This window comes from Chiloscyllium punctatum, chromosome 18, assembly GCF_047496795.1.
Source record: "Chiloscyllium punctatum isolate Juve2018m chromosome 18, sChiPun1.3, whole genome shotgun sequence".
NCBI classification, from domain to species: Eukaryota; Metazoa; Chordata; class Chondrichthyes; order Orectolobiformes; family Hemiscylliidae; genus Chiloscyllium; species Chiloscyllium punctatum.
Window position 1 is genome coordinate 96,996,682 of NC_092756.1, and position 72,089 is coordinate 97,068,770.

General features: G+C 47.2%; 1 protein-coding gene across 1 annotated transcript; it reads left to right on the forward strand.

Annotated features, from left to right (window-relative positions):
- The first annotated feature begins 1,111 nt into the window (after window positions 1-1,111).
- Window positions 1,112-42,291, forward strand: LOC140489382 (ras-related protein R-Ras2-like). Its single transcript, XM_072588882.1, has 6 exons — window positions 1,112-1,319; window positions 32,953-33,040; window positions 34,609-34,711; window positions 36,794-36,902; window positions 37,053-37,171; window positions 38,300-42,291. The coding sequence occupies exons 1-6, from the start codon at window positions 1,221-1,223 to the stop codon at window positions 38,382-38,384; spliced, it is 603 nt and encodes a 200-aa protein (XP_072444983.1). The 5' UTR covers window positions 1,112-1,220; the 3' UTR covers window positions 38,385-42,291.
- Window positions 42,292-72,089: the final 29,798 nt, after the last annotated feature.

A 72,089-nucleotide genomic window follows, 5' to 3' on the forward strand; every position in this document is an offset into this window, starting at 1 on the left:
AGCAGAGTGGGAGGGGGAGTTGAAATGTTGGGACACGGGGAGGTGTGGTTGATTGGTGCGGGTGTCCCAGAGATGTTCCATAAAGCACTCTGCTAGGAGGCATCCAGTCTCCCCAATGTAGAGGAGACTGCATTGGGAGCAACGGATACAATAAATGATATTGGTGGATGTGCAGGTAAAACTTTGATGGATGTGGAAGGCTCCTTTAGGGCCTTGGATGGAGTTGAGGGAGGAGGTGTGGACACAGGTTTTGCAACTCCTGCGGGTCGGTGTGGACTTATTGGGCCGAAGGGCCTGTTTCCACACTGTAGGGAATCTTATCTTACACTACAAAGGATGTGTGCTAGGCAAGATCAACATTAATAAGTGCATCACTCTAATGTAGAGAGTCCATTCATCAGTTTAATAACAGCCGGGAAGAAGCTGTTCCTGAACCTGTTGGTGTGTGTATTCAGGCTTCTGTATCTTCTGCCTGATGGAAGAGGTTGTAGGAGATCATTACTGGGGTGGGAGGGGTCTTTGATGACGTTGGTTGCCTTTCCACAGTAGCGAGAAGTGTAAATGGAGTCCATGGATGGGAGGTTGGCTTCTGTGATGGTCCTGGGCTGGGCACACCACCTTCTGTAGTTTCTGGGCAGAGCAGTTGCTGTATTAAGCCGTGATACACCCAGGCAGTATGCTCTCAACGGTGCATCTGTGGAAGTTGGTGAGGGTCCTAATGGACATGTTGAATTTTCTGAGCCTCTTGAGGAAGAAGAGGCGTTGTTGTGCCTTCCTGACAGTCACCTCTATGTGGGAAGTCCAGGACAGGTTGTAGGCTATCATCACTCCTTGAGGAATTTGAGGACCTCAACCACAGCTCCTTTGATGTAGAGGGGGGGCGTGTTCCCCTCCTTTGTTCCTGAATTCGAGACAGAGAGAGCAAGCTAAAGTTTGAAGTCTGGGTGAGTCTCCCACTGTTTTGGTTTCTGGTTTAGCTACAGTTGGGTTCTTTAGGACCCAGAAAGAACCTTTTGGCCTTGTCACTGAGAAGCTCACCAAATAAGGGAAGTGACTGGAGCTAAAACCCAATTAATATTCATAGGCTAGGATGTGCCTAGATTAACAGCGATTAGTCAGGGGAGGACGCCGGAATTCGAGGCTGAGTCCAGCCCCAGTGTTAGCAGCCGGCTCGCTTGCTCGGTTCCTCATTTGCAGTTCTCGCTGTAGCAGCCGGCAGGATGAGCGGTAAAGACAGCAGTCCTCAGGAAAAATACAAGCTGGTCGTAGTGGGAGGCGGTGGGGTCGGCAAGAGTGCTCTCACTATTCAGTTCATCCAGGTAACTGGGCGCCGCGCCGAGCGCAGACAGAAAGTTTGGACAAACTTTTTAGAAAACTTTCACATAAGTTCACTAGCGCCGGAGGAAAGAGACCCGCCCGTGTTCTGAGTACTCCTGATCTACAGTGTCATGCCTCATCTAGTCCAGACTCACTTTCTTAAAAACAAACAAATCGATATAATTCAGCTTATTACTGATAAAGTCAATGATCTTGACTATCTGGGATGGGGATTTAAATTTTCTCTCTGAAGGGTTCCAGCTCCTCTTGTGGGCTCTGAGGGTTTTTAAAACCAGCAAAATAAACCCAATTATTTTTTGGCCCTCTGCAAGTGGGAGGTGAGTTTTGATCTTTAATTTAGGATTCGTTCTCTGATTCAGGGTGACAAAGTGACTTTTTAAAAAAATTATTTTAACTGTGGTCAGATTGGTTTGTGAAGGAGCAGGAGGATGATTTAGTGAGGTTGGTGGTTTGAATTGTTCTGTGTGCGTTTGACAATGTTGTTCTCTACTTTCTGGATGCCCTGTGCAAACTTGTTTTTTTTATTAAAGAAAGAGGTATATTTGGTAATTTAACTCAAACTGTTGCAGTGAGGGTTGCCTGATGTTGTGTGGGGATTTGACTGGGTGGTGGACCGTCATATTCCAGCTGGCATTCAGTGGCTCAGAGTTGGAGATGTAAAACTGTCTCTGTAACCTTTTTCAACTTTATCGCTCTCCTGTGTCCCTCCAGTTCTGGTCTCTTGTGGATTCCTGTTTTATTTTCTTCATCGGTTTGTAATATTGTGTGCAACTTTGTTGTCCTTAACTCAGGAAGAATGTTCTTGCTATAGAGGGAGTACAACAAAGGTTTATCAAGTTGATTCTTGAGGGTAGCAGGACTGACTGTTCAGGAGAGAGAGAGAGAGAGAGAGTCAGTTAGGATTCTATTCACTGGCGTTGAGAAGGATTGAGGTGGGGATGGTGGTGGAGGGTCTCATCAAAACCTAGAAAATTCTACCAGGAGTAGACCGGGTAAACACAGGAAGGGTGTTCCTGATGACTAGGGAGTTCAGAACCTGAGGATAAGAAGCAAACCATTTGGGACTGTGATGAGGAGGAATGTCTTCACCCAGAGAGTGGGGAGCCTGGGGAATTCTCTCCCACAGAAAGCAGTTGAGGCCAAACTGTAATGTGATTTCAGCAGGAAGATAGATATAGCACTTGTGACTAAAGGGATTAAGGGAGAGGACAGGATTAGGGTATTGAGCTCGATGGTCAGCAGTGACCATGCTGAGTGGGTTAGCAGGCTTGAGGGGGCTGAATGGCCTATTCCTGTCTTCTATGTTTCTGAAATTGTGATTTTATTTTAAGCCAGGGTTTCTCAAAGTAATGGGGGTCGAGACTGCCAAGTGTGTGGGGCTGTTGCTGCTCGCTGATCTCAATGTAAGCCATGGAGATCGATCTGAGTTACAATAGATTTGATCCCACTCTAACAGCAGCTCTTCCCCCCCCCCCCCCCTGTCTTTCAGGGTAGCAGCTATGCTTAGAAATAGCTTGAGGATGGGTAGAGGTGTGGGAAGCACCACCTTCAGCTCTCTTGCACAACCTCTCTCTCTGTCTCTGTCTGTCTGTCTGTCTCTCTCTCTCTCCTCTCTGTCTCTTCCCTTCAAAACCTCCCTATGACCTGACTGAGCTTTTGGTCACCAAACCAAGCACAGGAAATCTGAAACAAAACCAGAGAGTGCTGGAGAAACTCAGCAGGCCTGGCATGTCTGTGGAGAGAGAAAGCAGAGTTAACGTTTTGAGTCCGGTGTTCCTCCTTCAGAGCTTTTGGTCATCTGTCCTGACCTCGAGTCTGGTAAGATGTCAAATTTTGTTTGATTGAAACACTTCCCTCCCCAACGTTTTATTTTTCTCAACTGGAGGTGCTAAATAAATGCAAGTTGTTGTTGCCTGAGGGGCTGCTAAATCAATTCTAGTTTGATGAGGTGTTGGACTGGGGTGGGCAAAATTTAAAATCTCACAACACCAGGTTGTAGTGCAAAAAGGTTGATTTGGATGCACTAGCTTTTGGATCGCTGCTCCTTCATCAGGTAGTTGTGGAACAGGATCATGAGACAGAATTTACTGCAAATGATCATAGTGCAACTGAAATGATCATCTTTTGCTATAAATTCTGTGTCTCATGATCCTGTTCCACATCTACCTGATGAAGGAGCAGTGCTTTTCCAGCAACACATTTTCAGCTCTGATCTCCAGCATCTGCAGTCCTCACTTTCTCCCCTTCCGAGTAAACCCTTTGCACTATAACCTGGTGGTGGGTGTTTTTTTTACTTCTAGTTTGATTTCACTGTCTCCCAACTAATACACGAGCTCTGTTATCCATGGAACTGAGGGCAGGAATGTAGGTGAGACCAGGGCAGACGAAGTGATCTGTTATGACGTCTGGCAACACAGGATGTTGTGGAGCAATTAAAGCGAGAACCGGCAGGTTTCACATTCTTTGGGTGGGGAGCCAGGGATGTGAAGTTTTTTTTTTGTTTTTCTCTCTCTCTTTCCCCCTTGTTTTCGTGTTTCTGAAGCGGTGATTATCTCCAGTTCAAGTTGCAGAAAACCTCTTGAAAACTGAGAATCTCTCTGAGGGGACTGTCTCCGCCCGGCCAGCCCTTGCCTCACTTTCAGAACCGCTGCACATTTCCTGTTTTTGCTGCGTGGCTTTTTTTTTTGTTGTTTGTTTTTGAATGATAATGTGTGTGTACACACACACACACACACACAGAGTGGGGTCAGCCTTGCTGCGACCCTTGACCCATTCAGGATCTCGGCCTAAATCCCGTCACAGTTGGTAAAATTCCAGGGACTGGGTTCGGAGGTCAGGCTTGGGTGGGGATTCGCTGGTAATTGCCAAACAAACCGAGAGCTTGGAACAGGGAGCAGATGGTCACCGGGAGCTGTTCCGTGGTAGAACAGGTTGCTCAGGGAAATGGTGGTACTGCTCTCGAACTCAGTGCAGGCTCGTCTGGTACAATACAACAGGCACTTTTAATCTCTACAGCTCTGGGCATGACGGTCTGAGATGTTACAGACCAGTCATTTGAAGTGATTATCTGAAAAATGGTAGCTATGGTGTGGAGGAGCCAGTGTCAGACTGGGGTGTGCAAAGTTTAAAAATTATAGGTTGTAGTCCAACAGGTTTATTTGGAAGCACTAGCTTTCGGAGCACTGCTCCTTCATCAGGTAGCTGTGGAGCAGGATCATAAAATGCAGAATTTACAGCAAAAGATCCGTGTCATGCAACTGGAATGATAAACTTTTGCTATAAATTGTGTCTTGTGATCCTGCTCCACATCTATGTGATAAAAGAGCAGCACTCTGAAAGCTAGTGCTTCCAAATAAACCAGTTGGACTATAATCTGATGTTGTGTGATTTTTTTTTTATTAACTGAAAAATAGTGATAGCAGGATTTGGCACTGCTGCTTCCCCCTCCCCTCCCCCCCCCATTCCCAGCACCACCCTCCCTTTCTCTCTTTCTTCCCCTCCTTTTCCCACCCCCACCACATACCCCTCTCCCCAAGGCGCTCTCCCTACTAATGTTGTACAACAACAATTGGGGCTGGAGATGCCTTCCCCAAAGATGATGGAGTTAATGGCCTAATGGTTTTATCTTGATACTGCTCGGCCTTCTGGATTAATAATGCACCAGTAACCCATGTTCAAATCCCACCTGAAGAGACAGGAGAAGATCAGCTAGGGACCAGGCAAAGAACAGCTGAAGCATTGTGGTGAAAGCAAATACTGCAGATGCTGGAAATCTGCAATAAACAGAGAGTGTGTTGGAGAAACTTGGCAAATCTGGCAGCACGTGTGGAGACAGAAAGAAAACAGGGTCCGTGTTGAGTTTGGTATGACTTGTCTGCCGACTCAGTTCTGTAGGAATGAAGGAAAGTCATACCAAACTGGAAAATTAACTGTTTCTCTCTCTGCAGACTGACTTTCTCCAGCAATTTCTCTCTTTTATTTTTGTAAACACTTCTATATTTGGGGTTGTCTGAAGCTCAGGTTGGTTGTCCTGTCCTGTGAACTCTTGACACAAACACCTCGGAGGTCTAATCCCACAGATTACTTTCGCTCCCCTCCCACCAGCCTGCACATCCCTGGACACTATGGGGAATTTAATGTGGCCAATCCACCCCAACCAGCACATCTTTGGACTGTGGGAGGAAACAGGAGCAGCCGGAGGAAACCCACACAGACACGGGGCGATTATGCAAAATCCACACAGAGAGTCGCCCAGAGGGTGGAATCGAACCTGGGTCGCTAAGCAACTGCAGCACCCAAAGTATCAACAGGATTGCCTGACTAGGAGGGATCACAATGATAGAGAGGCTTAAGCACATGGATGGATTTTGCAACAAGTTGAAAGTTTAAGAATGCATTCAGTCCAGGAGTAACGTCAGTCTGCGAACCAGCGGCTGAGAAATGAAGCAGACTTGATCCATGTTAACCCTTCTCTTTATGCATTCACAAGATGAGGGCATCGCTGCCTATCCCTAATTGCCCAGAGGGCAGTTAAGAGTCAACCCCATTGCTGTAGGTCTGGAGTTCATATGTAGGCCAGACCAAGTAAGGACGACAGTTTCCTTCCCTGTAGAACAGTAGTGAAGCCAATGGGGTTTCCAACGATTGAGAACAGTAGTAGAATCATCGATAGACTCTTAACTCCAGATTTATTTTAATTGAATTCAAATTCCACTATCTGTTGTGATGGGATTTGAACCTGGGTCACTGGTGTATTATTAATCCAGAGGGCCGAGTAGTCTCAAGGAAATATATCCTTGGTGGTGGGGTCCGTTTGGAGGTGGCGGAAATGACGGATCATATATTTCCCTCCCCTCCCCTATCAGTGTTCCGGAAAGACCACTTCCTCCGTGACTCCCTTTTCAGATCCACACCCCCCACCAACCCAACCTCCACTCCCGGCACCTTCCCCTGCAACTGCAAAAAATGCAAAACTTGTGCCCACACCTCCCCCCTCACTTCCTCCAAGGCCCCAAGGGATCCTTCAATATCCATCAGAAATTCACCTGCACCTCCACACACATCATTTACTGCATCCGCTGCACCCGATGTGTCCTCCTATACATTGGGGAGAAAGGCCGCCGACTTGCTGAACGTTTCAGAGAACACCTCTGGGACACCCGCACCAACCAACCCAACCGCCCCGTGGCTGAACACTTTAACTCCCCCTCCCACTCCGCCAAGGACACGCAGGTCCTTGGCCCCCTCTATCGCCAGACCATGGCAACACGATGCCTGGAGGAAGAGCGCCTCATCTTCCACCTAGGAACCCTCCAACCACAAGGGATAAATGCAGATTTCTCCAGTTTCCTCATTCCTCTCCCCCACCTTTTCTCAGTCCCAACCCTCAGACTCAGCACCGTCTTCTTGACCTGCAATCTTTCTCCCGACCTCTCCGCCCCCACCCCCTCTCCGGCCTATCACCCTCACATTAACCTCCTTCCACCTATCGCATTCCCAACGCCCCTCCTCCCTACCTTTTTATCTTAGCCTGCTTGGCACACGCTCCTCATTCCTGAAGAAGGACTTATGCCCAAAACATTGATTCTCCTGCTCCTTTGATGCTGCCTGACCTGCTGCGCTTTTCCAGCGACACATTTTTAAGAATTGGAACGAATGTTTGGTGGAAGATCAATGTTTCGCAGGGCAGTTAGGGATGTGTGATTAATGCCAGTCTTGTCAATGTTGCCCACATCCTGACAGTTAATCGCAGGGGCTGCAATGGGGGAATGTCCCTCTGGTAAGAGATGTCATCTTGGGTTGAGCCGACTCTTTGTGCTCTGATTTTGTTTTTGTTTTAAATGCAGTTTTAATCTGGGATCTTGGTGACCTTTGTTCTCGCTGTCTGAAGGTGCAGCTGTAGCGGATAGTGACTGTAGTTCAGAACGGTTTGGTACCACTCCTCACGGGTCTCTACTTGACCAGAGTTCAACACTCACTTCCTCTGATACCCAGTTGGGCCTGTAACCCAATGAAGCTGTTACCTTCCTATATTTGCAGCTGTCCATACTTCAGACCCACTAAGTGTATCAGCCTGTAACGCTGTGCCCAGTGATGGGAGAATTCAACTATTTCCTGTATTTTGAAAATGATTCCCCTTTTGTTTCCTTGTTTGGGAAGTGGGCGGGTGTGCGTAAAGTCAGCAGAATTCTCCCAGTCGGGAGGTTGCGATAAATTGTGGGGCCTTTTGACTGAGCTGTTTATCTCTCTCACTGTGAGCCTGAGATGAGCTTTATTTTTAGATGTATGATGTAAATAAATAGTTAGTCAGAATGGAGACTTCAAACACTGGTGGCCAAAGTTTCTCAGTCACTCACTCACTCGTGCTCTCTCATTCACTTTTTTTCTCACTCACCTCTTCTCTCTCACCCTCTCTCTCATCTCTTCTTATGTGTCAACTTGAAGTATTTGATGAGAATGACGCAGACAGTCTGCTTGTGTATCTCTTTGTTTGGAAGCCCATTCCTGCCCTTGGGAATATTAATCGTTGGGAGATTCCTGAATGTTGAGCATCTGTTTACTGAATGTGGGAATTGGCTCTCGCTGTCTCGGTTGTGACTGTCCATGCAAGGGTGGGGGGGGGGTGTTATTGCTGTCCAGGTGATGGAGGTTTAATGGTGTGGAAAGCGGTCACTCAGCTCATTACGCCTGTGCTGGCTTGTTAAATGGGCATCATTGCCTCATGCTAATCTCCACTCGAGGTTTAGGAACTGACTGCGCTCCAGAGCGCTTAGATTGGAAAGTGACAGGTTATACTGCAGTGAGACATGGTCAATTGTTTAGGGTCAATCTTTAGGGAAGCTCCCATATTGAAGTTGTTTGCAGGGCAACTGTTTGATTTCTCAGTGTCTGTGTCTCTCAGGATGCCTGCTTGTGAACGGGTTTCATTAGTTCCCAGTGTTATGAATCCCGTGTATGAAAGAAGAAATAGTTTCCACAAATATGGGCCTTTTTATTTAATATATATTTCTGAAAACCTGGAAGTTTGTGAATGTTACACTTTTACGATGTGTTTATGAACTGGAGTGTGAAAAACCATTGATTGGAAGGTAGGGTTGTGGACTTTGGGATTGATTCATACATCCAGAATCTCTGTGTCAACTCTTTCCTGATGAAGGGCTTTTGCCTGAAACGTCGATTTCGAAGCTACTTGGATGCTGCCTGAACTGCTGTGCTCTTCCAGCACCACTAATCCAGAATCTTGAATGAGAGACTTGAGGAACATTCTGACCTAAATTTATGAGCATTTGAGTGAGAAGTGTACTTTTATAGAGTGTAAGGTTTGAGTGGGGTTTGACAGACGAAGTGATGTATCAAAGTCTGTGAGAAGATTTGTAGCTTGGGTGCTCGTTGTTGTGGTTCTGTTCGCTGAGCTGGGAATTTGTGTTGCAGACGTTTCGTCCCCTGTCTAGGTGACATCCTCAGTGCTTGGGAGCCTCCTGTGAAGCGCTTCTGTGATCTTTCCTCCTGCATTTGTAGTGGTTTGCATCTGCAGCTTTCGGTTGTCAGTTCCAGCTGTCCGCTGCAGTGGTCGGTATATTGGGTCCAGGTCGATGTGATTACAGATTCAATCAATAAGCATGACCCTCTTTTTGGAGGGTCATGAATATCCAGAATATTCTACCATTGACAGCAGTGGAGATGGAATCATTTGAGCTGAACAGATTTTTGAGTTACGAAGGACTTGAGGGATGCGGGGGGGGTTGGTGTAGGTTGGAAAATGAAGTTAAGGCTGTAATGGGATCAGCGATAATTTTATTGAATAGTAGAACAGACTTGAGGGGCTGAATGGCCTCCTCCTACTCCTTGCATTTATGTTGGGTCTGTGGTTAATTGGAGGTATGTGGAGTTCTCCTGGTGAGAGTGAGCTTTGACTCATTGAAGCAATCCCGCCTAAGTTGGAAGGAGATGGTTTTGAGTCTCAGTCCAGCCTTTTAGTGTCGTCCCTCCATAGAGACAGTGAGATGCATGGATGCTACAAGCATGACATGGGCTTCTAGGCTAAGGGACAAGACACCAGGGAAGGGCAGTGCCCCTTTATTAGAATCTGCAGTGCTTTTGAAAACCCTTCTCTGCAACATTTTTCCTTTTTAAAAATATTTATCCTATTTGAATTTTAAGGTTGAATTTGTACCTCCGGGCAGGTCCTAACCATCTATTTATATAAAATTGTATTTCCTCAATTGCACACCTCCTGGTTATTTTTTTTTTAAAGTCCGTACTCTCTGGCCATTGAGCCTTTGGTCATGGGGAACTCCATTTACACTCAAATGAGGGTCAGGTATTTACATTGAAAACCAAAAAAAAAGGCTGGAAATCACAGTGGGTCAGGCAACAGCCATGTAGCCTGATGCTATGTGATTTTAATGACGTCCATAGAGACAGAGTAAGCTAACGCATAGAGTTCAGGTGGCTCCAATCTCCTCTGCTGGAGAGTCATCTACACTCAAAATGTTAGCTTGCTCTGTCTCTACAGATGTCACCTGACCTGCTGTGATTTTCAGCAATTTTCTTTTTTGTTTTTGTACAGATTCTAGCTTCTGTGGGAATTTGCTGTTAGACCAGGTATTTACAGTTGGCTAAATGGCTAGCATTTCATTCAGAATAATGTTGACAAGTTCAATTCCATTTCCAGCTGTGATGTCCCCAAGTCCCTGAGAGTTGAAGATAGTGACAGAGCCATCTGTGAGGGAAAGAACTGTCCCAAACATCAGCCGGGGACGAAATAACAGCAGCCAAAAGTCACTAACCTACCTCCGAGCAGAGCACGCAATGATCTGCCTAGTCCTTTGGTGAATTTGAACACAGAAATTTTGGCATTTGTTGATAAAGGAAAAGAGCACAAATAGAGGAACTGTACAAGGCATTGGTGAGACCACAGTCGAGAGTGTGGTGCTGGAAAAGCACAGCAGGTCAGGCTGTATCCGAGGCGCAGGAGATTGGATGTTTCAAGCAAGAGCTCTTCATCAGGAAGGAATGATTTTCTAGCACCACACTCTCAACTCTGACCTCCAGCACCTGCAGTCCTCACTTTTATCCATTGGTGAGACCATGCCTGGGGTACTGCGTGCAGTTTTGGTTCCCTTCCTTCAATGTAATTACATTGGAGGTATTTCAAAACAGTCACTAGATTAGATCCAGAGGGGAGGGGCTTGTCATATGAGGAAAGATTGAGCAATTTAGGACGCCATTAGTGTTCAGAAGAACAAGAGAAAATCTAATTGAGGTCGATAAGATGCTAAAGCGAATTGTCACAGGAGATGCAGAGAGGATGTTTCCTTCTGTGGGGCTATCTGGAACAGAAGTCAGTTTCACAACAAATAGTGGCAAATGAGGTGGAATTACTTCTCCCAAAAGGTTGTGAATCTGTGGAATGGGGTAGCAGGCTTGAGGGGCTGAATGGCCTGCTCCTGCTCCTAGTTCTTACCCAAAAAATCTCTTTTTTTTTTTCAGTTTTTCATTGGCAGCTTCTCCAGTGGATGTACCTATCTGTAATCCCTACTACTATTTTCTCCTGTAATCCATCTAGAGGTTTTTATGTAGCCCCTCTTGGTACTGGGCACTCATTAATTCTTTGAGATGGGGAACATATGTTCTGGTAAAAAGGAGTGACAAAGGTCTGGGTCAGCAGTTAGTGTCTTGTCATGGCCACTCTGGAGTTATGAGTGAGTCCACTCATCATCACTTTTTTTTTCCTCTCGCCCCCACCCCCGCCCCCAGCGATTCCAATCAATGAATGTTCTCAACCCATTTTGACTAGAAGGCACGCATCATTGTTTGTCACTCTGTAGAGTCATAGAGATGTACAGTACAGAAACAGACTCTTCAGTCCAACTCGTCCATGCCGACCACATATCCTAAATTAATCTAGTCCCTTTTGCCAGCATTTGGTCCCTATCCTTCTAAACCCTTCCTATTCATACACTGGTCACGATTGCTGAACTGGGGACATTGTTTCTAAAGCACAAACTTTAAAAATATGTGTTGGCTGTAACACGATTACATCACCAGCACTTTAAGGACTATTTCTAATGTGCGATTTTCCATAACACGGGGTTGTATAAGGACGCAACTATCGCGTTATAGAAGGTTTAGGATTAGAGGGGAAAGAGACCTAAGGGTCAACTTTTTCACGCAGAGGGTGGTGCGTGTATGGAGTGAGCTGCCAGAGGAAGTGGTGGAGGCTGGTACAATTACCCATCCAGGTGCCTTTCAAATGTTGTATGTGAATAGGAAAGGGTTTGGGGGGATATGGGCCGGATGCTGACATGTGGGAGTAGATTGGGTTGGGATATCTGGTCGGTATGGACGAGTTGGACTGAAAGGTCTATTTCCGTGCTGTACATCTCTATGACTCTAAAACTACATGTACCTCAGATGCCTTTCAAAAGTTGTAATTGTACCAGCCTCCACCACTTCCTCTGGCAGCTCGTTCCATTCAGACACCACCCTCTACGTGTAAAAGCTGTCCCTTGGGTCTCTTTTATATCCTTCCCCTTCTCAAAGGTTTTTCTCAGGTGCTGTTTGTTGAAATTTTTTTCCCATTTTCAGTTAGAGATTTCTGTGAATCTAACATTCCCCACTTGTGGTATGTGAAATATATGGAAAGTTGCAGTTTTAATATATACAGGCCATTTCCCCACAAGTGCCTCAATGAATGCCTGACGAAAGACACAGTACAGGGGGAGGCCATTTGGCCTTGTGCCTGTGCTGGACCATTGGGAAAGCTGTTTGAAATTGTATCCATTTCCTCTTTACAGTGTTTGTTCAATTCCCTTTTGAAAGTTACAAATAAATCTATTTCCAATGCTCTTTCAGAGCATGTTGTTCTTTTGTGTATTTCTGCTCTTCGATAGTGAAGGGGTTTGGTGCAAGGACGTTATCCATTTCTGATGCCCAGTGTCAGCCTCAAGCTCTCCAGTTGGGTAGATGACCCCACCGTAGTTTTCCAGTACTGTGAAGAAGTCTTGTTATGGTTCCGTTGGGTTTTGGTGAGACCACACCAGGGACTACGTTCAGTTCAGTTCTCCCTTGCTGAAGCAGAAGACCTTTACGTTGAGGCAGAACAGCAAAGATTCACTAGATGGGCTCCTACCTCTTATGGACCATTCAGCCCATCCTTGAATGAGATCATGACTGATCTGATATACCTCAGCTCCACCTTCCTGTGCTTTTTATCCATAATCCTTGATTCTCTTATTGATTAAAAATCTATCTCAGCCTTGAATATAATTGGGTGGGTTGCTCTTAGGAGGGTCGTTGTGGACTTGTTGGGCTGAAGGGCCTGTTTCCACACTGTAAGTAAGCCTCAACAGCCATAGTCGGAAAAGAATTCCATAAATTTACGAACCTCAGAAAAAATTCCTCCTCGGTTTTTTGTCCAAACTTCATCTGAGATGATGCCTTTGGTCCTAGTGTCTCTCACTTGGGCAAACGACCGTTGCGTCTATCCTGCCAAATCCCCTAGAATCCTGTATGTTTCAATAAGGATTCCTCTCATTCTTCTAAACTCCAATGAGTTCAAAGATAACCTACTCGACCTCTCTTCATAAGACATTCCTTCCATACCCAGGATCAACCTAGTGAACTTTTCCCTGGGCCACCTCCAAATGTCAGTGTATCTTTCATTGAGAGCAGTTTTGGTCCCCTTATCCAATATTCTAGGTGTGATTTAGCAAGTGGTTTTATACTTTTAGCAAAGCCTCTCTATTTTTATACTCTCTTCCCTTTGAAATAAAGACCATCGTTCCATTTGTTTTTCCACTGAATGGGGTGTGAACTTTTTGTGAATCATGCTCAAGAGTTCCAAATCCTCCTTCTGTAGCCTTTCTTTATTTTAAATAATATTCATCTCCTCTATTCCTCCTGTCAAAAGTGCATAACCTTATGTTTGCCCACGTTATATTCTATCTGTCTTGTTTTTGCCCACTCGCCTTACCTGTCTATATCCCTCTGTAGACTTCTGGTGCCATCCACAGCACTTTGCTTACCATCTGTTTTTGTATCATCTGCAAACTTGGGAATAGTGCATTCACTTCACTCACCCAAGTCATGAATGTATTTTGTAAATAATTGTTGCCCCAGCACTGATCCCTGTGGGACTCCACTAGTTACAGGCTACTATCCTGAACATGCCTCACTCGAATCCCAACTCTCCTACCTTCTATTACCTAGCCGATCCTCTGTCCATGTTAATTTTTGACCCGCAGTGAGGTTGAGGGGGTTACCCTGTGATGAGATGTTGTGACTGTCCTGTCTGCAGTTCTGAAAAGTGAGTTGATCCCAGTGAAACAGGCAAGATGCTGAAGGGGATTGAAGGGATGGATACAATGGTAGTCAATCCTGAACATGAGGGCACAGTTTTTGGAAAAGGTGCCAGTAATTTTGGGATATGATGAGCAATTTATTTACTCAGACAGGTGTAAATCCTTTGGATTCCCTACACCAGAGGTTTTTATGTACTCCCTTTTGCTCTGGGTATTGAAGGCTGAGGTTGGAGGATTTTTGGACTGTTCAAGGGCACAACAGAAATGGGGACCATGGAGCTGTACATCATGTAAGATCTGATTCAAGGGGTGGCAAGATCCATTGCGTCTCCTTTTTAACCTCATGTTTAACAGTGAAACTTCTCCGAAATCCTCATTCTCTTCCCAATCCTTATCCCAGTGTCCCTTCAAAGGAAAGAAACTTATATTTCTGCTGCACCTCAAATGATGACTTCAAATCATCCCAAAATGCTTTACAAAAGGACTTATTGTATTTAATGAATTTTGTGACCAACCTGCACAGTGATGTGATTACACACCTCTGGCATAGGTGCGACTTGATCCTGGGCCTCTTGGCTCAGAAGTAGGGACATTACCAACGTACAGTTGGCTGGTTGGCTGATTTGTGAAGCAGTGTGATGCCAACAGCATCAGTTCAATTCCCATCACCAGCTGATGTTACCATTTAAGGACTCTCCTCATTTTCCTCCCCTCACCTGAGGCTTGGTGAACCTCAGGCGAAACCATCACCAGTCATGTCTCTCCAAGGAGAGAGCAGGCCATGTTGGTATGGTAAGACAATGGCAACTTGACATTGAGCACCTGAGCTCTGACAAAAGTATTTGGCTGTGATGTAATCACTGAACAGTTTGTATTCAGTAAACTCGCACAAACCATGTGACGATACCTAAGTCATTTACCAAATGTGACATTGTGCTGGTCAGGGAGAGCTCTGCTCCCATTTCCTCACAATAGCACCATAAGATCTTTTTATCCAATTTAATGTCACATCAAAAGCCCTTGAAATTTGTGAAACTTGGTGCTGAGATTCCAATGTGTGTGAGTGTTCTGTTTCTGCTCTTGCTTGTATTGATGATCGGCCCTTTGCTGAGGGATTAGGGCTGAGATAAAGGGAAAGGTCTTCACCCAGAGAGTGGGGAGCCTGTGGAATTCTCTGTCACAGAAAGCGGATGAGGCCAAAACACATTTTTCAAGAAGGAGTTAGGTCTCGCTCTTTGGGCTAAAGGGAATGGTAGAGAAAGTGGGAATGGGATAGAGAGTTGGGATGAATACATCAAGTACTGGAGCAGGCAAGAAGGGCTGAATGGCCTGCTCCTACTATTTTCTATGTTTTTTGTGATATGAAATTTATTCACACATTTCAAGCATAAGAGGTATAGTTAGTAAGATTTGGAGGTGTAGTGGACAGCAAAGAAGGTTACCTCCGATTTACAACGGGATCTTGATCAGATGGGCCAATGGGCTGAGGAGTGGCTGACTGCGCACCCCCCCCCCCCCCCCCCCCCCCACCCCGGCACCGCGTGGACAAAGTTGCCCCTTAGGTCCCTTTTTTATATCTTTCCCTTCTCGCCCTCAAGTTCTAGACTCCCCCACCCCAGGGAAAAGGCTTTGTCTATTTATCCTATCCATGCCCCTCATAATTTTATAAACCTCTATAAGGTCACCCCTCAGCCTCCAATGCTGCAGGGAAAACAGCCCCAGCCTGTTCAGCCTCTCCCTTTAGCTCAAACCCTCCAACCCTGGCAACATCCTTGTAAATCTTTTCTAAACCCTTTCAAGTTTCATAACATCCTTCCAATAGGAAGAATACCAGAATTGCACGCAATATTCCAACAGTGGCCTAACTAATGTCCTGTACAGCCGCAACATGACCTCCCAACTCCTGTACTCAATACTCTGACCAATAAAGGAAAGCATACCAAACACCGCCTTCACTATCCTATCGACCTGCGACTCCACTTTCAAGGAGCTATGAACCTGCACTCCAAGGTCTCTTTGTTCAGCAACACTCCTAGGACTTTACCACTAAGTGTATAAGTCCTGCTAAGATTTACTTTCCCAAAATGCAGTACCTCACATTTATCTGAATTAAACTCCATCTGCCACATCTCAGCTCATTGGCCCATCTGATCAAGATCCCTTTGTAATCTGAGGTAACCTTCTTTGCTGTCCACTACATCTCCAATTTTGGTGTCATCTGCAAACTTACTAACTATACCTCTTATGCTCACATCCAAATCATTTATGTAAATGATGAAATGTAGAGGACCCAGCACTGATCCTTGTGGCACTCCACTGGTCACAGGCCTCCAGTCTGAAAAACAACCCTCCACCACCACCACCCCCAGTCTTCTACCTGCGAGCCAGTTCTGTATCCAAATGGCTAGTTCTCCCTGTATTCTGAGAGATCTAACCTTGCTTACCATTCTCCCATAGGCAACCTTGTCGAACACCTTACTGAAGTTCATATAGGTCACATCCACCACTCTGCCCTCATCAATCCTCTTTGTTACTTTTCAAATAAACTCAATCAAGTTCGTGAAATGTGATTTCCTATGCACAAAGCCATTTGACTATCTCTAAATCAGTCCTTGCCTTTCCAAATATGTGTAAATACTTGCCCTCAGGATTCCCTCCAACAACTTGTGCACCACCGACGTCAGGCTCACCAGTCTCAGGTGGACAGGTAGACATGATCGTGAAGGTATTTGTTACACTTGCCTTTATTGGTCAGTGCATTGACTGTAGGAGTTGGGAGGTCACGTCCTGTGAAGCCACAATGTTGGTTCGACCACTTTTGGAATACTGTGTTCAATTCTGGTCTCCCTGCTATAAGAAAGATGTTGTGAAAGGATTTACAAGGATGTTGCCAGGGTTGGAGGATCTGAGCTATAGGGGGAGGCTGAATAGGCTGGGGCTGTTTTCCCTGGAGCATCGGAGGCTGAGGGGTGACCTTATAGAGGTTTATAAAATCATGAGGGACATAGGGTAAATAGTCAAGGTCTTTTCCCTGGGGTGGGGGAGTCCAGAACTAGAGGACAGGTTTAAGGTGAGAGGGGAAAGATTTAAAAGGCACTTAAGGAGCAACCTTTTTACTCAGAGAGTGGTGTGTGTGTATGGAAAGAGTTGCCAGAGGAAGTGGTAGAGGCTGGTACAATTACAACATTTGAAAGGCATCTGAATGGGGATATGAATAGGAAGGGTTGAGAGAGATATGGGCAAAATGCTGGCAAATGGGACTAGATTAGTTGAGGATATCTGGTCAGCATGGATGAGTTAGACTGAAGGGTCTGTTTCCTTATTGTAAATCTCTAACTCTTTTGATGGCTCCCAGTTTGATTCCAAAATATTTCTCATCTGCTGCATCACATTTGTATGTATGATGTCAGTGAAGGACAGTCTGCAAGGGTGTGCTGTTTGTGTGTGTTATGACTGATGGCTACAACAAAGACATTTCCCACCCTTTCCCTTTCTTCCTCTCTGGTTGAGGGCATCACTGGTGAGACACCTAATGGCCCTGGGGGTACCATGGACTCTCTCCGCCTTGTAATAATTGAATACCAGTTAGTTTCTTGTAAGACTACATCAGAAGGCTCTTGCGTTCCACTTGCATTGTACGTGTATCTATTCTAATGCCATTCAGTCATAGAATGATATGGGACAGGAGGATACCATTTTGTCCATTGTCCCTTACCTACTCTTTACTCGCGCATCCATGTTCCTTCCCAATTTCCCAGCGTAAACTGTTTTCCCCTCCCAAGTGGATTGAGGGCAATATGGGAAAATTGCATTAAGGGGATGATCAACTATGATGTAGAATGTAGTGTAGGCTTAAGGGGTTGAATGGCATGTTCCTGATTCTAAGTATTTATCTGTTTTGTAAGTGGGGGCATGAACGGCAGATTTTATTCCATAAGAAAGGCATTAATGTACCAGTCTGATCTTTATTACGAAGATTACAAAAAATATTTGGAAGCTTAATGAGCAATTTTATTGGTACCCAGGTCTTTATTTCCAATTTTTCTTAGCGAGTTTTGTGAAGATTTGTAGCTTAGGTTGAGGTTCTAACACATTGAGTTAGACCCCATCTACCACCCCCCCTGGAGAAAAAGAATAGGAAATGACATCACAAGAAATGATGTCAACATAGAAAATGACATCACCAACCCAAAGAAACTCAAACATAGAAAGCAGGAATTATCAGCAGTGCTTTGCCCAGAGGCCCACTGAAGATATTACCTAGTAGGGTGACAAAACGTCTGGAAAGAACCTTCCAGCTCAGCGAGCAAACCTACGTCCAGTTCCAATTTTTCTTTTTGTTGCAAAGTGAGATGGTCATGGTGGGATTTGGATTCAGTCTCTGAATTAGCCATCCTGTAGGCGTTCTGCCCTTGGGTGAGACAGTTGTGCAAATGTGGTAGGTCCTGCATTTGTCAGCCCTCACCAGTGCCCTGAAGCCTCCCTCACCCTGTCCCCTGTCACCTCAGGTGACATAGTTGACACTGAACATGGTTTCGGTCATCTGTCGAGGTGATGGCAACACAGGACGATAAGTCCCTTACTGGCAAAAGTCAAGCTGTGTCGGATTTTAAAGATGACATGACGTGGGTGTGTAGTCTTTTTTTCACTTGTGCACTGCTCTGAGTTGCCTTTGTGGTGGATAAATAAAGTCGTGTTGTATTTGGAAAGGTTCACTCCCTCCAGAAGCTCTTCTTGCCAAATCCTTTCAGCCAGAGTTGGCGATGGAGATCTTGATGCCATTGAGCAACACATCCAAAACCTCTTTCCGAGAATCTGAGGCGTCACTGAGTGTAAGAAACAGGCCATTCGGCCCATTGAGCCAGCTCTTCTATACAATAAGATCTGAATTTTACCTGACTTTCTCTGTCTGTCAGAAATGTACAGCATGGAAGCAGACACTTTGGTCCAACTCGTCCTTGCCGACCAGATATCCTAAACTAATCTAGTCCCATTTGCCAGCACTTGGCCCATATCCCTCCAAACCCTTCCTATCCATGTACCCATACAGATGCCTTTTAAATGTTGCAATTGTACCAGCCTCCATCACTTCCTCTGGCAGCTCATTCCACACATGTACCACCCTCTGCGTAAAAAAGTTGCTCCTTGGGTCCCTGTTTAAATCTTTCCCTTCTCACCCTTATCCTCCAGTTCTGGACTCCCTCACCCAGGGGAAAAGACCTTGTCTATTTATCCTACCATGCACCTCATGATTTTCTAAACCTGTATAAAGTCACCCCTCAGCCTCCAATGCTCCAGGGAAAACAGCCCCAGCCTATTCAGCCTCTACCTATAGCTCCAACCCTCCAACCCTAGCAACACCCTTTATAAATCCTTTCTGAACCCTTTTCAAGTTTCACAATGTCCTTCCAACAGTCCTCCACAACTAGTGCCTGCATTGTCAATCAGCGATCTAACACTGCCTGGAATATATTCAGTGACCCAGCCTGCACCAATCAGAGGGAGAAATTCTGAACACACTGGGTCTTCAGAAGGAGTTTATTCTGAGCTGTCTTATACCGAAGACCCCACTGCTTGTTTTTAAACCTTGTCATTCAATTCTAGATTTCCCCCAGAAGAGGGAATGCTCCCGATCAGCATTGGTCTGTCAAAACCCCTCCGGTTCTGCCATTTCAATAACGTCGCGCCTCATTCTTCTAAAACCCCAATGGGTTAAGGCCCAACCTGCTCAATGTTTCCTCATGAGATGACCTATACAAGGGTTTGGTCAGTCCTGACATGAATCCTTTGTGGGACTATTATTCTACTGTCTTGAAGGTAGTTGTGGAGTATGGATGCAATAGTCAATTGTTAGTGCACTTAATTTTAATGTGACCCCATAGCAAGGGACCAAGAGCTCACTAGAAAACTATCAGAAACAAGGTTACCCAGTCTCCATGATTTCCTGGAATTTGAGATTCCAGGCTCATGAGGAAACTTTAGAAAGATCAAGGATAATATTGTATTTCATTTAGCTGTTTCGTAATTTTAATTAGCTGTAAGTATGGGCAGTCTCCAGGTTGAGAATCAGTTCCATTCTGGAAACCGTTCAAAAGCCAATTTGTACACAAGTCAGAACATGGGCAGCACAGTGGCTCAGTGGTTAGCACTACTGCCTTACAGCGCCAGGGATCTATGTTCAATTCCACCCTCAGGTGACTGTCTGTGTGGAATTTGTACATTCTCCCCGCGTCTGTGTTGGTTTCCACTGGGTGCTCCTGTTTCCTCCCACAATCCAAAGATGTGCAGTTTAGGTAGATTAGCCACGGGAAATTGTGCGAAGTGATCAGGGATGTACAAGATGGATGGGTTGGCCAAGGGAAATGCAGGGTTACCAGGATGTGGGGTGTTGGTGGGTCAGGTTGGGATGCTTTTTGGAGGGTTGGTATGGACTCAATGGGTTGAATGGCCTGCTTCCACACTGTAGAATTTTTTTTTGATTCTATATACCCAATGCAGGATGACATGAAGGATTTAAAAACTAAAATTGTTGGCAAAGCTTTCATTTGTGTTTGTGCTTCTGATTTCCAGGTTCTGCAGTTCTTTGGGTTTCTTTTGGTGGCACGGTGGCCCAGTGCTTAGCACTGCTGCCTCTCAGCGCTAGGGTCCCAGGTTTGATTCCAGTCTCAGGCGACTGTCTGTGTGGAGTTTGCACATTCTCCCTGTGTCTGCGTTGGTTTCCTCCGGGTGCTCCGGTTTCCTCCCACAGTCCAAAGATGTGCAGGTCAGGTGAATTGGCCATGCTAAATTGTCCATAGTGTTGGGTGCATTAGTCAGAGGGAAATGGTTCTGGGGGGGGGGGGGTTACACTTCGGAGGGTCAGTGTGGACTGATTGGGCTGTAGGGAATCTAATAAATAATCTAATCTAATCAAGATGCTGTTTGTAAGTTTCATTTGTTTTAGAAGTGTTAGAACCCTGACAGTGTGCAAACAGGCCCTTCGGTCCAACAAGTCCACACCAACCCTCTGAAGAGTATCCCATTCCCCTATTCTATCATCTACACATCCCTGAACACTATGGGCAATTTAGCATGGCCAATTCACCTAACCTGCACATCTTTGGACTGTGGAAGGAAGCCCACGCAGCCACGGGGAGAAGGGCAACTGTCCGTGTGGAGGTTGCACAGAGGCTGGAATCGAATCTGGGTCCTTGGTGCTGAGAGAACACAGAGCATAGAACAATACAGCACAGAACAGGCCCTTCGGCCCACGATGTTGTGCCGAACATTTGTCCTAGCTTAAGCACCTATCCGTGTACCTATCCAATTGCTGCTTAAAGGTCACCAATGATTCTGACTCTGCCACTCCCATAGGCCGTGCATTCCATGCCCCCACCACTCTCTGGGTAAAGAATCTACCTCTGACATCCCCCTGCCCCAATACTTTCCACCCTTCACATCTAAATTTATGTCCCCTTGTAACATTGTTGTACCCGGGAAAAAATTTTTTAATTGTCTACTCTGACTACTCAATCAAAGTCTGTTTAATGTTTTGAGAGTTCAAATATTCCTATTTATTACTTGTTTATATATTGTAATTCTCAGAGAGGCAGCGTGTCATCCAGCATGGGTGTTTAAAATTACACCTGTATGGGATCACATTCAGGAATACGAGTGTCTGTAAATTGGGGATCATTTCTATATTGGAGATAGAATAGGGTCAAAAATAACTCAACACCAGATTATAGTTCAGGTTTATTTGAAATCGCAAGCTTTCACTGCTCAGCTCCTTCCTCAGACATGATATGATAGGGAGGTATAAGACACAGTATTTATAAACAAAAAGTTAACAACTTTAAAACTTTCTGCCCTTGTTGAATCCTTTAGTCAGGTAGGAGGTAGACTACTGATTTAAAATGCAAAATCCAGATGCACCTGAAGTCTTTGTCCCTTTTTATAACGAAAGGCGTCATCGGTGTACAAGAGGTGATCTCTCAGGTTAGACACCTCAGGCTTGAGGTCCCGCTTTGAACCTGTCGATGTTTTAAGCTGAGGTTGGGCTTTATTTTATCGAGAGAAAAGAATCTTGAATAAACAGGCTGTTTGACTGACATCATCAAGTGGGTGATATGAGTTTCCAATTGGTCTTCAGGCCAAGTGCTGTAGGGATGGACATGTTGAATGACCAATGGAGAAAGTGGGTGGGGGGGGGGTATTGATGAACTTTGAGGACCAGTATTGGGACCTGATCTCAATGCACGTTGGGACTGTGATGTGGGGTTGGGAGCACTTATTAGGCAGAATTCCCTGCCACTGCCCCCCCCCCAGCGCCAGGTGTGGGAGGTCCAGAAGGGTTGGGGGTGCGGGAAACTGGTTGAAATGTATAAAATTCGAAAGGGTTGGAGTGGCTAGATGCTAGAAGGATATTTCCCCTGGGTGGGGGAGTCTGGAACCAGGGGACACAGTCTCTGGAAATGGGTCAGACCATTAGGACTGAGATGGGGGAACATTGCTTCACTCAGAGGGTAGTGAAAGTGTGGAATTTCTCTAACCCCCACCCCCACGCCCCCAAAGGACTGTGGAGGCCAGGTCACTGACTATATTCAAAGCTGAGATTTGTAAACTTTTAGATTTTAAAGGCATTGAATGTGGCATTGAAAATAATGCATCAGCTGTGATCATACTGAATGGTGGAGCAGGCTCAAAGGGCTGAATGGCCGCCTCCTGCTTCTAGTTTTTGTCAGGGTAATTCCAGAGAAGCTGCTGGTAGTTACAGGGTTCTAATGTCATTTCTCATGTCATTTTGTCACTTTGTGATGTTATGATTGAACAGTGAATAGGAACTGACTTTTAATTCCTTCCCATTCCCATCTTATTTCCAGTTACTGACAGGCCCCACCCTGTCAGAATAGTTTCCGGCAAAGCTGATCCACTTTCTGCATGGAAGACTGTACTGTCATTTCTACAGCGTCTCTTCCATCCTCTGGGCTTCCCATAATGCTTTGCAGCCAATGATGTACTTTTTGCAGTGAGGTCACTGGCTCAATGAAAGGAAAGGGCGATTTGTACACAGCAAGATCCCACAGAAAGTGAGGAGAGCAATTGAGAGGCGTGGTGGTGTCTTGAGGCACAAGGATTGGCTTGGGGGTGCTGGGTGCTCTGTTTTGAATCCAAGGTAGACCAGCGGGAGGCTGGGAGAACACAGCAAGCCAGGCAGCATCAGGAGGTGGAGAGGTCACCGTTTTGGGTGTAACCCTTCTTCCGGGACTTGAAGAAAGGTTACACCCGAAACATTGACTTCTCCACTTCCTGATGCTGCCTGGTTTGCTGTGTTCTTCCAGCCTCCTGCCTGTCTACTTTTGGATTCCAGCATCTGCAGTTTTTGTCTCTTATTCTGTTTTGAAACATGCTGTGGGGTTGTTTGTCTGAGGTGGGTGGACAGGACCTGTGTTTAACTCTGCGTTTGACAGAATCACACTCTCTCGGTACAGGGCCCTGTTGTCAGCCTGGGTGATGGAGTGGGACTTCATCCAAGGGGTTGTGAATCTGTGGAATTCCCAGCCCAGTGAAGCAGTTGAGATTACTTTGTTGAATGTTTTTAAGACCGGGAGAGTAACAATGAAGGAATTAAGGGTTATGGTGAGCAGGTGGGTAAGTGGAGCTGAGTACTTGAAATGATCAGCCATGATCTTATTGAATGGTGGAGCAGGCTCGACGGGCCAAATGGCCTACTCCTGCTCCTGTTTCTTTTGTGGTTATGATGAACCCAGAATCCACCTCAGGGAGGTCATAGTCCAGTGATCACACCAATAGGCTGTTAGTCCAGAGATCCAGCTAATGCTGTGAGGACTTGGGTTTGAATCCTACTATGGGAGGTGGAGTTTGAATTTAATAAAAATGTGGAATTAAGAGTCTCAAGCCGACTGCGAATCCATTGCTGAGTGTTGGACAATCCCATCTGATTCGCTAAAGGACCTTTGGGGAAAGAAACTGTCATTGCAAAGTGGTTGACTCTTTGACACTAATTGCCTAGAGGGCAGTTTAAAGTGTGGCATTGGGAAAACATTCCTGATAAAGGGCTTATGTTCGAAACATTTGATTTTTGCTGCTCCTCAGATGCTGCCTGACCTGTGCTTTTCCAACAACACTCTAATCTCGACTCTGACTCTCCAGCATCTGCAGGGCTCACTTTCTCCTCAGGGCCATTAGGAATGGGCAGGAAACGCTGACCTAGCCAGCGACGTTTTCATCCTGTGAATGTATTCTTAAAAATGTTGAGCGTGCTGCCCGTTGAAACATGGCTGCTGATGTTTGGTAGGGTTGGCGTGTTACTGAGCTGGCTGCGTGTATTTTAGCTCTCTGTTCTTTACTGTGCTTTGTCTAATAAAGGCCCTGTAGGCACAGACTGGGCCTGTTTGCAAGGACTTTGGAGTCTAACCTGTTGGGGCTTGCTATACGACACAGGCAGGAAAAGGTGCTTTTCTGAAAACTCCCCACCCTGTCCTGTTGTGAAACAGCGTGTGTCAGTGTGTACTAAAGCCAACTATAAACCTCAAATCAGGAGCAACCAATGAATCTTAACAGGAAACAGAAACTCTGACTCGTAGCAAATGCACATTTTATTGAACTTCTGTGAAATAAGTTGTACCCTCTTTTCATGGACTCAGGAAAACTGAGAAAGAAACCCAGATTTGGGTTTTTTTTTGGGGAAGTCCCAAACTCCAGTCATCCACACATCAAGATGTACAGCATGGAAACAGACCCTTCAGTCCAACTCGTCCATGCCAGCCAGATATCCTAAACTAATCTAGTCCCAAATGCCAGCACTTGGCCCGGATCCCTCAAAACCCTTCCTAATCATATCCCCATTCAGGTGCTTTTTAAATGTTGTAATTGTACCAGCTCATTCCATACACACGCCACCCTTTATGTGAAAATGTTGCCCCTTACGTCTCTTTTATATCTCTACCCCTCTCACCCTAAACCTTTGCCCTGTAGTTCTGGACTCCCCCACCCCAGGGAAGAGACTTTATCTGTTAACCCTATCCATGTTCCTCAGATTTTCTAACCCTCTACAAGGTCACCCTTCAGCCTCCCCATGATACCAGCTGATTTCCCAGTAACCCTTAACATTTTTGAACATTCTTGAGGTCAATATATTGAAAGTTTTCAGGAAGGAGTTCAATAGAATTTTTTAGGTTTAAACGTATCAAAGAGTATGGGGAGAAAATGGACACGGTGCTGAATTGGGTGATCAGCCATTGAATGGTGGCGCAGGCTTGATGGGCTGAATGGCCCTTTCCCTGTTCCTATTTTCCAAGTTTCAAGGTTTCTGTCCGGAGTTCCACAGGGCCAAGAAAAAATACTGAACAATCTCCAGCCCCTACAGTCCCTGAGATTGCTAGACCTCCGATTCACCCCTCCTGTGCATCTCCCAGTCTCTTCCTGTTTCCACTGTAACACTTCCACTCCAAACTATTCTCTGCCCAGAAGCCGATCAGAATTCTGATTTTGGAATTCTCACCAGCTTTCCCTCTTGAAGAAAGGGGGCGCTGCTGCCTCACAGCAGCAGGGACCTGGGTTCGATTCCACCCTCTGGCGACTCTCTGTGTGGAGTTTGCACATTCTCCCCATGTCTGTGTGGATTTCCTCCCATGGTGCAAAGCTATGTAGGTTAGGTGGATTGGCCATGGGAAATGTGGGTTACAAGAACAGCATAGGTAGGGTGAGATGCTCTTTGGTGGGGCAGTGTGGACTCGATAGACCAAATGGCCTGCTTCCACACTGTGGGGATTCTATGATTCTAAGATGCTGTTTGCAACCTATTATTTTGACCAAACACTCACTCATCTCTCCTGCTTCAGTCTCATGTCAAATACTGTTAGATTAATGTCCTGTTATGAAAACCCTTTATTGTCATGCGCTATGTAAATACAAGTTGTTTGTCTCCAATGATTTGAATCGTTTATATGCAGTAAATTATTTGATAGACCCTTGTGAGAAGGGAACGATATAAAAAGAGACCTAAGGGGTAACTTTTTCACACAGTGGGTGGTGTGTGTACGGAATGAACTGCCAGAAGAAGTGATGGAGGCTGGTACAATATAACATTTAAAAGGGATCTGAATGGGTACATGAATAGGAAGGGTTTGGAGGGATATGGGCCGGGTGTTGGCAGGTGCAACTAGATTGGATTGGGATATCTGGTCGGCATGGACGGGTTGGACCAAAGGGTCTGTTTCCATGCTGTACATCTCTATAACTCTATGACTTGCATTTGTATAGTGTTGTATGTAATCTCTTGATGTCCAGAGGTTCACAGAAAATCAAGCAAGTGAAGTCACTGATGGTCAGTTTAGGTTCTGCCAAGGTCCTTCAGCTCCTGACGTCAATACAGCCTTGGTTCAGGCATGGACAAAACAGAATTCCGTAGGTGGGATGAGAGTGACCACCCTTGACGTCAAGGCTGTATTGTCCAACTGTGGCTTCAAGGAGCCCTAGCAAAACTGGAGGCAGTGGGTATTGAGAGGAAAATACTCTGCTGATTGGAGACATACCTGGCACATCGGAAAAAAGATGAGGTTGATGGAGGTCAGACACCTCATCTCCAGGACACCTGCAGGATTTCCTCAGGGGAGTGTCCTAGGCCCAACTATCATCAGCTGCTTCATCAATGACCTTCCCTCTGTCACAAGGTCAGAAGTTGGGATGTTCACTGTGCAATGTTCAGCTCCAATCATGACTCCTCAGGTACTGAAGCAGTCAATGTTCAAATGCAGAAAGATTTGGACAATATCCAGGCTTTGACTAATAAGTAGTAGATCACATTTGTCCCAGGCAGAGCCAAATCATCTCCGACAAGACAGGATCTAACCATCACCCCTTCATTATCCATGGCCTTACTGTTCTGATCCCAGGTAATGTTAATACTGGACAAGCCAGATTCCAGAATGAAATCTGGCTTAGAACCAGCATCCGAATCCCCACAGTGTGGAACCAGGCCATTTGGCCCACACTAACCCTACGAAAGAGTTTCCCATCTAGACCCAATCCTCTACCCTTTCGCTATAACCCTGCATTTCCCATGGCCAGTCCACCTAACCTGCACATCTTTGGAATGAGAGAGGAAACCCATGTAGACACAGAATGTGCAAGCTCCACACCTGAGGCTGGAATTGAGCTCTGGTTCCTGGTGCAGTGAGGCTGCAGTGCTAACCACTGAGCCATGCCAGGGGATGGATAATTTCTTTTTCAATCTAACCTGGCTGTTTCTCACTGACCGATAAGCAAGCCATGCTGCAGATTTGGGTTTTAACATAAAGCAGAAGTTGGTTGCACAAAAGAAATAAAAATAAAATAAAGCTCATCAAGTTATTTAAATATAGCACATTTTGAAAGATCAGAAAATACACATCTACACCCTAAAGCCATCACTCTCAGTTAGTCAACACCCCAGAGAAATTTCCCTTCCCAATTAAACTTGTAGGTTTAACTTAACTGTTCCCTCCTGTGTTCCTGCCCTGACAGCTCACCTGTCTCTTGAATCCTAACACGACTAAATTCTTACACACTCAGCTTTGGTTAGAAATCTGCATCGGTTATTCAAAAACCCCTGATATGAAAGGTTCACAAAGTAAACCACTCCCTGAGGTAAACTATTCCCTCAATTGCTCGGAGTGATTTACTTCTTAAGAGAGATTATACCAATATCTGTCTTCAGTCACATTTCTTTCCAACTACTTTCAAAGTTAAAAATCAATCCTTGATTATTCTAAACCTGAAAGCAAGCTCTGTCTGTCAATGTTTTCCCTGTCCTGTTGTCCATCCCCACAATATAAACAAACTTGCATTAACACTCCAGGGGCCATGTACTGGTTTAAAATCATGGTTCCAAGACAATTCATCCAGTTAATTATTGAATTTCTTCACAAAGATAGATCGATACCTACATGCCACTGGTTTTAAGTTCAAGCTCTTAAACAAAAAAAATTAATGTACCATGCGCCTCTCACACATTACCATCACTGGATCCCCTACTATCAACAACAGGAAGGTTACCATTGACCAGAAACTAGACTGGGCCCACTGGGGCTGCAAGAGTAGGCCAGAGGCTGGGAACCCTGCAGAGAATAACTCCTCTGCTGCCTCCCTAAAGCCTATCCACCAGGGTGAGCTCAGCTCCAAATCCTAAAACTAATCTCAGTAATGGTAATGGTAACCATGAACCTTTGTAAAATCCCACCTGGCTCAAGACCCAGAGGTAAGGAAGGAAATCTGTCTCATCCTTACTTGGTCCGGTCTGCAATGCATCCAACTAAGAAAATAACGCCATGCCCTCTGAAGGGTTCCTAAGTTCACTGTGTTCAAATTGGTGGCTCAGTGGTTAGCACTGCTGCCTCACCGCGTCAGGTACCCAGGTTCGATTCCAGCCTCTGGTGACTGTCTGTGTGGAGTTTGCACATTCTCCTCCTGTCTGTGTGGGTTCCTCCGGGTGCTCCAGTTTCCTCCCACAGTCCAAAGATGTGCAGATTACGTGGATTGGCGGCGTTAAATTGCCCATAGTGTTCAGGGATGTGTAGGTTAGGTGCATTAGTCAGGGGTAAATATAGGAGAACGTGAGGACTGCAGATGCTGGAGATCAGAGTCGAGAATGTGGCACTGGAAAAGCACAACAGGTCAAACAGCATCCGAGGAGCAGGAGAGTTGATGTTTCAAGCATAAGCCCTTCATCAGGAATGGGGTATATATAGGGTAGGGGGAATGGGAATTGGTGGGTTACTCTTCAGAGGGTCAGTGTTGGACCAAATGGCCTGTTTCCAAACTGTAAGGATTCTATGAAAAAGATTGCCTTAGTGGCAGCACCAGCCTGGTCTGGAGTGACTCTGCGATGAAGTGAAACTAGATAGACTGTTGTTGTCCCTTAGAGTCTGGAGCGTGCACACTTCTGCATAGACAGGGAGAAATGTCCCCCTTTGCAGAGGAGTCAGTAACCAGTGGGCACAGTCTCTGGGAAATCAGCAGGATTTGTGGAGAAATTAATTCACCCAGAGGTGAAAAGCTGATAGAAGTGGGAACCCTCAAGACATCCTAAGAACCGTTTTTCGATAAACACTTGAAATAATTGTTAAAAATCACACAACACCAGGTTATAGTCCAACAGGTTTAATTGGAAGCACTGGCTTTCGGAGCGTTGCTCCTTCGTCATGTAGATGTAGAGCAGGATCATAAGACACAAAAAGTTATTATTTCAGTTGCATGACACTGATCTTTTGCTGTAAGTTCTGTGTCTTGTGATCCTGCTGCACAACCACCTGATGAAGGAGCAGCGCTCTGAAAGCTAGTGCTTCCAAATAAACCTGTTGGACTATAACCTGGTGTTGTGTGATTTTTAACTTTGTACATCCCAGTCCAACACCGGCATCTCCAAATCAAGAAATAACTGTAGCATACAAGGCTATGGGCCAAATGCTGGAAAACGGGCTTAGAATAGATGGATGCTTGATAGCTGGCATAGTCATGATCTGATGAGGGGCCTAGCTCCTGTTTAAAAGCTCTGCCTCTCGCTCCATGTCATTTGGATAATGGAAACCGCTTTCCCTTTTCTTTTGAGCAGGTTCCTAAGTGTTAGGATCTTATTGTTAATTGTTGCTGGGACGGGGGGTGACGATAGTCCTGATCCATGCTGAAATGTGGGAGGATAAGTTGTTTGGGGACGACACTGGGCATCGGCTTACTGCCCATGAAGGGAAACAGCCTCCCACTTCCCCCACCCTGGCATTGAGCCACCACCAGGAAATGAGTCAGCAAAAAAGGGCTGTGATTGGAAAATGTGAAAGTGATATTTAGGTTCTCACAGTATTATTAATAGTCACTTAGTTAACAGCAAGGCTGTGTCAGGAATGCCTGCTCATTTAGCTGTCACTAAACACTTATGAAAGCCTTGCTCTCAGTTTGGCTCATTTGTACATGGGTTTCTGCGTGGGCTAGTGAGAGATGCGTCATTTACAGACTGCACATCAGCTGCAGATTCAGAGGTCAACCCTGCCCCCTCGGAGTCCCAAAGGTCAGGAGTTTGCGCTCCATGCTGTGGCACACATTCTCGGCCTGGTTTTCTGGTGCGGTCCTGATGGAGTGCCGCACTGTCAGAGGTGCTGCCTTTTGGGTAAACACCACAGGGCACCAAACCCTGTTCTCCCCGGTGCATTTTATCTATCAACGCAAGGCACTTTTTGAAAACACAACATTAAATATTGTGTAAATCTCAACTATAAGTGAAGATGCTGGAAAAATCTTGGAATGTCTGATAGCATCTGTGGTGAGAAACAGTTAACATGTCAGGCAAAGGTTCCTTCATCTTTTATTGAATAAATAGATAACCAGCCCTTCTCATGGTGCTGTTTGTGGGATCTCACTGTGTACTTTATACTCCCCTGCCCCACAGTTGACAGGGTTGCCTAATGAGGAGAGACTGAGTAGATTGGGGCTATACTCTTTGGAATTTAGAAGAACCTTCGAGAAGCATAGAAAATTCTGAAGGGAATAGATTGTTTCCACTGGTGGGTGAAACTAGGACTAGGGGGCATAGCCTGAAAATGAGGGGGTAGCAGACTGAGTTGTGGAGGAAATTCTTCACCCAGAGGGTTGGGAATCTGTGGAATCCCCTGCCCGGTGAAGCAGTTGAGACCAACTTGTTGACTGTTTTTACGGAAAAGATAGATTTTCTTTTTGAACAGCAAAGGAATTGAGGGTTATGGTGACCAGGCAGGCAAGTGGAGCTGAGTCTACGATAACAATCAGCCATGATCTTATTGAATGGAGGAGGAGGCTCGATGGACCAAATGGCCTTCTCCTCCAATTCTTACGTTCTTATGTTCACGCATAGCTCATTGGAGGTTGTAAAGCTCTCTGGGACAACCTGAGCTCTGAAGCTATGGTAAAATTATAAGGCCCTTGTTATCCTGCAGCCTCTTGTGTATTTTACTGCAATGACAGCATCAGTGGGCTCGTAATCCAAAGGACCAGGCAAACGTTCTGGTGGCCACTGGTTCAAATCCCACCCCAGCAGCTGCAATGTGACAGGCTCTTAACTGACCTGGGCTGTTCAGGGGGCGGTGGTGCTGTAGTGGTGATATCACTGAATAATAACCTACAGTATTCTGGGGACATCAATTGTCCAAGACTCCTCAGACAGGACCTTCCAAACCCATGTGTGCTTCCATCTGGAAGGACAAGAGCAGCAGATACATTGGAACACCACCCCCAGCAAGTTCCCCTCTGAACCACTCCCCACCCTGACTTGGAAATATATCGCCGTTCCTTCACTGTCACTTGGTCAAATTCCTGGAATTCCCTCCCTAAGGGCATTGTGGGTCAACCCACAGTACATGGACTGCAGCGATTCAAGATGGCAGCTCACCCCTACTTTCTCAAGGGCAGCTAGGGATGGGCAATACATTCTGGTCCAGCCTGTGAAATCCATGTCCTGAGTGACTTAAAAAGGTTTGAATCTCACTATGGCAGATGGTGAAATGTTCATTAGGAAAGGAAATCCTTTACCTGGTCTGGCCCACATATGGCTCCAGACCCAGAGTGACATGGTTGCCTCTTAACTCCCCTCTGGGCTGTCAGGGAGGGGGAATAAATGCTGGCCCAACCAGCAATGCCCAAATCCTATGAAAGAATAGATTATAAAAATGATTGTGGAGGGCTCTTGTGGTAATGTCCCTGCCTCTGGTTCAAGTCCCACCTGCTTCAGATGTTTGTCGAAATACATCAGAACAAGTTGATTGAAACTATCTCAAAAAATAATTGTGTTTAAGAGAGATCAGCATTAATGCGATCTTGTCTGGGACAGCAGAATCATTGGAGCAAGAATTAATCTTTTTTAACATTTGGAATGCCTGTTAGCATGGCACAATATTGGTGTGTCAGTGTTGAGCTGAGTGTTCCAGGGTAAGTGATTGATTGTCTCCCTTAAAGGTGCAACAGGAAAGAAATGGGTTTAATCCCTCATCTGTTGCTTTCAGATGATATCTCATTGTTTTTATCATAGAAAGGGAACTTTGTTTTCATCATAGAATCTCTACAGCGCGGAAGCAGGCCATCAACCTGCCCGCACCAACCTTTCAAAGAATATCCCACCCAGACCCATTCCCCTACCCTATTACTTGACATTTACCCCTGACTAATGCACCCAACCAAACATCTCTGAATACTAGGGGCAATTTAGCCAATCCACCTGACCTGCACATATTTGAGAATGTGTTAACTCCACACAGACAGAGACTAGAATTGAACCTGCCTCCCTGTTGTTAGGGTCATTGTGTCATTGTCTTGCCCAGTTGCGTTCCCCCCCCCCCCACCCCCCCAAAGACTAACGGTCATGTGTCTGCAACCACCACGTCCATCATCTGCCTTGACTAGATCACAGCGATACCCTGCCCCTGTTCAGCTGTCCCTCCACTTTGCCCTCGTGAAGAGATCTCTGTCGTTTTCCCACTCTGATCAAATGGCTGAACACCTGGCCATTTTCTTCCAGATTCTTTTCCTCTTGCAATTTTGAGTACCTCTGTGACTTCAATCTGTCGTCGTTCATTTTTAACGCAGCACCTACTTTTGAAAGTCGCTATCACTTTTTTGTGGATTTCTACTTGTCTGTTTTTTGAAGAATGAGGGAGGGGGTTTCTCAGGGGAACATGCAAAGTCCTGATGGAACTGGACAGGCTAGACGTGGCAAGAGTGTTCCCGATGTTGGGGAAGTCCAGAGCAAGGGGTCCCAGTCTAAGAATAAGGGGTAAGCCATTTCAGGAGTGAGATGAGGAAGAATTTACTCACTCAGAGTTGTGAACCCGTGGAATTCTCTCCCACAGGAAGCTGTTGGGGACAGTTCATTAGATATATTCGTGAGGGAGCGGGGCATGGCCCTTACAGCTAAAGTGATCAAGGGCTGTGGGGTGAAAGCAGGAATGGGATACTGAGATTGCATGATCAGCCATGATCGTATTGAATGGTGGTGCAGGTGAGAAGGGCCGAATGGCCTACTCTTGAATTTACTTCGTAAATTTCTATGAGAGAAAAAAAAACTGCAGATGCTGGAATCCAAGGTAGACAGGCAGGAGGCTGGAAGAACACAGCAAGCCAGGCAGCATCTGGAGGTGGAGAAGTCGTCGTTTCGGTTGTAACCCTTCTTCCAGGAAGTCCCAAAGGGTGTGGATAGAATTTCGTATCTTTTGAGATTTTCTCTCTTGTTACAAGCTTTATTTATCTTTTGTTAATACAGCTTTATTCATTTATTGCTTAACTGTGGATCTCTTGCTCTCTTTGATTTCAGTCTTATTTTGTATCCGATTATGACCCAACCATTGAGGATTCCTACACCAAGCAATGTGTCATTGATGACCGGGCAGCGAGATTGGACAGTAAGTCACCCGCATTGTGAAGCAGCATCCCTTTCTCAGTCTGCGCGGAGAAGGTAGCCCTCTCCAGCTGACTGCCCGTCTCAAACTGCTCAAGTATCATTTGATGTTGGGGGCTTGCTAGACCCATACCAATAAAAGTTGACATTGATTGCAAAACATCCCCCAGGCCTTTCAGGGGAGTGTCACGAAATAGTTTGGCGCCAGAAGGTTATCACTTGTGATAAATATTTTTCTACTCTGTTCAGAGTTGGTATGACATGCCTCTGGAGCAAGTGGGATCAAAACCCGGGTCTCCTGGTCTGGAAGGAATTGACCCCATGCTGTTGGTGTCACCCTACGTTAGGCCAACTGAGGGAATGGCCTGTTTTAAGCTTGATCAAATGGGCAGTTTACACACATGGGAGGGTGGTGTGGACAGAGAGGCATGGAGAGGGTTTAGGAGGAAATTCCGGAGTTTGGGGTCTCTACATCTGATGGGACAAAGGAAGTGCATGATGGGAAAGGGGGCAAAATTGGAGGAACGCTAAGATTAGCGTTAGGGAGGGCTGTGGCCTTGGAGGGATTTGAACACATTCTGAAACTTCACAGCGCACTTAGTTAATCAATTTCATTTTTGCCAATGGAAGGAAAGTGGTCTTGAGTGGTCCTGGTATAAATGTCAGGGGGGTATTTCGACCATAAACTAGGTTTCTTTCCTTTTTAAAGATACATGATTCCTCCAAAAGCCTGAATCGGAGGTGGATTCTGAAGGAGATCTTTTGCTCGCAGCCAGTCTTTCATGCTAACCCATGAGCATGTTCCTGTCTAGGCGTGTTTGAGATGGATGATCACTCACAGGGGACACCAGAGTGCCCCTGGGCCCTGCAGGGCCTGTATTCCTCCAACAGTTAACTACCCTCCGCTGGAAAGAAAAAGAATGACAGGGAACTCTACCTTCCCTCTTTTAAAACAGAAATCTAATTCTCTCTCTTTCTGTCTCTTGACCCTTTTTATCCCACTTACACTAATCTTCTCTCCCTCTCGAGCCTACCTTCTCTCATTCTGTCTTCATGCCTCTCTCTCTCTCTCTCTCTCTCTCTCTCTCTCTCTCTCTCTCTCTCTCTCTCTCTCTCTCTTCTCTCCAACGTTTGGGAAGCCGAGAGAGTGTGGGGGAAGGATTAAAGGTGGCAGCAGGATGGGGAAGAGCCAGGGTTAGGACCGAACGGAGGGTCAGGCTCAAACTTGACTATAGGCCCCACGGAGCAACAGGCTGTTAGTCATCGGGGAGATTCTGGTGTGGTCCTAGTGCCTCCTCACACAGCGCATAGCTTAACCATGAAAGAATTTTAATTCTGTCAGTATGGGGTAACTTCCTTAGTTGGTTACCATGGAAACTCTGACTGAAACTTGCCTGTGCTGGCACACGCTGTGCAAACTTGTGAAAAGGACCCTGCAGACTTACATGTATTAAATAGTTTTCTAATGAGAAACTATCTCTCGATGCTCACCTCATTAATTACTGATGTCTGTCCTCCTCCTCCTCTCCCTCCCTCCCTCTCCTTCCTGCGCTCTCTCTTTTTATCTTTAAGTTTTGGACACTGCTGGCCAAGAAGAATTTGGAGCAATGAGGGAACAGTATATGCGTTCGGGTGAAGGCTTTCTCCTTGTCTTTGCCATCAATGATCGGGGAAGGTAAGGTATTCATAGCGCCCTATAGCACAGAAACAGACCCTTCGGTCCAACTCGTCCATGCTGACCAGGTTTGCCCAAACTGAACTAGTCCCACTTGCCTGTGTTTGGTCCATATCCCTCTAAACCTTTCCTATCCATGTACCTGTCCAAATATCTCTTAAATGTTGGAACTGTATCTGCATCAGTCACTTCCTCTGGCAGTCCATTCCACATACAAACCATTTTCTGTGTCAAAACGTTACCCCTCAGGTCCCTTTTAAATCTTTCCTCTCTCACCTTAAACCTGTGCCGTCTAGTTTTGGACTCCCCCACCCTGGGGAAAAGACCTTTGATATTCACCTTATTCATCCCCTCATGATTATAGAGATGATCCCCTATAAACCTCAATAAGGTCACCCCTCAGCCACCTATGCTCCAGGGGAAAAAAAGGGTCCCAACCTCTCCTTATAACTCAAGCCCTCTTTGTAACAGCACGACAAGGAGGATCTGACAAGGACCTGGCTGGTCGTTATGTTGCTTACTGGACTGTACTCATAACATTTGTCCATTTGCCCTGTCTCTTCCTGGTTTTATTGGGCAGAGGGAGATGGTTTTGGAGCTTCCTCTATTTTTGCTGGAGATGTCCGGGTCTGATACTCCTGTGTGTGAAAAGGTGCAGGAGTTTGACTTCAAAAATAATTCCGAAATGGTGTTAGATGAGAACCCAAGGATGAGGAACTGAAAGGGCTAAACAAAAATACTAGGTGTTGGGTTGACTGCTCACTGGCAAAATGGCCACAGCCTGTGGTTTGATGTTATAAAACCAGTTGGAACTTCCGATTTATGTTCCCAAATCTGGCCAACAGCATTCCTGGAGGTGTCATCACATGACTGCAAGCCTCCAATTGCCCTGCCCCCACCCCCTTGCTATTGGCCATCCATTCGCTTGCAATCTCCTGCTCATTGGCAAGATACATCCAATGGAATAGTTCTTGATTCAGTCAAGAGGCCTTTTGCTATCTCTCAATAGTCAGTCAGTCAGAAGGTACAGAAACCTGAAACACGCACCAGCGGGGTTAGGAACAGCTTTCTCTCCGCTCCCATTAGACTGATTAATGGACTCTCGAGCCTTAAATAATGCTGACCTTGCTTACGTCGCTCTTGCCTAGTGTAGCACTCCGTGCAGTGTAACACCCTGTACAATATCTAAGTTTCTCTAAGTTGCTTACTATGATCTGGATGTAGGTTTGCTCGCTGAGCTGGAAGGTTCATTTTCAGACATTTCATCACCCTCCTCGGTAACATCTTCAGTGGGCCTCCACTGGTGGTGTAGCCTGCTTTCTCTTTATATGTTTGAGTTTCCTTGGATTCTCTCAAGGAACCTCTACAAATCTTCTCAAAACTTGCTTACTATGGTCTCCCTGTACTGCTCATAAACAAAGCTGTTCCTGTACTTCTATACATGCGACAATAAATCCATCAGGAGGGAAACTGAGGACTGCAGATGCTGGGGAATCAGAGTTGAGAGTGTGGTGCTGGAAAAGCACAGCAGGTCAGGCAGCATCTGAGGAGCAGGAGAGTCTACATTTCGGGCATAAGCCCTTTTCTTGATGAATGGCTTATGCCTGAAACATCAGCTCTCCTGCTCGTTGAATGCTGCCTGACCTGCTGTGCTTTTGCAGCACCACACTCTCAATAATCAATCAATATTAGGGCTGGTAACAAAGGAGAGGGGGAAATACAAAGTTGTTTTTTTTTCCCTTAATGATCTGATGATGTTTCTCCCAAGGGTTTTACTGATTAGGAGTTGTCCAGGAAGTGAATCTCAAAGTCCTCTAGACTGTAGACTTTGTTCTGAAGAGTTGACAGCCCTTATTCCCCTCTCCCTGGAGTCTAGGGAATGCCCCAGCCTCATGCCTGTGTGTGATGTTAGACAGGGAGAGGGTTGGGCTTGTTGAGTGATCTCACCCTTCAGTGCCTGATTGGTGTCCAGTTGGTCAATGCCCAGTCAGTGGTCACTGTCCACCCTTCAGTGGTGCTCATACTTTTCCAGAATGAAATTCAAAACTAAAACTCTTCCTCTTTTCCTCCCCACCCCCATAGTTTTGATGAAATCAGTAAGTTTCACCGTCAGATTCTCCGCGTCAAGGATCGAGATGAATTTCCTATGATTCTCATCGGGAACAAGGCTGACCTTGAGCATCAGCGACAGGTGGGTGGGGGAGGGGGAGATGGGGGTGGGTGGCGGGGAGTGAGGTGGAGCGGGTGGTGGGAGAGAGGGGGTCGAGACGGAATTGGGGTGGGGGGTGCAAGGCGGGGAGTGGATTAGTGGATAACCCTCTGTCCTGTGCTCGGATGATAGGTCACGAAAGAGGAGGCTGAGAGTCTTGCAAGGCAGCTGAAGGTAACCTACCTGGAGGCCTCTGCAAAAATCCGATTGAATGTAGACAACGCGTTTCACAGCCTGGTGCGGGCCATACGGTGAGCTCCTTCGGCACTCACTCAGAAACAAGCTATACTCTCGCTTGGTTAGATGTGTGGCATCTATCAGGAAGTTGCATTAATGCCTTTAGTGTCATCAAACAGCCTCCGATGTGTCACTACCAAATCTGAGACATTGGAAGAGTTGACCAAAACCTTGGTCAAGGGAGTCCATTTTATAGTCATTGCAGTGCAGACGAAACAATAGAAGCAGCATGAATGGGTGGGACCAGGATTTTTAGTTTTAGCTTTCAGCTGTTGCTGGGGTTTTGAATCCCTTGCCCCCCTTCCAGAATTTTGACCCCATTACAGCTAAAAACACTTTGGGTGCTGTTTCTGCTGCCAGGATTGAATGTGGGATGGTCTGTTTTGCTAGTTTGGCCTGTGCCAAGGGTGCCATTGAGTTGTACAACATTTATTGCCCGGGGGCACTCCAGAGTCGACTGCATTGCTTTGGGTCTGGAGTCACGAGTTGGCCAGACCAGGTAAGGATGACCGTTTTCTTCCCTAAAGGATATTAGTGCCTCAGATGGGACTTTTCCTCTTCATAGAGAATCCCGACAGTGTGGATACAGGCCCGTTGGCCCAACGAGTCCACACCGATCCTCTGAAAAGTAACCCACCCAGACCTATTTCCCTATTATCCTTTATTTGCCCCTAACCTGCACATCCTGGAACACTGTGGTCAACTTAGCATGGCCAATTAATCTAACCTGCACAACTTTGAATTGTGGGAGGAAACCGGTGCATCCGGAGGAAACCCTCGCAGACATGGGGAGAATGTGCAATCTCCACACAGGCAGCTGCCCAAGGCTGGAATCCCTGGCACTGAGGCAGCAGTGCTAACCACTGAGCCACCATGCCACCCCATGCCAATAGTTTCATAGTCACCTTTAGACTCTTAATTCCAGATTTTTATTTTTAATTGAACTCAAACTCCACCATCTGCTGTGGTGGGGTTTGAACCTGGGACCTCAAACTTACTTGAGTCTTTGGATTAGCATAATAGCACAGAGTCATTGCCTCACACGCTTTCTCTAGTCTCTCTGGCACCACCACTCCTACCTCCCCCCGAGTTTGATGATGTCAGTTGAGTATGTTAACTCTTTTCTGTATCCTTCCCAACAGGAAATTTCAGGAGTTGGAGGGTCCACCTAGCCCACAACCCAAGCCCTCGAAAGAGTCCAACGGCTGTCCCTGTACTCTCCTGTGACGTTCCCCCTCCTCCTCTGTCTTCACCGGGAGTTGGGTTCCCTCTGTGAATCTGGTCCCCTCCCTCCCTCCCTCCACAACATAACTGACTTCACTTGCCCCTCTCCTTTCCTGACCACTGTGGAACCACCGTGAAGACTTTGCCATCTGCACCTTCACCACCACCTTGTCAGATGGCTGCTGCTCCGTCAAGGAACTGAAGAACTTGTTGCTGGAGTTAGTTTATTGTCTTCCTTAAACCTTTCACGAATTTCTATCTCTGGGTGGGGGGGGTGGGTGGTGGGTGGTAGGGGAGGGAAAATGCCTGTTTGATCTTCCTTTTCTTTTTGTGGTGCAACGCTGCAGAGCCCTGGTGGGGAATGGGTACCATCCAGGCAGGAGAGGGGTAGACATTTAAGCACCAACTGTGAGGGTGTGGAGGATTGGGGCAGAGGGAGGAGGTGCCTGCTGGGGCTGATGTCCTACTGGAATTGACACTACGGGTGGACATGTTCATCGTGTTTCTAACTTGTCTTCGGGTAGGGTGGGGGTGTCCCAATCTTTCACTCTCTTCCTGGAAGGGTCATGGTCACTGGATGGGCTGGACTTTGGTGGGGGATGGGTTGTGCCAGGACCTGATGGTGAAAGACCAATCAGAGACTCTGATTCCAGATCAGTTCCTAATCGATACCGACCCAGGGTGCAAGATGGTTTCTGAATATCGACCTGACCTCCGGGTCACCCGAGGAGCTACCATGTGTAAAGTGGGGGCACTGGGGCTGCCATGAGGTTGTGGCATGATACTGGCACAGAGCAGTGAGAGAGCTTTCCTCTGTGCCCATTGTGTCATATGAGTGTCTGAAACTATTCCAGTCTCTGCAACCAGCATTTTCCTCTTCTGTTTCTTTTTAAGACTTTACATGCACCAGGCTTGTCTCTGTATTGACACTGGGCCGTGCCTGGCCAAGGCTGGGCAGTACAATTGTCCTCAGCATCTTTTGGGTAGAGGGGCCACTCCCAATCAGGGGTGTGTGTGTCTGTCTGTGTGTCTGTCTGTGTGTGTGTCTGTGTGTGTGTCTGTGTGTGTGTCTGTGTGTGTGTCTGTGTGTGTGTGTCTGTGTGTGTGTCTGTGTGTGTGTCTGTGTGTGTGTCTGTGTGTGTGTCTGTGTGTGTGTCTGTGTGTGTGTCTGTGTGTGTGTCTGTGTGTGTGTCTAAAGAGGGGGATCCAGTGAACATGTACATAGAATCATCGAATCCTTACAATGTGGAAGTAGGCCATTCAGCCTATCGAGTCCACACCGACCCTCTGAGGAACATCCCACCCCATCTCTGCATTTCTCACGGTTAATCCACCTAACTTACACATCCCTGGGCACCATGTGGCAATTTCCCATGGCCAATCCGCCCTAACCTGCACATATTTGGACTGTGGGAGGAGACCAGAGCACCTGGAGGAAACCCACGTAGACGCGGGGAGAATGTGCAAACTCCGCATAGACAGTTGCCCAAGGGTGGCATTAAACCTGGGACCCTGGCGCTGTGAGGCAGCAGTGCTAACCACTGAGCCACCGTGCCATTCTTAAGTGGCCTTTGGTTTGGTTATCCGGGGAGGATAGTGGAGTTCAGGAATTGCCTGAGTTTTCCCATGTCTTGTGAGCCATATGTGTCTCAGCCTGGTTTTCCCGGTTGGGGGGGGGGGGATGCTGGTTTGAGGTCAGGGCCACGGGAGTTGGTCCAAACTGGCCGGGGTTACTTTTTCCCGGCTGTGGTTTGTCCTCGTGGCGTGCAGCAGCGTGATGTTTCTCCCTGATTGGAGAGACAAGTTGTCAGTCATGTCTATCCCCTCACCCCTCACCCAAACCAGCGGCAGTGTCCTGTACACCCACTGGGTGTGTTCATGTGTCAGCTTTCCTGCACTCGCTTTCCAATATTCACTCTCTGTATCTCCTCTCGCCCAACTCCCAACCAAACACCCCCTCCTCACACCTCCCTTCTTCCAACCACCCCCTAAATCCCTGTCTCCAGCCATCTGCCCCAATGCAGTTTACCTGAATTTTGACCTCCAGCCTGTTTGGAATCAGCTGTGCTCTCTGCTTGGCCAAAAGTGAGCAGTTTTCCTTCATGTTTCTCTCTGCTAGGGGAAACAATCCAGACAGAGGCAGTGGAACCAGTCAGTCAGCAGCATGGAGATTGAGGAGTATCCCAGTTCAAATTCCTGACATTCTCAGAATGTTTTTGTAACAGCTTCTTTTAAGGTGAATGACGGGGCCTCTGAGCATTGGCTGTGTTTCAGTCCCTGGGCCATACTCCCCTGAATTTGCTCTGATTGAGGTGTTGTTTAACCCTGTTATCCATAGATTTGTAAATAGAAGGAGGAGTGCTGTCTGTGAGCTTGAGGTGTCCGTGCATAGTATACACTCTTTTCTCACACACACACACACACACACTCTGTTTGGATGTGTTTGATGGTCAGGGGGCTGTGCAGCTGCAGTGTCCCTCAGGGTGAGAGTGTTGCTGCATGGTGAGAGATATTAAACATCAACACACTTTTTTCCCGTCTTCCATGAGGAAGACTTTCTTTGTCTCTCTCTCTATTTCACAAGTCTGGGTTGAGACCCTCTGTGGGGGGGGGGTTTGTGACAATCTCTGCACAGTCTCTTGGCAGCACGGCAATCAATTTGTCACTTAATGCTCCTTTGTAGAAAGGCTGCCATCTGCTCACTCTCCACTAGACAGCCAGGGAAACAATCACCTCCAGAGAGATTGTATCAGTTCATGTGTCTCTGTCTCTGTATGTGTGTCTGAATCTTGGCTTGTGTGTGTCTCTTTGTCGGTGTGTATGTTTATCAGTCTGTGTACATATGTCTTGTCTCTCTGTATGTGTTTATCTGGGTGAGTGTGTGTGTCTCTGTCTGGGTCTCTGCTTTCGTGTGTGTGTGTGTGTGTGTGTGTCTGTTGGGGTCTCTGCTTTTGTGTGTCTGTCTCTATCTGGGCCTCTGTGTGTGTCTAGGTCTCTGCTTCTGTGTGTCTGGAATCATGTTCAGTCCCGTGCCCTGGAGACTGTGATACTGCTGGTAGTTGTATGGAGAGCTATTGCTGTCATGGGTGACGTATCACACTCAGTTGAGCTGGTAGTTGATAACTGGATTCTGGATTAGTGGTGCTGGAAGAGCACAGCAGTTCAGGCAGCATCCAAGGAGCAGCGAAATCGACGTTTTGGACAAAAGCCCGTTGATAACTGGGACCATTTTGCAGGGTCTCATTGGTGTCAAGTGGGAGGGGAGTTTTGTTTGTCTTTTTAAAGAACAAAACTTTGGAATTTAGGAATCGTGAGGAACTACTGGTTCATTTTTCCCAATAAAGGAATTAGAGGTGGGTTCGTCATGGCCTTATCAACTACCCGCACACGCCCAACCTCCAACCTCTCCCCTTGCCCCCCACCCCCACCCCCCCCTTTAAAAACCAGTGCCCTGGTCTCCTCCTGCAGGACAACAATGGTTGTTTTCTGCTCAAAGGTGAGGCCACTCCAGTGGTAGGAGGTGGCAGAAGAATTGTGAAGGCTTGAGGGGTGAGAATCTGCCAGTCTCCAGCTCTGAGATTAACCCAGGCAAGAGAGGAAGGCGACGAGGGAATGTCTCCATCTGTGTGATGGGGAGATACAGTCTTATGTAAGTCACTCCACACCCAGGAACACCCTCACCTTGGAGATACAACTCCACTGTCTGTCTGTTCCTACAGCAGTGTACTCATGCACAGTGACTGTAAATGGCATTGGCTGCTGTCTGTATAATTTGAATAATTTACCTTTAACGATTGTTAGATACTGGCTTTTAATGTACAGTTAGAGGTACAATGTGTTTTACTGGCTGGGGTGTAGTCCCCTCACTGTAAATGTCAATCAGAATAATTAAAAGTACATTTTTAATAAACTTTGTCTGGTTTCATGCAACTGTGGTAGGGATGGGTAACTGACATCTCGGGTTGACATTGAAGTTCATCTTTTGAGTGTATTAATTTTAGGGATTAGTGAGTTGCAATCTCTTTGGGCTGACTCGTCACCTCAGTCTGACTGACTGCTCCTTGCTTTTTAAGATGGATGTCGGGTCACCTCAGAGGTTTGCCGATTGTAGGATGAGGGAGTCTGGTGAAGTTACCTGGAGTAACACTGGGGTTTAAGAAGCCCAGAGACCGTCCACTGATTCCACTCCAGCAGCTTCCACTCCACATTTGCAAAATGAAACCCATCGGAGTTTCATTCTGAGCTGCATAGCATGGAAACAGACCCTTCGGCCCAACTTGTCCATGCTGACCAGATATCCTAAACTAATCTAGTCCCATTTGCCAGCACTTGGCCCATATCCCTCCAAACCCTTCCTATTCATATACCCATCTAGTTGCCTTTTTAAATGCTGTAATTGTACCAGCCTCCACCACTTCCTCTGGCAGCTCATTCCATACACACACCACCCTCTGAATGAAATAGTTGTCCCCTTGGGTCCCTTCTAAATTTTGCCCCCTTCACCTTAAACCTATGCCCTCTAGTTTTGGACTCCCCACCCCGGGGAAAAGACCCTGGCTATATTTTGCTGCTTTTCCAATTCTAAATGTGAGCATTTAGCTCCTTTTCAAAATCAAATATCGGTGAATTGTTCAGCCAAAGCAAAAGTGTAAAAATTTATAAAATTAATGCTACAGTCCAATTGTTTGAAGGACCTGAGTGGATTAGAGAGACCAATGTTTGCTTCAGTATTAAGCAGCATGATTGGGGACATTAAATGGTCTTTATAAAACTGTCTCATTGCTGCTTAGGGTCACTCAGGTTGTGTGGGATGATGCTATAATTATGTAACAATAATGCAGTGTTGGAGACGGGGAGAGCTCTAAGCAGTCTGTTCCATTTTCACCTTTTTGAAATATTCACTTGCCGAATGTAGGCATCGCTGGCTGAATCATGCCCATCTCCTGGAAAAGGTAATGGTGAGCTATGCCAACCATTTGTGACTTGAACTGAAAATTGTAACTGAGCAGCTTGCTCGGCTGTTTCAGAAGGCATTCAAACACGTCGATGTGGGCCTGGAGTCACATGTAGGCCAGATTTCCTTCCGTGAAGCCAGGGGATTAGGGAATCAGATGGGTTATAGAGTCGACAGCACATAGACCAGCCCCTTGGCCCAAACTGGTCCATGCCAACCAAACTATCCATCCACACTATCCCTGCAATTGGCCCATATCCTTCTAAACCTGTCCTATCCATGTATTTGTCCAAATGCCTTTTAACTGTTGTTAATGGACTCTCCTCAACCATTTCTGCTAGCAGCTTATTCCATATGCGAACCACCCTCTGTGTAAAAATGTTGCCCCTCAGGTTCCCGTTTATTCTTTCCCCTCTAACCTTAAATTATTTAGTCCTCGATTCCCCCAACCCTGGGGAAAAAGATGCAGTGCACTCCCCCTATCCATGCCTCTCATGATCGTGTACACTTCTACAAGATCTCCCCTCAGTCTCCTACACTATAATTTTAAAAAAAATCCTAGCTTGTCCACCCTCTTCCTATTACTCAGACCATCGAGTCCTGGCAACATCCCTGGAAATTTCTTCACTCTTTCCAGTTTAATAGCATTCTTCCAATAGCAAAGTGACCAAAACCAAACGCAATACCCCAATGCGTCCTCACCAAAATCCAGTACATCACAATTCAATTATGTTTAATTTAGTGATGGAAAGGGATAGGTATGTAGTACAGAGCAAGAGTTATAGCTGAGGGAAAGGCAATTAAGACGCGATTCGGCAAGGCTGGGGAAGGAAACTGCAGAGGATGGTCACCATTGAAATGTGGAGTTTATTCAAGGACCAGCTACAGTTACTAAGTATGTACTGGTCAGACAGGGAGGAAGTTGTTGAGGGTGGGAACTGTGGTTTACTCAGGAAGTTGAATCTCTTGTCAAGAGGAAGAAAAAGGCTTATGTTGGGATGAGATGTGAAAGCTTAGGGTGCTTGAGAGTTACAAGTTAGCCAGGAAAGACCTAAAGAGAGAGAAAAGAAGAGCCAGGAGGGGACATGAGAAATCATTGACGGATAGGATCAAGGAAAACCCGAAAGCTTTCTGTAGGTATATCAGGAATAAAAGAATGAGTAGAATAAGATTAGGGTGAATCGAGGATAGTGGGAAGTTGTGCATGGAGTCTGAGGAGATAGGGAAAGTGCTAAATGAATATTTTTCATCAGAATTCACACTAGAAAAAGACCATGTGGTTGAGGAGAATACTGTGATACAGGCTACTAGACCAGATTGGATTGGGGTTCACAAGGCGTTAGCAATTCTGGAAAGCATAAAGATAAGTCCCCAGGGCCAGATGGAATTTATCCTAAGATTCTCTGGGAAGCCAAGGAGGAGATTGCAGAGCCTTTGTCTTTGATCCTTATGTTGTCATTATCTACAGGAAAAGTGTAAGAAGAATGGAGGATAGCAAATGTTTCCTCATTCAAGAAGAGGAGTAGAGGCAGCCCTGGAAATTATAGACCAGTGAGCCTTACTTCGATTATGGCAAAAGTGTTGGAAAGGGTTATAAGAGATAGATAGGATTTATAATCCTTTAGAAAGGAATAAGTTGATTAGAAATGGTCAACACAGTTTTGTGAAGAGTAGGTCATGCCTCACAAACCTTACTGAGTTCTTTGAGAAGGTGACCAAACAGGTAGATGAGGGTAAAGCAGTTGATATGGTGTCTATGGATGTCAGTAAGGCATTTGATAATGTGACCCAAGGTAGGCTATTGCAGAAAATATGGAGGCATGGGATTGAGGGTGATTTAGCGGTTTAGATCAGAAATTGGCTAGCTGAAAGAAGACAGAGCGTTTTGGTTGATGGGAAATATTCGTCCTGGAATTCAGTTACTTGTAGGGTACTAGAAGGATCTGTTTTGGGTCCACTGTTTTTTGTCATTTTAAAAATGATCTGGATGAGGATGTAGAAGGATGGGTTTGTAAATTTGCGGATGACACTAAGGTTAATAGAGTTGTGGATAGTGCAGAAGGATGTTGTAAGTTACAGAGGGATATGGATAAGCTATAGAGCTGGGCTGGGAGGTGGCAAATGGAGTTTAATGTGGAAAAGTGTGAAGGATTCCATTGGAAGGAGCAACAGGAATGCAGAGTACTGGGCTAATGGTAAGATTCTTGGTAGTGTAGATGAGCAGGGAGATCTCGGTGTCCACATACATAGATCCTTGAAAGTTGCCACCCAGGCTGACAGAGTTGTTAAGAAGGCATATGGTGAATCAGCTTTTATTGGTAGAGGGATTGAGTTTCGGAACCATGAGATCATGCTGCAGCTGTACAAAACTCTGGTGCGGCCGCACTTGGAGTATTGCATACAGTTCTGGTCACCGCATTATAGGAAGGATGTGGAAGCTTTGGAAAGGGTTCAGAGGAGATTTCCTAGGATGTTGCCTGGTATGCATGGGAGGTCTTACAAGGAAAGGCTGAGGGAATTGATGTTTTCTTTAGAGAGAAGGTGGTTGAGAGGTGACTTAGCTGAGACATAGAAGATAATCAGAGGGTTAGATAGGGTGGGCAGTGAGAGCCTTTTTCCTCGAATGGTGATGGCTAACACGAGGGGACATAGCTTTAAATTGAGGGATGATAGATATAGGACAGATGTCAGAGGTAGTTTCTTTGCTCAGACAGTAGTAAGAGCATGGAACAGTTGTAGACTAGCCAACTTTAAGGGCATTTAAATGGTCTTTGGATAGTCATATGGATGAAAATGGAATAGTGTTGGATAGATAGGCTTCAGATTGGTTCCACAGATCGGTGCAATATTGAGGGCCAAAGGGCCTGTTCTGCACTGTAATGTTCTATGTTCTATGTTCTACGTTCTAACTGCAGCATAACTTCTCAGATTCTATGCTCCATGCCCTGACTGATGAAGGCCAGTGTGCCAAAAGTCGCCTTCACTGCCGTTTCTACCTGGGACCCCACTTTCAGAGAAATGTGCATATGAACTCCAAGGTCCCTCTGTTCCACTCCACTCCTTAAGGCCCTACCATTCACCATGAAACTCCTACATTGATTTGACTTTCCAGAACACAAGACCTCGCACTTATCGATATTAAACTCCATTTGCCATTCCTCGGCCCACTTCCCCAGCTGATCAAGGTCTTGCTGCAATTGCTGACGACCTTCCTCACTGTCCACGATACTGCCTATTTTAGTGTCATCTGCAAGCTTGCTAATTATGCCTTGTATAGTCTCATCCAAATCCTTGATATTTGAATAAACAGCAATGGGCCCAGCAGCCACCCCTGAGGCACTCCACTAGTCACAGGCCTCCAGTCTAACAAGCATCCTTCCACTATTACCCTCTGCCTCCTACCATCAAGCCAATTGTGGATCCAATTTGCCAGTTGGCTCTGGATTCCATGTGATCTAACCTTCCAGAGCAGCCCACCATGTGGAACCTTCTCAAAGGCCTTAATGAAATCCATTTAGACTACATCTACTACCCTGCCCTCATCTACCTTCCTGGTCATTTCATCAAAGAACTCTAACACCTTTGAGGCATGATCTCCCATGCACAAAGCCATGCTGACTACTCCTAATCAAACCTTGTCTTTCCAAATGTATATCTATCTTATCTCTCAGAACCTTCTCAAGTAACTTACTCACCACAGATGTTCGTCTTACTGGCCTACAGTTCCTAGGATTTTCTTTGCAGTCTCTCTTGAATAAAGGCACAACATTCACACCCCTCCAGTCTTCTGGCACCTTACCCCTGGCTAATGATGATGCAAAACTATCTGCCAGGGTCCCCACAATTTCTTCTCGAGCCTCTTGCAGTGTTCTTGGATATATCTGGTCAGGACCAGGAGATTTATCCACCTTCGTACATTCTAACACATCCAACACCTCTCCGACTGTGATTTGGACTGTCACCAATATATGATCACTAACCTCCTCAAGTTCCCAAGTCTTCGTGTCTTTCTCCACAGTAAACACAGATTAGGAATATTCATTGAGGACCTCGCCCATCTCCTGCAGTTCTACACATACGTGTCCACTTTGCTCTTTGAGGACCCCTATTCGCTCTCTAGTTAATCTTTCTCCTTTAATATACTTAACGAACATCTTCAGATTCACCTGAATCTTCTCAACCAAGGCTATTTGTACCCCTTTTTGTCCTCCTAATTTCTTTCTTCATTAACTCCTGTATACCCTGTATAGCTCCTGGGATTCCCTTGATTCCAGCTGCCTGTACCTGAGCTACACCTTTTTTTCTGGTCAAAGCCTCAATATCTCTTGTCATCCAATAATGTTTCCAAAGTCGTCATTAGACTCTTAATTGTGGAACTGAATTTAAATTCCATCACCTGCCATGGTGGGATTTGGACCTGCGTCCCTCGAACCTTAACCTGGGTGTCTTGATTGCCGATACCACCGCCAGGTCATCACCTTCCCCGTGGGTCCTGGCTTTAGAGTTGCATACTATTTTTAGACTACCATTGCTTCATGTTTATGAAAGCCACTGGCTTCGGGCAGGAAGGGTGAACGGTAGATTTATTGGAGGAATTTGATATTGCAAGGGATTGTGATCTGATCGACTGTTCTCATTTATGGGGAGGATCAGTAACCAGAGCACTCAAGAATTCAGATAATTTGGCTTTTAGATTAGATTAGATTAGATTCTCTACAGTATGGAAACAGGCCCTTCAGCCCAACCAGTCCACACCGACCCTCCAGAGAGTAACCCACCCAGACCCATTCCCCTACTAATGAACCTAACACTATGGGCAATTTAGCACAGCCAATTCACCTAATCTGCACATCTTTGGATTGTGGGAGGAAACTGGAGCACCCGGAGGAAACCCACACAGACACAGGGAGAATGTACAAACTCCACACAGACAGTCACCCGAGTCTGGAATTGAACCCAGATCCCTGGCACTGTGAGGCAGCAGTGCTAACCACTAAGCCACCAGTTAAAAGCAAAAAGGATCAGAATTGTTTTCATCAAGTGAATTGTTGTGATCTGGAATGGTCTGATGCAAGTTGACTCAACTGTAATATGGAATTGGATAGATGCTTCACGAAGGGCTGAGTGGCCTGCTGCATGGTGAGATTCTGAACCAGACCAGCTTTCCCGGGGCCATGATGGAGGCTTCACCTTGTGACACTTGCCCTGTTGGATGGTTGACGCCAGACTGTCCCAGAGGAGGTTCCTCTCTATCGAAGACGATTGAGGGACATTCTTCCAACATGTCAGTTTCAGGATCCGACCGAACAAATCACTGATCGAGCTCTCTGCTGTGTGAAAGAGAGCCAGTGGATCAGAAGTTAACAAAGATGCTGCTGGTGATCTCGCATGTAAGTGATGGTCACCATTGTCAGATCTTCAAAGTAGATCATTACTTGTTGCTCCTTGGAGACAAACTGAAGTTGTGTGTGGATTTGGGATGAGGAAACCTTCCTGAAATAAACCCTAACATATAGCAGCAGAATTAGACCATTTGGTTCACCGCTTCTACTCTGCCATTAGATCATGGCTGATGTGTTTCTCAATCCCATTCTCCTGCCTTCTCCCAGTAACCCTTGATTCTCCTTATTAATCAAGAACGTGTCCATCTCAGTCAATGACTTGCCCTCCACAGTCCCTTGTGGCAATGAGTTCCACAGATTCCCTACCCTCTGGCTGAAGAAATTCCTCCTCATTTCAGTTCGAAAGGGTCGTCCCTTCACCCTGAGGCTGTGCTCTCAGATCCCAGTGTCTCCTAAAAGTAGGAACATCTTCTCCACGTCCACTCTGTCCAGGCCTCTCAGTATTCTGTAAGTTTCAATCAGATCCCTCCCTCGTCCTTCTAAACTCCATTGAGTACAGACCCAGGGTATTCAACCATTCCTTATATGACAAGCCCTTCACCCATGAGTTATTCTTGTAAAAACCTCCTCTAGACCATTCTCACAGCAGCACATCCTTCCTTAGATACGGGGCCCAAAACCGCTCACAATATTCCAAATGCGGTCTGATCAGAGCCTTATGCAGCCTCAGCTCTTGTATTCTAGTCATCTTGAAATGAATGCATTTGCCTTCCTAACTGCCAGCTGAATTAGATTACTTACAGTGTGGAAACAGGCCCTTCGGCCCAACAAGTCCACACCGCCCCACCGAAGCGCAACCCACCCATACCCCTACATCTACCCCTTACCTCACACTACGGGCAATTTAGCATGGCCAATTCACCTGACCTGCACATCGTTGGACTGTGGGAGGAAACCGGAGCACCCGGAGGAAACCCACGCAGACACGGGGGGAATGTGCAAACTCCACACAGAGAGTCGCCTGAGGCAGGAATTGAACCCAGGTCTCTGGTGCTATGAGGCAGCAGTGCTAACCACTGTGCCACCGTGCCGCCCAAATCTCCATGATAACCTGAAGAGGATCCGAAACAAGGGCTCCCAACTCCCTTTGTGCTTGGTAAGGTCATGTAACGCTGTCTATTTCTCCACATTGTTGGCACAATTGGATTGCTGCTCTTCCCTGTTGCCTGAGCTGTAAGGTCCTGGAGAAGGTCTGTATTGGGGAGCCATGGATCCAGGGAATAGGATGGAATCCATGCTGGTCTGCTCTAGTTACCATGGATATTGGACCAGTCTGAAGTTGTCACTGAAGATTTATTTGAATTATTTCATGGATTGGGTTGTGGGCATTGCCTATCCCCAATTGTTTTTGAGGTGAATGACTGACTGGTCAACCTCAGAGGGCAGTTAAGAGTCAATCATGTTACTATGGGGTCACACTCAGACCGAGAGGGAAGGAGGTCTGCCATCTTAAAGCAGGTAAAAACAATGACTGCAGATGTTGGAAACCAGATTCTGGATTAGTAGTCCTGGAAGAGCACAGCAGTTCAGGCAGCATCCAAGGAGCTTCAAAATCAACGGTTCAGACAAAAGCCCTTCATCAGGAATAAAGGCAGTCAGCCTGAAGCGTGGAGAGATGAGCTAGAGGAAGGTGGGGGTGGGGAGAAAGTAGCATAGAGTACAATGGGTGAGTGGGGGAGGGGATGAAGGTGATAGGTCACGGAGGAGAGGGTGGAGTGGATAGGTGGAAAAGAAGATAGGCAGGTAGGACAAGTCAAGGAGACAGTGCTGAGCTGGAAGTTTGGAACTAGGGTGAGGTGGGGGAAGGGGAAATGAGGAAACTGTTGAAGTCCACATTGATGTCCTGGGGTTGAAGTGTTCCGAGGCAGAAGATGAGGCGTTCTTCCTCCAGGCGTCTGGTGGTGAGGGAGCGGCGATGAAGGAGGCCCAGGACCTCCATGTCCTCGGCAGAGTGGGAGGGGGAGTTGAAATGTTGGGCCACGGGCCGGTGTGGTTGATTGGTGCGGGTGTCCCGGAGATGTTCCCTAAAGCGCTCTGCTAGGAGGCGCCCAGTCTCCCCAGTGTAGAGGAGACCGCATCGGGAGCAACGGATACAATAAATGATATTAGTGGATGTGCAGGTAAAACTTTGATGGATGTGGAAGGCTCCTTTAGGGCCTTGGATAGAGGTGAGGGAGGAGGTGTGGGTGCAGGTTTTACAGTTCCTGCGGTGGCAGGGGAAAGTGCCAGGATGGGAGGGTGGGTTGTAGGGGGGCGTAGACCTGACCAGGTAGTCACGGAGGGAACGGTCTTTGCGGAAGGCGGAAAGGGGTGGGGAAGGAAATATATCCCTGGTAGTGGGGTCTGTTTGGAGGTGGCGGAAATGTCGGCGGATGATTTGGTTTATGCGAAGGTTGGTAGGGTGGAAGGTGAGCACCAGGGGCGGTTACGGTTGGAGGGGTGGGGTCTGAGGGCGGAGGTGCGGGATGTGGATGAAATGCGTTGGAGGGCATCTTTAACCACATGGGAAGGGAAATTGCAGTCTCTAAAGTAGGAGGCCATCTGGTGTGTTCTATGGTGGAACTGGTCCTCCTGGGCACATTAGTGAGCCATATGGGGATTAGATACTGCCTGTCTAATCTGGATAATACGATCTCTTACTGAGACCAGTTTTATGTCAGTTTATAAACCAATAACTCAAATAGCTTTATTTTCCAGATTCATTCCCAGAATTTAAAGTCCGCTGGCTGTGGAGGTGGAATTTGAACCATGGTCACAACATTTGATTCTCAGCCAAGGGGCCTCAATTACCACAATTCGACCATCTCCCTTCTGCAAGATGGGTCAAGTTTCTCACCATCCCGCATGCACTGAATGCCACTTTGCCAAGGTGTAGTGTCTCACACTGTTTCACAAAAAACCTCATACTTCCTTGAGTGAGCACTCCTCTTGAAGTCACGAATATTCCAGCCATTTTTCCCGTAAGCTGAGGTTTGGCTGCTCAAGGAGTGGGAAGGACGATAGCAACACAGACATGCAATTGGCTGACTGACAGGAACCGAAGAGAGTGGCGCTGGAAAAGCACAGCAGGTCAGGCAGCATCTGAGGAGCAGGAGAATTGACGTTTCGAGCATAAGCCCTTCATCAGGAATGAGACTTGTGAGTTGAGGGGACTGGGAGATAAATGGGAGGGAGGGTGGGGCTGGGGGGAAGGTAGCTGAGTCTGCATTTGGTGTGAGGGGGGTGGGGAGTTATGGTGACAGATCAGAGAGGAGGGTGGAATGGATAGGTGGGAAGGATGATGGACAGGTAGGACAGGTCATGAGGGCGGTGCTGAGTTGGAAGGTTAGGACTGGGATAAGGTGGGGGGGAGGAGAGATGAGGAATCTGGTGAAATTGACGTTGATCCTGTGTTGTTGGAGGGTCCCAAGGCAGAATATGAGGCGTTCTTCCTCCAGGCATCGTGTGGTTAGGGTTTAGTAATGGGGGAGGCCCAGGACGTGCATGTCCTTAGTGGAGTGGGAGAGGGAGTTTAAGTGGTCTCGGAGAGACCATTCCCTCTGCGACTCCCTTGTTAGGTCCACGCACCCCCCCCACCAATCCATGCTCCCCGCCTGGCATCTTTCCCTGCCGTTGCAAGAAGTGCAAAACCTGCACCCACACCTCCCCCCTCACCTCCATCCAAGGCCCCAAAGGATCCTTCCACATCTGTGAGAGTTTTACCTGCACTTCCACATACATCATCTTCTCTATCCGTTGCTCTCGATGTGGTCTCCTCTACATCAGGGAGACAGGACACCACCTTGTGGATCGTTTCAGAGAACACCTCTGGGACACTCGGACCAACCAATCCCACCGCCCTGTGGCTGAACACTAAATTCCCCTCCCACTCCGCCAAGGACATGCAGGTCCTGGGCCGCATCCATCGCCAAACCCTAACCACCTGATGCCTGGAGGAAGAACACCTCATCTTCTGCCTCGGGACCTTCCAACCACATGGGATCAATGTGGATTTCACCAGTTTCCCGATTTCTCCTCCCCCCACCTTATCCCAGTTCCAACCTTCCAACGTGGCACCGCCCTCATGACCTGTCCTACCTGTCAATCTTCCTTCTCACCTATCCGTTCCACCCTCCTCTCCGACCTACCGCCATTACCCCCACCTCCATCTAAATATTGTTGGTGTTGAGCCAGTTAAGATGGGAAACAACTCCGAGAGGTGAGAGAAAGAGAAAGCAATTCTCCACAGCTTTACAACACTGTGCGGGTTTGAGAATGGAGGAGGCAGTGGGAGCCTGACGGTGGATGATGTTCAGGGTCTTGCTAATGGGGGAGAAATTCCCTGGGAAGTTGAATATATACGTTATCTCCACCTCTCACTCAGACATTGGCACACTGACTACAGAGGCAAATGTCAGGAGCTACTAGGATTTTGCTTTCAGGATAAAAGAGATAATTATTCACCTTCAATTGTCCCATTTTTGTGAAACTGACAAAGTGCTACTGGTCAAAGATAGGACAGTGGCTCATTGGTTAACAGTGCTGCCTCGCAGCACCAGGGACCCCAGTTTGATTCCAGCCCTGGGTGACTGTCTGTGTGGAGTTTGCACATTCTCCCTATCTCTGCGTGGGTTTCCTCCCATAGTCCAAAGAGTAGGGATTAGATTAGATTATTTACAATGTGGAAACAGGCCCTTCGGCCCAACAAGTCCACACTGACCCTCCGAAGAGCAACCCACCCAGACCTATTCCCCTACACCTAACAATTTAGCATGGCCAATTCACCTAACCTGCACATCTTTGGACTGTGGGAGGAAACCGGAGCACCCGGAGGAAGCCCACACAGACACGGGGAGAATGTGCAAACTCCACACAGACGGTTGCCTGAGGCAGGAATTGAACCCGGGTCTCTGGCGCTGTGAGGCAGATGTGCAAATTGGGTGGATTGACCATGGAAATGCAAGTGTGCAAGGGGCAGTGTGGACTTGATGAGCCGAATGGCCTGCTACAACAGTGTTGGGATCCTTTGAAACAAGGTTGTGAGTTTGGGGTGTCGGTAGATGGGCGAATGAATGGGTTGGACTGAGGCAGCAGCTGTAGTATTCCCCTAGCCAGCAGAGGGCAGCCTATCCTTACTGTTGGCCGAAGTGAGCAAGGTCATTAATGTCTGAACAACACCCTCTCGCACTGTGATCCATAAGTTACGGACCCTTTTACTGAGAGACTATGGGTTTCAGGATGTGTCCCAGGGAAGAAACTAAGCAGAGACCCTCCCACGAAGAAACAGCACTCATTCCTACTTGTCCTTTGCCTCTTCAAGCTGTCCCAAAGCATTTCGAACAAACTGACAGTGAAGTTTAGCTCTATTGTGACATCTATAACTAGCAGTTATTTTACAGACACAAAGATTCCACCAACAGCACTGAGATAATGACCAATTCTGATCGGTCTTCACCAGAGGGTAACTGTCGGAGCAGGCAGGTGGGACTAGTTTAGTTTGGGATTATGTTCGGCATGGACTGGTTGGACTGAAGGGTCTGCTTCCATGCTGTATCACTCTCGACTCGCACAAACACAGGATTTGATTTGATTTATTATTGTCACATGAACCGAAATACAGTGAAAAGTACTGTTTTGCGTGCTAACAGGACAAATCATACCCAACATAAGGACAGCAGGGTAAGAGAACAGATTACAGAATGTCGTGTTACAGCTGCAGAGAAGGTGCAGAGAGAGATCAACTCTAATATATGAGAAGTCTGTTCACTAATTTGGTAACAGCAAGGAAGAAACTGATCTTGAGTCTGTTGGGACACATTTTTAAACTTTTGTATCTTCCGCCTGACAGGGTGCGAGGGGTAAGTGATGATGTTGGCTGACTTCCTGAGGCAGTGGGAGGTGTAGATTGAGTCAATGGATGGAAGATTGGTTTTGTGTGATGGACTGGGCTATGTTCACAACTTTCTGTAATTTCTTAATGTCCTGGGCAGAGTAGATGCTTTACCAAGTCGTGATGCATCCCAAAAGGATGCTTTCAATGGTACATCTATAAAAATTAGTAAGAGTGATTGTGGACACGCCAAACTTCCCATAGCCTCTTGAGGACATAGAGACATTGTCGTGCTTTCATACAAATGCTGGAGAAACTCAGCCAGTCTTGGGGGGAGAGAAACCGAGTTAACATTTTAAGTCCACGTATTTCTTCTTCAGAACTGAATTAGTGCTCCATGAACAGTTCCATCAGATTTGTATCAGGTTCAAAATGTTCACTCTGTTTCTCTCTCTGCAAATGTTGCCAGATCCCCTGAGTTTCTCCAGCAGTCTCTGAGTTTGTTTCAGATTTCCAGCGTCTGCGGTATTCTCTTCAGAGTAGGGACGTCTTACTGCAACTCTACAAGGTGCTGGTGAGACCATGGCTGGATTTCTGTGAGCAGTTTTGGTCCCTTGTTTAAGAAAACATATTTGTTTTATTGGAGACAGTTCAAAGAAGGTTCACTGGGGTGTTCCGCAGTATGGAGGGATTGTCTCATGAGCAACTTGTTAAACAGGATGGGAGCAGTTAGCCTGACCTGGGTCAATGGTAAGATTTTAGAGTCCATTATTAAGGATAAGACTGTGAGGTATTTGGAAGTCCATGGTAATGTAGGGCTGAGTCAGCATGGCCTCATCAGGGGTGGTCATGCCTGACTATTCTGTTAGAAATCTTTGAGGAGGTAACGAGCAATTTAGATTACGGAGAGCCAATGGACAGGATCTATTTAGATTTCCAGAAGGTGTTTGACAAGGTGACGCACAGGAAGCTGCTAATAAGATAAGACCCCACGGTGTTAGGGGTACGGTACTCCCATAGATTGAGGATTGGCCGACTGGCAGAAGGCAGAGAGTGGGGATAAAGGGGTCTTTTTCAGAATGGCAGCTGGTGACGAGAGGAGTTCCGCAAGGGGTCAGCATTGGGATCACAACCACTCACGCGAATGATCTGGGCGAAGGAACTGAGGGCATTGTTGCTATGTTGGCAGATGACACAAAGATAGGTGGAGGGACAGGTAGTGTTGAGGATATGGGGAGGCTGCAGAAGGTCTGGGACAGGCTGGGAGAGCAGGCAAAGAGGTGGAAGATGGAATACCATGTGGGAAAGTGTGAGGTTGTACACTTTGACAGGAAGGATAGAGGCACAAACCATTTTCTAGACAGGGAAAGGCTTTGGAAATCAGAAGCACAAAAGGAGTTGGGAATCCTAGTTCAGGAATCTCTTCAGGTTAACGTGCAGGATCAGTTGACAGTTAGGAAGGCAAATGCAATGTTAGCATTTATTTCAAGAGGGCTGGAATACCAGAACAGGGATGTACAGCTGAGGCCGTGTAAGGTACAATTCAGATCACATTTGGAATATTGTGAGCAGTTTTGGGCACTGTATCTAAGGAAGGATGTGTTGGTGTTTATATGAATGATCCTGGGGAGGAAGGACTTGTCATATGAGGAGCTTTGAGGATTCTGGGTCTGTACTCAATGGAGTTTAGAAGGATGAAGGGGGATCTGACTGAGATTTAGAGACTACTGAGAGGCCTGGATAGAGTGGACATGGAGAAGATGGTTTCACTAAGAGGAGAGACCAGGACCTGAGGGCACAGCGTCAGAGTGAAGGGGGCGACCCTTTCGAACTGAGTTGAGGAGGAATTTTTTCAGCCACAGGGTGGGGAATCTGTGGAGCTCATTGCCGCAGTGGGCTGTGGGAGAGCAGAGTTCTAGTGGATATTTAAGACCGAGAGTGATAGATTCTTGGTCAATCGGGGAATGAAGGGTTACTGGGAAAGGGCAGGAAGGTGGAGATGAGGTGTGTTGGATCACCCATGATGCTATTGAATGGTGGAGCAGCTCGAGGGGCCGAATGGCCTACTCCTGTTCCGATTTCATATGGCCTTATGGTCTTACTTACTGGAGTGGAAACAAACGCCCAGGACATTGACTTTGAGGTCTTTTCTATCCTCATGACAGGACAGAAAAGTTTCCAATTTAACATCTCACGAGGGAAAACCTCCCTCAACCCTTCCTTGGATTTTATATATAAATTCTCCAGAAGGGTATCTTGAACCCATGACCTCCTGACCCAGTCACAAGATTACCACCAAATAAGGTGGTTCTGACACCATTTAAAAACAAGTGGCTCAAAATTGCCTCTCAAAGGCTCTTATGCCAGCAATCCAAATATTGACGGAGCTAATTTTAACCTGATTGATAAACCTGCTGTCAGTGAAGGAGTGGAGGGCATTGAGAGATCTGTAAGTCCCTGTGATGGGCATGTGGCTGAACGTTTACTGAGTGTCAGTGTGTGATGACAGCTAGGGATCATCACAGACCAGTTAATTACTCCAGGGAAGTTCCGCAGGAAGGCGAACAGAAACCTGAACATTCCATTTACAAACATCTCTCCAAAGACCAGCTAATAACCTGTTTGCTTGCTTTTTCGACATTTTATATATATTTTTTAAATGAATTGGTTTTGACAGACGATAAACTTCAAGCCTAAAGTCCATTTATGGAATGGGATTAGTGTAGATTTTGGGTAGTTTTAATCAGTGAAGATTTGATGGGCTCATCGGTCTTTTCTGTCCTGTATAATTCTATGATTCTATGGCAGTAACAGATCAGTTTAACCCCTGTTAAATGCAAGTTAATTAAGGAAGGCCATCATGTTGAATCTAACTCTTAGGCACGACTTTTCAGATACTGAAGAAATTCATATTCAAATACCCAGGATCAGGACAATATTCAAATTTAGATGGACAGATGGTAAGTAACATTCATGCCACACAAATGCCAGGTTATGACCATCATCAATAAGAGACTATCTAACCACTGTCCCTTGGCATTCAATGGTATTACCATCACTGAATCCCCCAGCATCAAAATACTGAGCATTAACATTGCCCCAGAAACAGGACTCACCACATAAACACAGGGACTACAAGAGCAGGTCAGAGCCTGGGAATGCTGTGGGGAGTAACCCACATCCTGACTCCCCAAAGCCTGTCCACCATTTATAAGGCACAAGTCAGGGGTGTGATGGAACACTCCTCACTTGCCTGGATGGGGGCAGCCCCAGCAACACTCAAGAAGCTTGACGCCATCGAAGACAAAGCAGACCCCCTTGATTGGCACCACACCCACAAACACCCATTCCTTCCATCACCGACGCTCAGTAGCAGCAGTGTGTACCATTTACAAGATGCACTGCAGAAATTCACCACAGATCCTCAGACAGTACCTTCCAAACCCATGACCACTTCCATCTAGAAGGACAAGGACAACAGATACATGGGAACACCACCCCCTGCAAGCTCCCCTCTGAGTCACTCACCATCCTGACATGGAAATATATCGCCGTTCCTTCACTGTGACTGGGTCAGAATCCTGGAATTCTCTCCCTAAGGACATTGTGGGTCTACCCACAGCACATGGACTGCAGCGGTTCAAGAAGGCAGCTCACCCCCACCTTCTCAAGGGGCAACTAGGGATGGGCAATAAATGCTGGGCTCAGCCAGAGATGCCCACACCCCAAAAGTAAATTAAAAATAATGTGCCCAGTATTTCTTAAATGGTAAGGGTTGGAAAGTGTAGATTTGCAGAAAGCCTTAAGTATCCTTGTGAACAAGTAACTAAATATTAACATGCAGCTGCAGCAAGCTATAAGGAAGGTTATGGAATGTTAGCTATCACAGAATCATTGTCATCCAGCACAGAAACAGACCCTTCGGCCCAACCAGTCCATGCCAACCATAATCCCAAACAAAACTAGTCCCACCTGCCTGTGCTTGGCCTATTTCACCCTAACCATTTCTTATTCACGCACTTAACTAAATATCTTTTAAATATTGTGACGGTACCTGCATCCATCACTTTCTCTGGCAGTTCATTCCACACATGAACCACTCTCTGTGTAAAAAAAAATTGCCCCTTTTTAAATCTGGTGGTGGTGGTGGGGGGAGGGGAGCGTGGACCTGACAAGGGAGTCGCGGAGGGAATGGTCTCTTCAAGACCACTTAAATCTTTCTCCTCTCACCTGAAAACTCCTCTCACCCTCGGTTTAAACTCCACCACCTGGGAAAAGATCCTTGTCACTCTGTGCCCCTCATGATTTTATAAACCTCTGTAAGGTCACCCCTCAGCCTCCTGTGCTGGAAGGTTGAAAGAGTCACAGGTTTTCCAGTTTATTTTGATAACTCAAACCTTCCATTCCTGACAACATCCTGCTTCAGCTTTTCTGAACCCTCTCCCGAATCTCAGGACTGCAGTAATGAAATCCTGTTTCAATTGTATAGGAGCTTGGATGACCGCACTGTGTGGAGATTTGATCTCCTTGTCTTCGGAACGATCTTATCGCCATCAAGATAATGCAATGACGGTTCCCCAGACTTGTCCCTAGCATGGCCAGACTGTCCAGGAAAGCAGGATTGAGTCTATATTCTCCTGAGGTTTGAAGAATGAGCTAATTGAACCCTACAAAATGCTTAAAGGACAGACAGTGTAGATAATTAGATGGAAACAGGCCCTTTGGCCCAACAAGTCCACACCAACCCTCCAAAGAGTAACCCACCCCCCTACCCTATACTTAGCCCTGAGTAATACACCTAACACGATGGGCAGTTTAGCACGGCCAATTCATCTGGCCTACACATCTTCGGATTGTGGGAGGAAACCCACGCAGACACGGGGAGAATGTGCAAACTCCACACAGAGAGTCACCAAATGGGGGAATTGAACCCAGGTCCCTGGTGCTGTGAGGCAGCAGTGCTAACCACTGAGCCACCACATAGATGGAGGTAGGTTATTTCCCCTGGTTTGGGAGTCTACAATCAGAGGGAGCAATTTAAAAGTAGGGAGGATATTACTTAGGTCTGGGATGAGGAGAAATAGTTTCAATCAGAGAGTTGTGAACCTTTGGAATGGTCTCCCATACAGGGCTATTGATGCTGATGCTCAAGATGGTTAGGTTTCCGATCACCAGGGACTGTACAGGATTGTGAGGATGGTGTGGGTAAAAGGCACTGATGTGTTCAAATCTCTATGGTGTTGAAGCAGGACATTCAATCCATCAAGTTCCACACTGACCCTCCAAAGAGCACCCACCCAAACCCACCCCATATTTCCCATGGCTAATCTACCTAGCCTGTACATCCCTGGACACTATGGGCAATTTCCCCATGGCCAATCCTTCTAACTTGTATACCTTTGGACTCTGGGAGGAAACCAGAGCACTCAGAGGAAAGGGAAAAATTGACATTTTGGGTATAAGCCCTTCATCAGGAATGTCCTGACAAAGAGCTTTAGTCCAAAGTATTGATTCTCCTGCTCCTCGGATGCTGTCTGACCTGCTGTGCTTTTCCAGCACCACACTCTCAACTCTGATCTGCAGTCCTCACTTTCTCCCACTCCGAGCGAACCCACATAAACACAGGGAGAATGTGCAAACTCATCGTGGACAGTCGCCTGAGGGTGGAATCGAAACTGGATCCCTGATGCTTTCAGGCAGCAGTGCTAACCACTGGGCCACTGTGCCATCCTTGTCTGGATGGACTGGCTGGATGGGCTGAAGGACCTTTTCCAGTTCCTATCTTCCTAACCGTGTTAACCGTCTCCCCCGGCACTGACTGTAACCCACCCCTTCCTTGGGATGCAGAGGGACAGAGACCCTGCAGACTGCACCCCCCAAGCCACGGCCAATTCCCTGGACTGGTATTGGAGGCCATCTTTGACTTGCTGTGATGGAAACACCTGACTGACAGGAACCACCCCGCCCCCCCCCCCCCACCCCACCCCCCCCCCACCCCGCCGTGGTCTTTGGATTTGCCACACACGGAGTGTTTTTGCTGCAGACAGGTGGAGGAAGGTGTGAGATTAATGTAGCACACTGCCAGCCCGCCCCAACCCCTGCCCCAGACTGAGGGCAGCTGACCACTAGGCGGAGCTGCCTGGGGAGTGTGACTGCACTAATTGCCACAGCAAGGCCAGGCAAGGATAAAATGAGCATGCAGCTAGGTGTTAAGTGAGTGAGTATTAAGATAGCAAGTAGAAAGCACCGAAATGCAGCCTTTTTATACACGTCTTTTTAAAAATCCTACTTACTGACAGGGCATGGCCAATGCCTGTCCCTAATTGCCCCATGAGAATTGCCTTTTTGAACCTCTGCAGTCCATATGCTGTAGGTAGACCCACAATGCCCTCAGGGAGGGAATTCCAAGGATTTGGACACAGCCTGGTCCAATCCCTTATTTGGATCCCCGTCTGTTTGTGTCCGTGGTGCATCCCACAAGCCATTCTGTGTTTCTAGCGCTCCCTGTTACAGAGTACATTGAAAATGGCATCATCTCGAGACAGGGTGGTGAAGACAGTGTTTGGTATGCTTGCTTTTATTGTTCAGAGCGTTGACTATAGGAGTTGGGACATTACGTTGCAGTTGTACAGGGCATTGGTGAGGCCACTCTCAGAATACTGTCTACAATTCTGGTCGCAAACTATCAGAAGGATGTCATTAAACTGGAAACGGTGCAGAAAAGATTTAAAACAATGTTACTGGGACTGGGGGGGGGGGGGCGGGGGGGAGGGGTGTTGGTTGGAGTTATAAGGACAGGCTGGATAGATGGGGATGTTTTTCCATGGAGCATCAGAGGCTGAGGGAGTGACCTTATAGAGGTTTATACAATTATGCATGGATAGGGGGGGACAGCCAAAGTCTTTTCCCAGAGTAGTGGAGTGCAGAACGAGAGTACATCAGTTTAAGCTGAGAGGGGAAAGATTTAAAAGGGACATAAGGGGCAGGTTTTTCACACACAGGGTAGTCAGTGGGGTCAGTCTATGCTCTCCAGGGTCAGTGATACACACACAGTGGGGTCAGTCTGCACTCCCCAGGGTCAGTGATACACACACAGTGGGGTCAGTCTGCGCTCCCCAGGGTCAGTGATACACACACAGTGGGGTCAGTCGGCGCTCCCCAGGGTCAGTGATACACACACAGTGGGGTCAGTCTGTGCTCTCCAGGGTCAGTGATACACACACAGTGGGGTCAGTCTGTGCTCCCCAGGGTCAGTAATACACACACAGTGGGGTCAGTCTGTGCTCCCCAGGGTCAGTAATACACACACAGTGGGGTCAGTCTGTGCTCCCCAGGGTCAGTGATACACACACAGTGGGGTCAGCCTGCTCTCCCCAGGGTCAGTGATACACACACACAGTGGGGTCAGTCTGCTCTCCCCAGGGACAGTGATACACACACAGTGGGGTCAGTCTGTGCTCCCCAGGGTCAGTAATACACACACAGTGGGGTCAGTCTGTGCTCCCCAGGGTCAGTGATGCACACACAGTGGGGTCAGTCTGCTCTCCCCAGGGTCAGTGATACACACACAGTGGGGTCAGTCTGTGCTCCCCAGGGTCAGTGATACACACACAGTGGGGTCAGTCTGCTCTCCCCAGGGTCAGTGATAGACACACAGTGGGGTCAGTCTGTGCTCCCCAGGGTCAGTGATACACACACAGTGGGGTCAGTCTGTGCTCCCCAGGGTCAGTGATACACACACAGTGGGGTCAGTCTGTGCTCCCCAGGGTCAGTGATACACACACAGTGGGGTCAGTCTGTGCTCCCCGGGGTCAGTGATACACACACAGTGGGGTCAGTCTGTGCTCCCCGGGGTCAGTAATACACACACAGTGGGGTCAGTCTGTGCTCCCCAGGGTCAGTGATGCACACACAGTGGGGTCAGTCTGCTCTCCCCAGGGTCAGTGATACACACACAGTGGGGTCAGTCTGTGCTCCCCAGGGTCAGTGATACACACACAGTGGGGTCAGTCTGCTCTCCCCAGGGTCAGTGATAGACACACAGTGGGGTCAGTCTGTGCTCCCCAGGGTCAGTGATACACACACAGTGGGGTCAGTCTGTGCTCCCCAGGGTCAGTGATACACACACAGTGGGGTCAGTCTGTGCTCCCCAGGGTCAGTGATACACACACAGTGGGGTCAGTCTGTGCTCCCCGGGGTCAGTGATACACACACAGTGGGGTCATTTTTTCCCCCCGGGGTCAGTAATACACACACAGTGGGGTCAGTCTGCGCTCCCCAGGGTCAGTGATACACACACAATGGGGTCAGTCTGCGCTCCCCAGGGTCAGTGATACACACACAGTGGGGTCAGTCTGCGCTCCCCAGGGTCAGTGATACACACACAGTGGGGTCAGTCTGCGCTCCCCAGGGTCAGTGATACACACACAGTGGGGTCAGTCTGCGCTCCCCAGGGACAGTGATACACACACAGTGGGGTCAGTCTGCGCTCCCCAGGGTCAGTGATACACACACAGTGGGGTCAGTCTGCGCTCCCCAGGGTCAGTGATACACACACAGTGTGGTCAGTCTGCGCTCCCCAGGGTCAGTGATACACACACAGTGGGGTCAGTCTGCGCTCCCCAGGGACAGTGATACACACACAATGGGGTCAGTCTGTGCTCCCCAGGGTCAGTGATACACACACAGTGGGGTCAGTCTGCGCTCGCCAGGGTCAGTGATACACACACAGTGGAGTCAGTCTGCTCTCCCCAGGGACAGTGATACACACACAGTGGGGTCAGTCTGGGCTCCCCAGGGTCAGTGATACACACACAGTGGGGTCAGTCTGCTCTCCCCAGGGTCAGTGATACACACACAGTGGGGTCAGTCTGCTCTCCCCAGGGTCAGTGATACACACACAGTGGGGTCAGTCTGCGCTCCCCAGGGTCAGTGATACACACACAATGGGGTCAGTCTGCGCTCCCCAGGGTCAGTGATACGCACACAGTGGGGTCAGTCTGCGCTCCCCGGGGTCAGTGATACACACACAGTGGGGTCAGTCTGCGCTCCCCAGGGTCAGTGATACACACACAGTGGGGTCAGTCTGCGCACCCCAGGGTCAGTGATACACACACAGTGTGGTCAGTCTGCGCTCCCCAGGGTCAGTGATACACACACAGTGGGGTCAGTCTGCGCTCCCCAGGGACAGTGATACACACACAGTGGGGTCAGTCTGTGCTCCCCAGGGTCAGTGATACACACACAGTGGGGTCAGTCTGCGCTCGCCAGGGTCAGTGATACACACACAGTGGAGTCAGTCTGCTCTCCCCAGGGTCAGTGATACACACACAGTGGGGTCAGTCTGGGCTCCCCAGGGTCAGTGATACACACACAGTGGGGTCAGTCTGCTCTCCCCAGGGTCAGTGATACACACACAGTGGGGTCAGTCTGCTCTCCCCAGGGTCAGTAATACACACACACAGTGGGGTCAGTCTGTGCTCCCCAGGGTCAGTGATACACACACAGTGGGGTCAGTCTGCGCTCCCCAGGGTCAGTGATACACACACAGTGGGGTCAGTCTGCGCTCCCCAGGGTCAGTGATACACACACAGTGGGGTCAGTCTGTGCTCCCCAGGGTCAGTGATGCACACACAGTGGGGTCAGTCTGCGCTCCCCAGGGTCAGTGATACACACACAGTGGGGTCAGTCTGTGCTCCCCAGGGTCAGTGATATACACACAGTGGGGTCAGTCTGCGCTCTCCAGAGTCAGTGATACACACACAGTGGAGTCAGTCTGCTCTCCCCAGGGTCAGTGATACACACACAGTGGGGTCAGTCTGCGCTCCCCAGGGTCAGTGATACACACACAGTGGGGTCAGTCTGCTCTCCCAAAGGTCAGTGATACACACACAGTGGGGTCAGTCTGTGCTCCCCAGGGTCAGTGATACACACACAGTGGGGTCAGTCTGTGCTCCCCGGGGTCAGTAATACAGACACAGTGGAGTCAGTCTGTGCTCCCCGGGGTCAGTGATACACACACAGTGGGGTCAGTCTGCGCTCCCCAGGGTCATGATACACACACAGTGGGGTCAGTCTGCACTCCCCAGGGTCAATGATACACACACAGTGGGGTCAGTCTGTGCTCCCCAGGGTTAGTGATGCACACACAGTGGGGTCAGTCTGCACACCCCGGGGTCAGTGATACACACACAGTGGGGTCAGTCTGCGCTCCCCAGGGTCAGTGATACACACACAGTGGGGTCAGTCTGTGCTCCCCAGGGTCAGTGATACACACACAGTGGGGTCAGTCTGCGCTCTCCGGGGTCAGTGATACACACACAGTGGGGTCAGTCTGTGCTCCCCAGCGTCAGTGATACACACTCAGTGGGGTCAGTCTGCGCTCCCCAGGGTGAGTGATACACACAGAGTGGGGTCAGTCTGCTCTCCCCAGGGTCAGTGATACACACACAGTGGGGTCAGTCTGCGCTCCCCAGGGTCAGTGATGCACACACAGTGGGGTCAGTCTGCACTCCCCAGGGTCAATGATACACACACAGTGGGGTCAGTCTGTGCTCCCCAGGGTCAGTGATGCACACACAGTGGGGTCAGTCTGCACTCCCCAGGGTCAGTGATATACACACAATGGGGTCAGTCTGCGCTCCACAGGGTCAATGATACACACACAGTGGGAAAGTCTGCTCTCCCCAGGGTCAGTGATACACACACAGTGGGGTCAGTCTGCACTCCCCAGGGTCAGTGATATACACACAGTGGGGTCAGTCTGTACCCCCCGGGGTCAGTGATACACACACAGTGGGGTCAGTCTGCTCTCCCCAGGGTCAGTGATACACATACAGTGGGGTCAGTCTGTGCTCCCTGGGGTCAGTGATACACACACAGTGGGGTCAGTCTGTGCTCCCCAGGGTCAGTGGTACACACACAGTGGGGTCAGTCTGTGCTCCCCGGGGTCAGTGATACACACACAGTGGGGTCAGTCTGTGCTCCCCAGGGTCAGTGATACACACACAGTGGGGTCAGTCTGTGCTCCCCAGGGTCAGTGATACACACACAGTGGGGTCAGTCTGCGCTCCCCAGGGTCAGTGATACACACACAGTGGAGTCAGTCTTTGCTCCCCAGGGTCAATGATACACACACAGTGGGGTCAGTCTGCACTCCCTTGCTGCAGGCAAATGATACAAATTCAGTTTGGGAACTGGTCAGCATGGATGAGTTGGGCTGAAGGGTTTCCGTGCAGTGTGACTCTTTGACTCTATCTGCTAGTAATCTCACCCAACACGGATTGCTTTAATATTCTGTTTTTTTTTCATTCTCTCTCGGATGTTATTGCATTTAAGGTTCTGAACCTGCCAGGTGAGGGCTCCTCACCCACTCACCTCAGATCAACTGCAATTTAAAATGCAAACCTCAATTATTGACAGAGCAAATGGTCCTTTGAATAGAGTTGATTGTTCTCTCATTGTTTGTACTGGTTGGCTGAGGGCTGCCTGATGAGTGTGACAGATTTAGAAAGACTCTATTTCTGGTCACACGCAGGTATATTTTAAGCTGCTCTCTGGGTTGTTTTGATAGCTGTTCAACACCTTTACCACGGATCAAACATTTCCAAGTTGTTCTGTTGATGACAGAAAGCAGGAATGTTCCATAGTCGAGAGTTCAGCTCTGCTGGTGTTTTCCACAAGTTTGTGTCCAGCACCGAAAGGGATTTGACTGCTTAGAAATTAAGATTTTCCAACTTAGAATCACCATTAAACACTCCTGCACAGGGACAGCATGGGGTTAGATAAAGAGTAAATCTCTCTCTACACTGTCCCCCATTAAACACTCCCAGCACAGGGTTAGACACAGAGTAAAGCTCCCTCTACACTGCCTCCCATCAAATACTCTCAGGAAAGGTACAGCATGGGGTTAGATACAGAATAAAACTCCCCCTACATTATCCCACATCAAACACTCTCAGGTCAGGGATGGATTAGACACAGAGTAAAGTTGCCTCCACACTGTCCCCCATCAAACAGTCTCAGGAAAGGGACAGCATGGGGTTGAATACAGAGTAAAACTCCTCTATACTGTCTAAATCAGAGTGGTGCTGGAAAAGCACAGCAGGTCAGGCAGCATCCAAGGAGCAGGAAAATCAATGTTTCGGGCAAAAGCCCTTCTTCAGGAATAGAGCTGGATTCCTGATGAAGGGCTTTTGCCCAAAACGTTGATTTTCCTGCTCCTTGGATGCTGCCTGACCTGCTGTGCTTTTCCAGCAACACTCTGATCTAGACTCTGGTTTCCAGCATCTGCAGTACTCACTTTTGCTTAGTCCCTCTACACTGTCCCCTATCAAACTCTCCTAGGGCAGGGACAAAAACAGAAATTGCTGGAAAAGCTCAGCAGGTCTGGCAGCATCTGTGGAGAGAAATCAGAGTTAACATTTCAGATCGAGTGACCCTTCCTCAGAGTTAGTTAAGGGAGGGTCTTGTTTGACAACATTGGATCTGAACAAGGCTGAGAGCAGGAGGTGCTTGTAGATGGATGTGCCTGTGTGTGGAAGTCTGTTTCCAGTGGGTGTCCACTGGGTTTGGTGTTGGGAGCCTTACTCTTGTGGTGACTTACATTGGAATATAGTGGGTACAATCAAGCAGATATTGGTTGGTAGAACAGAATAGAAATTTATGGTCACATATATTTTTCCATGGAAAATATGGTGAAAAGTTTTATAATTCGCCCAATCCCAGCACCTAAATTAATGACCAAAGTCATATGTAATAGGTGAAATTCAGACAAAGTTTATCACAGATTAGTTATTGGGCCCGGAGCTTGAGGAAAGCCTGGGTTAGGGACGATGGAATACCTTGAAGGTAAAATCAGACTGAGAACACCACTCCAGGTCTCTGGAGACTAGGCCGGAAGCCTCCACCAGGGATTATTTTAGATTAGATTCCCTACAGCCCCTTCGGCCCAACCAGTCCACACCGACCCTCTGAAGAGGGGTTGGTGACGATTCCCCACGGCAAATTCACCGCCGATGATGAAGCACTGCCAGTTCTCCACCAGCGTTTCTCCACTGGGGTCGTTTGACCTCTGGAGACTATTCACCACCGGAAATATATACATGTACTGATTGTTTTCCCTCCCACCTATTCTTTCATACTTCTCAGTCCCCTTTATTTATACAACTACATACTACATATTGATTAAAAAAGGAGGTAAAATAAATATCATTTTATTGGTTTATATATAAAAATGAGTTACAAACTTTAACCAGAAAAAGGAAACATATTTTAAAAATCTTTATAATGGCAGTAAAATCTCACCTTAATATTAAACAATGAAATTTCAGTTCATTTGTTAGTTATGCGCTATTTATCTAAGATATTCCAAACAATCTCTTTCACCATATTCAAGAGCAACTTTTTAAATTCTATTGTCTGCATCTCGATTTTTTTTAGCTTTATTTGTGGTGGGTAACCCGCTATCAGCTGTTCCATATATAAATCTCGCCCCTTTTGCACTTTCATTAACGTTCCAATACATTTCCATATGGTTGGGTGGTGAGCTCTGAGTACAAAAGCAATTCTCCGATGAGTGGCTTCAACGTGATTATTTGTGTGATCTTCATCGTTTATTATTATCTCATAGACCGACCACATATTATGGGGAAACAAAGGTGCCCTTCGGCTACTGCCATGTCTATTGTAGAGTCCAATATAATTAAATTCAAACCAATCTGGTATTGGTTGTAGTTCTTGAGGCAAAAAATCTGCGAGTGCTTCAAAATGTATGACTTATTTGCGGTGGCGAATCGTTTTCAGTGGCCAATGGGCAGTGGCTAAGTGTCCTCGGCGGTCAAAGGGCAGTGGCTAATCGTCGGCAACGAATCTGCTGTGGCGATTGGTCCCATCCTGCCAAAGAGTAACCCACCCAGACCCATTTCCCTCTGACTAATGCACCTAACACTATGGGCAATTTAGCATGGCCAATTCACCTAAACTGCACATCTTTGGACTGTGGGAGGAAACCGGAGCACCCGGAGGAAACCCACGCAGACACGGGGAGAATGTGCAAACTCCACACAGTCAGTCACCTGAGGCTGGAATTGAACCTGGGACCCTGGTGCTGTGAAGCACTGAGCCACCATGCCGCCAAATGTAGTAAATAGTGAAGATGGTAGCCATAAGCTGCAGGAGAATGTAAACAGGTGATCAGCTGAGCAGAGCAATGCGAATGGGATTCAACCAGAAATGCTGCTTGTGAGGGTAAACAAGACTTGGCCATTGACTACAATCACAGCTGTGATAGGGTTTTAATCAGTAACAGACAGAAAAAACCTGCAGATGCTGGAATCCATAGCAGACAGGCAGGAGGCTGGAAGAACACAGCAAGGCAGGCAGCATCAGGAGGTGGAGAAATCAACTTTTTCAGATGTCACCCTTCTTCAGGACTGGGGGTGGGGGTGGGGGGGGAGCTGCAGATAAAGGGGGTGGTGGGGGCAGGGTGGTGAGGTGGGGATAGGTGAAGACAGGTAAAGGGTACGACCTGGTTGGTCAATGGGAGGAATTGGCAGTCAACCCCTTTGTTCTCTGTACACCTGAGACCTTCTGCGTACTCTGTCCTCCTCAGATACATGGACCATGTGTACAGACACTTGGAGTTTAACACAAGACTGCAGTCCAAAATAAATGCGATAACTGGGCCATTGAATCAGGACTGACAGGCAGGAGGCTGGAAGAACACAGCACGCCAGGCAGCATCAGGAGGTGGAGAAGTCAATGTTTCAGGTATAACCCTTCTTCTGGACTGGGGGGGTGATGTAAGGGGAGCTACAGAGAAGTGGCTTCCTGTGTTCTTCCAGCCTCCTGCTTGTCTATGTTTAATCAGTAAGGACAGTCAACAGTTATGAGGAAACAGCAGGAAAGTCATGTTAAGGATTACTTGACCAGAGATGAACCCATTGAATGGTGCAGCAGAGTAAATGGGCCGAATGGCCTACTTCTGCTCCACACATTATGGCTTTCCACCTGCCCAGCCTCATTTCCAAGCAGTACATCCACAATACCATCCCCCCCACCCCCCCCCCGCCGCGCCCCTCCCTGGTTGGGCATGCTGCATGCTTACTAAAATATTCTCCCGGATGTGGTATAGGATGTTTTCCCTCCCCACCTTGCACATCATAATCATCATTGTTAATATTGGGGTCGGTAAAATCCCCTACGATTACTGCTTTAGTAATCTCCCACCTCTCTGAAATGTGATTCTGTTTTAGATGCTCTCTGTCTCCCTCTCCCTGACTGTTCTTTTGGGGCCTTATAATACACATTACAGCAACATGATTATCCCTTTTCTGTTTCTTACTCCAACCCATATGGTCTCATTCGATGATCGTCCCAAGATAGGAAGGATATTATTAAGCTGGAGAGGTTTCCGAAGAGATTTCCCAGGATGTTGCTGGGAATGGAGGGGTTGAGTTGTAAAGAAATGCTGGATAGGTTAGATTCCCTACTGTGTGGAAACAGGCCATTTTGACCCAACAAGTCCACACCAACCCTCCGAAGAGTAACCCACCCAGATCCATTTCCCTCTGACTAAAGCACCTTGCACTATGGGCAATTCACCTGACCTGCACATCTTTGGACTGTGGGAGGAAACCGGAGCACCCGGAGGAAACCCACGCAGACACGGGGAGAATGTGCAAACTCCACACAGTTACCCAAGGCTGGAATTGAACCCGGGTCCCTGACACTGTGAGGCAGCGGTGCTAACCACTGAGCCACCCAGCCATCCACAGCTGGGCTGGGACTTTTCTCATTGGAGTGTAGGAGGCTGAGGCGTGACCTTATAGTTGTTTATAAAGGAAGGAGGGGCATAGATAGAGTTAATGGTCGTTGTCTTTTCCCTAGGGTGGGGGATTTCAAGACTTGGGGGTACTTTTTTATGGTGAGAGGAGAGAGATTTAAAAATGACACGAGGGGCAAATATTTTACTCAGAGGGTGGTTTGTGTGAGGAACGAACTTCCTGGGTGAATATGGGTACAGTTGCAATGTTGAAAAAACATTTGGATAAGTACATGAATAGGAAAGGTTTGGAGGGAAATGGATCAGGAGCAGGCAGGTGGGACTAGTTTAGTTTGGAATTATGGTCAGCACGGACTAGTTGGACCGAAGGGCCTGTTTCCACGGTGTATGACTCAATAACTCTATAACATTTCTCCTCACTGCTACAATTAATTACTAGATCAATATTGCGACTATCCCCCACCCCGATGCCATATCTCAGAACGCCCTATAACCCAAAATATTGAGCTGCCCATCTTTCTGCCAAGTCTCAGTCATAGCTTTGATATTGAACATAGAACATAGAATTGTACAGCGCAGGAATGGGCTTTTTGGCCCTTGATATTGTGCCGAACGTGACACCAAATTAAATTAATCTCTTCTGCCTGCCCTTGGTCCACCTCCCTCCATTCCTTGCGTATCCATGTGCTCATCTAAAGGTCTCTTAAATGCCCCTATTGTATCTGCCTCCACTCCCACCCCTGGCTGCACGTTCCACACCCCTAACACTCTCTGGGTAAAACACTTGCCCCTCACATCTCCTTTGAACTTCCCCCCTCACCTTAAATGCATGCTGTGTGCCCTCATGTTATTTATCTTATTCCTCAGGCTCCTTGCATTCAAATGTATTCTACTTAGTGTCGCTAAACTTTCTACTTTCGTGGCTACCCTATGTTTCTACTGCCTTCGACACTCACTTATTAACGTTTTACAATTCCAACGCCATCTCGCTTTCTCTTCGCCCGAGCAACTTGTCAGGATCCCGTTCCTCCGACAATCCAGTTACAATCCACCCCAGCAGCATTAGTAACCTTCCCAGTGGGAACGGTGTTCCCATTCCTATTCAGATGTAACCCGTCCAAGACTCCTAGTGCCTCAGGAAGCTAAAGCTCTCTCTTTTGCACTGTGTCACCAGTCATGTGTTCACCTGCCCTATCCTTCTATTCCTCTACTCACTATGGAGTGGCATAGGAATTAAGCTGGACGTTACTGTTTTTGAAGTCCTGCTTTTCAATTTCCTAATGACCTCACTAAAGTCGGCTCACGAGATGTCACCTCACTTTCTTCCTGCGTCATTGGTTCCAAAATGGATCATGACCTTTGCTCTTCACCATCCGACTTTTGGAAACTCTGCAGCTGTTTTATGATATCCTTGACTCTGACACCTGAGATTCCAATTAATCTGGCACCCTAATTTAAGTTGTTCCAGCATTAACGCCCATGCCTTCATTTCCCTAGTGCCTAGACGCTGGAATTCTGTTCCATGTTTCCTGTGAGCTTCCTTTCTCTACTGCACTCCTTAAAGCCCCATCAATGACATACCTCTTGTAGCTCATAATGTCTTGCTTTGTTTTATAATAGCTTCTACAATGCACCTTGGAGACATTTGATCACTTTAAAGGTGTTACGGAGGTATAAGTTGTTGTTGTAAACAGTTGTGGATTCAGAACCATTTTAAACCTCCAAATTAACTCAACCCCTGTACCTCTGAAAGTGCTCC

Excerpts from the sequence above, each read along its gene's own strand:
- LOC140489382 (XM_072588882.1), top strand. The coding sequence starts at position 1,221 with ATGAGCGGTAAAGACAGCAGTCCTCAGGAAAAATACAAGCTGGTCGTA. Across the intron at positions 34,712-36,793 it reads GCCATCAATGATCGGGGAAG|TTTTGATGAAATCAGTAAGT; the intron begins GTAAGGTATTCA and ends CCACCCCCATAG. Across the intron at positions 36,903-37,052 it reads ACCTTGAGCATCAGCGACAG|GTCACGAAAGAGGAGGCTGA; the intron begins GTGGGTGGGGGA and ends CTCGGATGATAG.